A 72,089-nucleotide genomic window follows, 5' to 3' on the forward strand; every position below is an offset into this window, starting at 1 on the left:
TCGGTATTTTGAAGGTTTTTGCCCCACTATCACACCGAAATGGCATTTAGTCATCGTTGGGGGACCAACACTTTCCTTCTGATATTTTTTGGAATAGGTGCACTTCTTCGTATAGCCCCAATAGAACGGCACCTTTCGATTTTCGGTATTTTGAAAGTTGTGTGTTCAATATCGCACCGAAATGGAGGAAATTTGGCATTTAGTCTTCGTTGAGGGTATAGAACTTTCCACCTGAAATTTGTCGATATATGTCCACTCCCCATAGAACGGTATCTCCCCATTTTCGGTATTTTGAATGTTTTAGCCCCATTATCACACCGAAGTGGCTGAAATTTGGCATTTAGTCATCGTTGGAGGTACAACACTTTCCACCTGATATTTATACCCTGCACCACCCTGTGGTAAGGGTATTATGTGTTAGTGCATTTGTATGTAACATTCGCAACGCACAGGTCGCATTTATTGACGCCATGTATGTCTAATTTTGATGAAATTTGGAATGTGTGACGGTGTTTGGTCTAGAAATATATGTGCCAAATTATATAGTAATCTGTTCACATTTGAATTTAGCTCCCATATATATTTTACCTATTCACATTGGTGTAGGGTATCATATAGTCGGCCCCGCCCGACTTTGATCCTTTCCTTACTGGTTTTGGTATAGGTCCACTTCTTCATATAGCTCCCATAGAACGGTACCTCCCGATCTCCTGTATTTTGAAGGGTTTAGCCTCATTGAGACACCGCAATAGTTCAAATTTGTCATTAAGTCTATGTTAGGGATGCAAAACTTTCGAGCTGAAATTTCTCAGTATAAGTCCACGTTTTCATATACCCCTCATTGAAATGTACCTCCCGATTTTCGGTATTTTGAAGATTGGTCTTTAGTCTTCGTTGGGGGTATAAAACATTTCACCTGAAATTAGTCGTCTTCCTTGAAAGTTTTTGCCACATTATTCAACCGAAATAACTGAGAGTTTGTATTTGGTAAAAACCAAAAATGTTTTACAATAGATGAATCCGAGTTTCACCCATTCAGATTCGTGAACTGTTAATGAAGTAATTTAGGAGGGATACCATAATGTCGACCATTAAAATTAATTTACGTGGAAGCTGTTTTGGAATCAATGTAGAAAAATGGGTATTAATGGATTGAAGCCAACGAGTTTTTTTATGTTCCTATCCGATTTCTGGCTTAACCTTACATTTTATAGGCCTGTGCCTAAAAAAGTAATCACAGAATACTCCATGGGCAATATGATATTAGTGTATGATTTTTCGATATATCCACTGCATCCACCTAAAATTGATGCTGATATTTTAAAGCCGGAATTTCGGGTTTTTTTTTAAATAATCCAGAAGGGCAACACGATTTCAGGCATTTTAAAGTTTTTATCTAAATTTTCGGCCTATATTGACTATAATTTTGCTCTCAGTGGTCAAAAAATGTATTTACTAAAAAGTTAAAAATAAAATATAATTTAAAACAAGTAAAAGGTCGTTAAGTTCGGCCGGGCCGAACTTTTTATACCCTCCACCATAAAAAAGTCTTAATTAAAATGGAATTATTAGGGTCCTTTTACAATTTAAGGTGTAACAACTTTTCAACAATGGTGAGTATACTAAAAACCCCGAAGGACAGATGCGCCGTGAGTCGAACTTCCGCGTTATGGCGTGATGAAGTTTTTTCAAGAGACCCTGTAAGCCATCATTAATTAGCATTATATCTTTGTTTGTTGTTTTTGTAAAGCACTTAAGCAACAGTGAACAAAGATATAACGCTAATTCCTGATGGCCCACAGGGTCTCTAACAAAAATTTCGTCACGCCATAACGCGGAAGTTCGACTCACGGTGGATCTGTCCTTCGGGGTTCATAATATACTCACCAAGGCCTTTCTTCCACAAGAGGAATTTTCCGTGGCCCAGACTTTCACCTCCATTTTGTTGCACAGTGTTATCTAATCTAATTTAAAAATGTGTTCAGCTAGGTGAAAGGGGCTAGGTGAAAGGGGCTACGGGGCTAAATCAAAGAGTCAACCTATCTTTAAATTTTTTGGCGCAAAAGTTTTATAGCTGCAGGGAACTTCAAGAGTCAAATTGAGGGTAGTTTCATCAAAACAATATAGACCCTCAAAAATGTGCCCATGTTGACGAACTTTAGTGAAGAAATTTCGTGACCACTGAAAATTCCCGAATTCGGGAGGTAAAGTTATATGGGGGGATATACCAAAACATGGGCCTATATTGACGATTATTTTTTTTTAAATAGACAAAATTTTAGCTAAATTTCTCAAAATACCGATCATTACAGCTAGTTCGGTTAAAAATTGCAGCTAAAATTCTCAAAATACCGATAATCGGGAGATACCGTTATATGGGGGCTATATCAAAACATGGACCAATGTTGACAATGTTTCGTTGGAGATGTTTTATGACCACTGAGAACTTCAAATGTCAAATTACAGCTATTTCGGTTAAAAACTGTAGCTAAAATTCTCAAAATACCAAAAATCGGGAGGTACCGTTATATGGGGGCTATACCAAAACATGGACCTATGTTGACGATGTTTCGTTGGAGATGTTTTATGACCACTGAGGACCTTAAATGTCAAATTACGGCTAGTTCGGTTAAAAATTATAACTAAAATGCTCAAAATACCGAAAATCGGGAGGGGCCATACCAAAACATGGACCTATGTTGACGATGTGTGGTGGAGATGTTTCATGACCACTGAGAACCTCAAATGTCAAATTGCAGATAGTTCGGTTACAAATTGTGGCTAAAATTCTCAAAATACCGAAAATCGGGAGGTACCGTTATATGGGGCCTATACCAAAACATGGACCTATGTTGACGATGTTTGGTGGAGATATTTCATGACCACTGAGAACCCTAAATGGCAAATTACAGCTAGTTCGGTTAAAAATTGTAGCTAAAATTCTCAAAATACCGAAAATCGGGAGGTACCGATATTTGGGGGCTGTACCAAAACATGGACCTATGTTGAAGATGTTTAGTGGAGATGTTTCATGACCACTGAGAACCTCAAATGTCACGTTGCAGGTAGTTCGGTTAAAAATTGTGGCTAAAATTCATAAAACACCGAAAATCGAGAGGTACCGTTATATGCGGACTATACCAAAACATGGACCTATTCCCATATCGTTTGGGATATAAGTTTGTTGATCAGTAGGAACCCTAAGTGCCAAATTATAGCTAATTCGGTCTGCAAATGTGGCGAAGAACGTCAAAATACCTCAAATCCGGAGGTACCGTTATATGGGGGCTATACCAAAGTGTGGACCGATATAGCCCATCTTCGAACTTGACCTGCCTATGGAAAAAAGACCCTCGGGTGCAAAATTTCAGCACTCTATCTCAATTATTGCGGACGCTAGAGTGATTACAACAGACGGACAGACGGACGGACAGACGGACATGGCTAGATCGTCTTAGAATTTTATCCTGATCAAGAATATATATACTTTATAGGGTCGCAAATGATTAGTTCGATGTGTTACAAACAGAATGACAAACTTAATATACCCTCCATACTATAGCCTCAATAAATGTATTCTTTTTCATGATGGAAACTCTCAAATAAAACGCTTGCCGTTTAATTTTGCCACCATTTATAATTTAAATGCAAGCGTTTTATTTGAGAGATTCCATCATGAGAAAGAATACATTTATTGAGGCTAAGTGACAAATTATTTCCTAGTTTTAAGGGCATTTCTAAATAAAACACTGAAACTAATTTTTGTTTAATTATATTTTATTTTTAACTTTTTAGTAAATACATTTTTTTGACCACTGAGAACAAAATTTAAGTCAATATATGCCGAAAATTTAGATAAAAACTTTAAAATGCCTGAAATCGTGTTGTACCGTTATATAAAGGCTATACCAAAACCTGGACTTATGATTGGACTTTGGTGGGGAAGTTTCTGTACCATTGGGGACTCCAAATGCCAAGTAACATCCAATTCGGCCTCAAAATGAAGATAAAATCCTTAAAACACTTGAAATCGGGTGTTACCACTATATGGGGGCTATATCAAAACCTGGACCTATGACAACAGTTTTTGTGGAGAAGTTTCTGTACCATTGGGGACTCCAAATGCCAAGTAACATCCAATTCGGCCTCAAAATGAAGATAAAATCCTCATAATACTTGAAATCTGGTGGTACCGCTGTCAGGGGGCTATACCGAAACCTGGACCTATGTTCAGAATTTTTGGTGGGGAAATGTCTGTATCATTGGAAATGACAGCTAATTCGGGCAAAAATTAAGATAAAATCGTCAAAATACCTGAAACCGGGTGGTACCGCTATATGGGGGCTGTAGCAAAAATTGGGCCCATATTCATGTATTGTCATCCAAATCTGAAAAGTGTGTAAAGTTTCAGTTCGATTGGTAAACTGCAACTGTGTGGAAAATGAGTTACCAGAGTTGAAATGCAAGTGAAATAAAACACCGTTAAAACACTGTAAAATGGACCAATCTTTGTTTTAATTTCATATTCATGTATTGTCATCCAAATCTGAAAAATGTGCAAAGTTTTAGTCCGATTGGTCAACTGCAACTGTGTCAAAATTGAGTTACCAGATTTGAAATGCATGCATTTAAATAAAACACCGTAAAAACACTGTAAAAATGGACCAATATTGATTTTGATTTCATATTAATTTATTGTCCTCCAAATCTAAAAAGTGTGCAAAGTTTCAACAGCAACTGTGTTAAAAATGAGTTACCAGATTTGAATTAAACGGACCAAAGCAAGTTAAATAAAACACTGTAAAAACATGTCTTGCAAAAAATCAGACAGTATAGGTCCACGTGTATAGCCCCATATAAACATAGCCACCATTTAAAAGTTCGGCCCTGTGGTCGAAATCACTGATCTAGCGGCGCGAAATTAATAACTTGGAAACGAATGGAGATATCTTTCTGAAATTTTGCACAAACTCAGTCTGTGTCCGTGGGTAATAATGGGCTAAATATGAACCAAATCGGCTAATATTTTGGTATACCCCCCATATAACGGTACCTCCTGATATTTGGTATTTTGAGGATTTAAGCCATCTTTTTCTTCCAAATTAGTTGTAATTTGGTACTTGGGGCTTTCTAGTGATCACTAAACCTTTCCACCAAAAATTGTGGACATAGGTGCACGTTTGGGTATAGGCCCCTTTTAAGGTACCTCCCGATTGTCAGTATTTTGGGGGTTTAAAGCTACATTTCCCGGCCAAATTAGGTGAAATTTGGTATTTGGGGTTCCGAGTGGACACAAACATCCTCCACTGAAAATTGTGGACAAAGGTCTACATTTTAATATTGTCTCCATATAACTGTACCTCCCAATATTCGGTATTGTTAGGATTTTGTCTACATTTTCAGACCAAATAAGCTGAATTTTGGCATAGGAGGTTCTCGTTGGATATACATCTTCTCCACCAAAAAATGTAAACATAGGTCTACATTTCTATGTAGCCCCCATATAACTGTACCGACAGATTTTGGGTATTTTGAGGATTTAAGCTATTTTTCAAGACCATTTATCAGCAAGATTTGCAGCTACTTGTAGCTAAATTGTGGTTATTCGAAATCTAGTTAGTCCAATTTAATTAGTAAAAAAAATTGGATTGAACCTCAGTGGACCTTGGTAGTTACGCTCCATTCAACAAAAGTATATATAATTATAATTGTTCCACAAACATCTCATAAGGGACAAGGGAGAGTTCTCTCATTTCAATGAGTGCACCCCGATTCATTTTAGCTCAATGATATGGGACCTACAGTTTATTGCCGAGTCCGAACGGCGTGTCTAAGACACCACTTTTGTAGAGAAGTTTTACATGGCTGAAATACTCAGAAAATGTCGCCAACATTACTGAGGGGTATTTTGCAACCGTTGAAAAGTGTTTTGATGTTGCCTGGCCGGGGAATCGAACCCACGACCTTATGTGTGCAAGGCGGGTGTGCATACCATTGCACCACGGTGGCACCCAAACAACAAAAGTATATTTCACTAAAAACATAAAAAAACAAGTAAGAAAAGTCTATAGTCGGACGGAGCCGACCTATACCACTATCTCTGGACAATCGCTCTCCACGCAACTTCTTTTCAATGATTGTGAAAATTGAATTATCAAATATCAGAGATGTAATGTATAATACTTATGATTAAAACCAAAAAGTTATCTAGCATGACAACGACATTTTTGTAGCAGGAAAGGAAAATTTAGGTCACACAAACTAAAACATAATGAAACCCACTAATGTAGAACTACTACTTCTGTTGTTTAACCGCTACGTTATTGAAATGTTTACCAATTTCATACGTTTCAGTCCATTTAACCCGCTAAGTATTATCTGATCACGATCTGATTCATGTTGGTTTGTACGCTTCTTCTTAATCATAAACTCAAACTTTGTTTAAAATTTTGCGGGTTATTATTTGGACCTACAGAGCCGCGTGGATCGGACTATTATTGAGACCTACAGAGCCGCTAGAAAATTGGGTAAATATTATGTTTTTGGTCCATTTCACCAGCTTAATATTTCACGATCATCACCAATAAGAATAGGGATCTATTCTGATCTGAACCCGACCTCCATACAAAATTTCGTGACGATCGGTCCATAATTGCGGCCTGGAGCGTGTTTACAATTTATAATGGACAGACGGACGGACAAACACACATCTCAAAATCCCTTTATCTCGTCGAGATATGAAGATTGGTATACCACATTGGGGGTCTCCGACAAATATTTCGCGGTGTTACATGAATTTTTACCAAAACAAACTTATAATACCCTTTTCCACATTGTGGTATAGTGTATAATAATAATTTTTGAAAATTTATTGCTACATAACTAAGTAAATTCAGGCCCCAAACATTTTTTTTAAATTCAACTTGCAGCCTCCGCTATCAATAACAAATAAACTTTGTTTAGTTTCATTACGAATTTGTTAAACAATTAAACAAATATGAAATCAGGTTTTTAACAAAAATTTTGTTAAAATCTGATGCATCAAAATTTCTTGCACTTGACAGTTAATAACTGAGTGAATATTTACAACAACAAAAAATTGAAAACAAAATTGTAGTCAGCAGAGTGTCAGTAATCGATACAATGGAAAACATTTCGCAATTTTATACTTTGATTTTTTGAATTTCGCGCCGCTAGATCAATGGTTTCGACCAGTGTGCGCTGCTCTGCTGCTCAACCTCACAACATAAAATCTTTAAATGTGGTGAACGCAATATTTGAACAGATTTTTCCTTAATCCTAAATTTATTTAAAAAAATACATTTCAAAATATGTATATCTTCAAGATTATAAGTTAACTAAGCACGTACAACACAAACTCCCGGTTTATAAATGCAGAAATTCAAGTGCAATGAAATTTATTCATTCTTCGTATTTTTTATAATTTTTGCACTTACAGCAAAAAATCCAACACTAACTATTAGTGACAGAATGGTGAAAGTAAAGAGTGGCAACGGAAAATATGGCAAAAGTGCATTGACTGGCTGCTAGTAAGTCTTGTTATTGTATTTGCTAGGAATGAGTAGTCATTGTACTCCCTGGTTGACAATTTTACAGCAACAATCATTGACTCGGGGTAAATTGTTCTTTTTGGTGCAATCACCGTTGGTTGGTGTTTTTTATGTCGTCTTTGGTTAACTTGGCTGCCCATACCGATAGAGGTGCACTGGTACTTTTAGTGTTCAGCGTAACGCCTTGTCAAGTGTTGAACAAATTTGTTATTGTTGCTGGATTTGTTGTTGTTATTGGTTTTAACATTACTTAAACAAACACTTGTACCGAGGTTACCACATTTCCTTTAGGTAATCCGGGGGTTTATATTAAATGATGTTAAAAGATTTCAATGTCTAGGTATTGAATCTTTGGTCGAGATGTAGAAGATCTAAATTTGCAATTATAGAAGAACAGAGTCAGCTAAAAGTTTGAAAATATTTAGCACACCTTGAAGCTGAGGTTCGCCATTTAATAAGTCGGGAACTGTTAATATATTTTACATAATATGAATATAACTCAGTTAAATGAAGTGTTTTCGCCAAGATCTCATAAAATGAACCATAAAATGTAATGAGTAAATATGTTGAAGCCCACAAGGGTTTTGTCTTCGTTCTTGATTGCTGGTCAAGCTAAACAACGTTCAGGCTTGTGCTCGATGAAAGAATACACCTCGGGCAACACGGTTATAATGTAAGACTTTCTACATATTTGAAGACTGAATTTCGCTTTTATTTATTTGCTCTTAAATTGGGAGGACGCAAACAGATAATTCACTCTCCACCCATGATCAAGATTATGTGCGTTAAAGATGAGCACCATGGATCATCTGAATCACCAAACATCGAGTACTTCTTTATGCAGGATTTGATGAGCAGTTATGCTCAATTCAAAGCAGTTTTGGTAAGAATAAATCCCACGACGCACAGTGGATGCGCCCAACGACAAAAATCAAAAAATTCATGACATCGTTTTAAAAATTTTAAAATGCAAATCGCTTCAAAACATTCCAAATATTTCGAAACTCAACTTATTTTTTTCCATTTTTCGCGGTTCTTAAGTAGACTAATTTTGAAAAAAATAAATTGTATTTAAAAATAAGAACAATGGTTTTATTCTAAGCGAGTTTATGAGACAAAGGACTACTATTAATGCCTTAACTTAACTTAAATCATTTAGTAAATTGCCTTAGCTTCATTTTTCTAGTTATGAAAATTTCTCTAAATTGCAAGGGTTGCCATATATTTTGTTTATAATATCGGTCAAAATGAAAATATTTTATATAGATGTATGGATTTTCTTAAAGTTTAAGTTATTTTCAAAAAAAATTCGCAAGAATTGTCACTACTACCAAATTGAAGCCTAGCACCTGCAGATTTCGAAATTGCGGAAATGTTCGGTTTTACTCCCTTTTTTAGTTGCTGAATTTATATTTTTTGGAATATTTATAAGTAATTTTATTATCCTTTCTTACATTTAGTTTCAATATAATGTTTTTTGTCCTACTAGCGATTTCTATGGTCATGGTAAATTAGAGGTGCAATGTAAATTCGCACAAGAATCAAGATTTGGGGGTATTCACTTTAACAAATAACTTATTATATTTTTGGAACATCCTAATGTTGGACCATGCTAAAAAGTGGAGATTTTCCCCGCACTGTCAACCAAAAATGCATTAATGCAAGTAATTCTGCAGACAAATGTGGTTAAATCTTATAAAGTACCAAGAAAAGGACGGTAACCCTATATGAAGGCTGTGGTCAAAAGTGGACCGATATGACATTTTTTATAAGATGGTGTTCTGAATTCTGGGTTCATTATAAGAACATATTAGCTTAGAATATTTGGTTGACATCTGCCTAAATAAATCGATATAAAAATCATATAGGGAGTATACCAAATAATGGACCAATACTGCCAATTTTTCGCAGGGACGTTTACTGTGCATTAATAACTCTTGGTAACGGATTGCAGCAAATTCGGTTGAAGAAATGAGTTGGTAGCAATAAAATACTTCAATTCAGAATGATTCATTATATGGCAACCACGAGAAATTTTGGACCCAGGACCCCAATATTTTACTTAGAGTGTTTTTAGGCCACTATGACCTATTGATAACAATTTCAGTTCGATATATTATTTAGAAGTATTTTTGTCACACCACTGTGCGGCGGCCGGTTCTATGCAGGGGATTGACTAAGATAAATCTTCGACGAGGAACCGTCATCTCAACAATATGTGTTTGTGTTCATGTATTTTTCACAATGGGAACTGAAATTTATTCCCGACTGCCTGCTCCGAGCTCTTTTGGTCCATGCAGGGACATAGATTAACCTTGGTCCATGAATCTGTTCCGTTTGCCAGATCCGCATTCACCACATGTCAATCTCTGTGAGATGTAATGGATGTAGGGAATGGGTCCTCTTCCGAGGCAGTCCTAGCCGATAGGAATTATGTTGCTGCTTGCTGCCCAAGAACATCTCTCAGCGTTTCTCTAAGTTCGTCGTCCGATTTTTCATCATCGTCTGAATACCAAAGACTTCCGCAGTCTCCTCAAAAACAACAGACGCAGCATCTTACACCACTAGTTGTTGTTCAGCGCCCCGAAAACGCATCGTTCAATTGCAACGATTTCCGCAACAAGGTCAGCGAAACTGTGGATTTTATAAGTCTAAAAACATCATGGTAACCAGGAAACAACGCTAATCGTCACTTGTAGCTTGCAAAATTGCGATGGCCCTACATGATTTTTTTCTTTTTCTCATTATTTAAGTTGTTTATTATAATATCCAAAACCTAAACCGTCGTTTGGTTTTAAATTATTTTTTGTTATTGTAATGAACGGTATGTGAAACAAATTTAAAATGATCAGTGTCGCCAATGAAGCTAAGTAAGTTCTTTAATAATTGATGTCTTGTTGATTTTTTCAAGGTTATTTTCACAATAAAAGAAGAAATAAGTTCTGAGTAAGATCGAGTTGGGCTGTGTACCTTATTATTTCATAAAAAGGAAGAGTTTTTTACCAATATCCATTGAAACATCCTGCACATAATTGCACTTTTCGTCTTTATGTGATATTTTGTTTTGCAGATATGTACAGATTTTCTTTTATTCGGAATGTGATAATATAGTATAGGGCCACTTTCTGGCGTGTGGGTATAATTTAAGGTTTTGATGTATTCTAGGATCTATACTAAAATTTTCTGGCGAACAAATTTCTAGAATATTTTGGTATGATACGATCTCATTTTATAGGAGATTTAAAAGATTTGTGGAAAAAGGGACCAAAAAGACCCACGAGGGTAATTTAAACAATATTAATCACATTCTTAGCAGTAAAGTTGCCAAAGACGCCACTTACCGAAAGTGCAAGGATTCCAAGTAATCTTAACTCAAATATTTTCAAAACTGCAGAAATGGTAGAAGCTTGCACCCCGATTTTGCTTTCCTGTTTTTTTTTTTTTTTTTTTTTTTTGGCAAAATTGATACCGATATTTCCTTGGTATGTAATACGAATAGAGATTTCATTTCTTTGGCGACTTATAGTGAAATTTAACGGAAAACATTTTTGTCTTTGACGCCATTCTTCTAAAATTATGTTTTGTATGACAATTTTGGCAAAATTCACATGAAGTACCTAACCCTAAAATGTGTTTTTAATTTTACAAATTTTTGGACCTAAAGTAAAATTTATGACGAACAAACTTGTAGAATATTTTGAACTGATACGATCACAATTTATAGTAGAAAATACCCCTTTTGTGACCGTTTAAGGGTTAAAAAATATAAAAAATGAAACCATCGACCAGAAAAACATAAGAATCCAAGGTAAGGTCTAAATCCATTTACTTTTAAAGTTTTGGCCAAGTTTTTGTTGTACACTGTGTACACTGTGCATTTGAATATGTGTGATTTGTTTTGTTTGAGAAAATAAAATGTGTCAGTATTTTGAATTATTTTATTTAATTGATTACTTCGAAATTATGAATGAAACCGCCTTTGAAACGTGTCAGTAAAATTTTTATTTTGTTTCAAGATTGTGTTGCAAAAATTTGATTTAAGATTTTCGGTGTTATTCGCGAGTTTACGTTCTACTCGACAGCTACAAACCAAGTGAGTGATTTTGACACTCTCTTTCGAAATACATAAACCCAAATTTGTTTGCATGGAAAAGTGTACGTTTACGTTTTATTTCGTATGGCTTGTCGGTCGCATAGATTTTCGTTTAGAAGGTGTTTACATGAACAGAAAATTATTTTTTCCGTTTCGGAAGCGCAAGAAACCGTTCGGTCGAAATACATAAACAGGCAGTTACTTTTTTAGTCAACAGGAAACATAAGCAGAAAAAGTGGTTAGTCTACCTGAAGCAATGAAACATCGGTAAGGGTTCAGTACACGCCGATATCCATCCTATCACCAGTACCAAATATTCTAGAGACACTTATCCTCCCCACGATGAGAAGCTGTTTTCCAGTCGCCCAACATCAATACGTATTGCGTAAAATGCATAGTACTACAACAGCATTACATGATATATCCTTAAATATCTGTAGAGGACATAGGCCCGAACAGTCATGGTGACTACTGATCTATTGAAGGTATTCGATATCGTCAAAAATACCAAGCTGTCAGAGGATATAGAAAAGACTACCCTCCAGCCGTCTTTGAAACGTTGGATAATCAACTATATGTGTGGACGCCAATCGGTTAGGGAATTCAGAATAGGCCGTGCGGCCGAAAAGTCATGATAACTATTGATCTATTGAAGGCCTTCGATACCGTCAAACCAAGCTATTCGAGGATATAGAGAAGACTTCCCACCAGCTGTTTTTGGAACGTTGGATAATCAACAATAGGCCGTGCGGCTGAAAAGTCATTTGGCTCAGGCTTCCAAACCGTCAACTATGCCAAGTTGGTCGAGGATATAATTGTCTTCCGGTTGTGGAATTCAGAAAGAAGAAGTCGAAGAACCGTAGAGTGAAGCAGGGAGTTCCCAAAGGTGGAGTGATGTCACCGGAACTGTTCAACCTCTATCTCAATGTGGATGATTATACGATCTTGCCGTTGGGTCCTGTCATCGAAGACATACAGTCTGTCGCAAAAGTTAGTATACACCGTTGAAACCAAAATGTATTAGGGATAACAAGTAAAAAAGCATTAAGTTCGGCCGGGCCGAACTTTTCATACCCTCCACCATAAAATATTCATTCCTGTCCCAACTTTAAGTGAGTACGTTAAAATGTCAGATAATGTACATAAAATGCTTCATTCGGGAGGCCCTTTTTTATGGTGCCTATATCTAACTGTTGACAATTTTTGGTGGGCTAGAAATTGGGAGGTACTGTTATATAGGGGTTATATGTTGACAGTTTTTGATGGGAGCCTTTAATGTCAAATAACTCCTAATTCGGTTAAAAAATTTAGCTAGAATCCTCAAAATATCGAAAATTGGTACATAACGTGGGAACTTCAAATGTCATTAACAGCTAGTTCGGAGGTATCTGGGCTATACGAAAATATGAACTTAAATGAACAATTTTTGTTGCAGAATTTTTGTTGACTTTTAAATTTCAAATTACAGAAAGTTCGTCCAAAAAATAAAGCTTAGGTACGGAAAATCGGGAGGTTTGTTTTGGGGCTATACAAAAACATGGACCTACGTTCGGTTAAACATTTTAAGTAAAATTCTCAAAGTACCGAAAATAGGGAAGTATCGTTATATTGGGGCTATGTTGAAAATTGTTGATGCAGATGTGTGGTGACCACTACAACCTTCAAATGTCAAATTACAGTTAGTTCTGTTAAAAATTGTAGCTAAAATTGCCAAATTACTGAAAATTGGGAGGTACCGTTACATGGGAGCTATATCCGAACATGGACCTATGTTGCCAATTTTTGATGGAGAGGTGTTGTGACCACTAAGAACTTCAAATGTCAAATTACTGCTTGTTCGGTTTAATATTGTAGCTAAAATCATCAAATTACTGAAAATCGGGAGGTACCGTTATATAGGGGCTTTCTTGACAATTTTTGGTGGAGAGGTGTGGTGACCACTAAGAATTTCAAATGTCAAATGTTAAAATTACAGATAATTCGTTAAAACTTGTTGGTAAAATTCTCAAAATACCTGAAATCGGGCGGTAACGTTATATGGGGGCTATTCCAAAACATGGACCTATGTCCACTAGTTATATAAGTTTATTGACATTTAAGAACCCTAAATGTCAAATTATAGCTACATCGGTCTGATAATGTAGCTAAAAACGTCAAAATACCGTATATCGGGGGGTACCGTTATATGGGGGCTATACCAAAACGTGGACCTATGTCCACAACTTTTGTTATATAAGTTTATTGACATTTAAGAACTTCAAATGTCAAATTATAGCTAAATCGGTCTAAAAATGTAGCTAAAAACGTCAAAATACCGCAAATCGGGGGGTACCGTTATATGGGGGCTATACCAAAACGTGGACCTATGTCCACAAGTTTTGTTATATATGTTTGTTGACACTTAAGAACCCTAAATGTCAAATTATAGCCAAATCGGTCCGAAAATGTAGCTAAAAACGTCAAAATACCGTAAATCGGGGGGTACCGTTATATGGGGGCTATACCAAAACGTGGACCGATATAGCCCATCATCGAACTTGACCTGCCTGCAAACAAAAGACGCATTTTTCCAAAATTTCAGCGTCCTATCTCTATTTTTGTGGATGCTAGAGTGATTACCACAGACGGACGGACGGACGGACGGACGGACGGACGGACGTGCTCAGATCGACTTAGAATTTTACCCTGATCAAGAATATATATACTTTATAGGGTCGCAAATGAGTATTTCAATGCGTTACAAACGGAAAAACAAACTTAATATACCCTCCATACTATGGTGGAGGGTATAAAAAGCACAATAACTTATTGAAAACAACAAACAATTGTTTTATTTGAAAGATACGAAGGTCGTCTTCGGTAATAACAATTAAAAGTGCACAATATTTGCATACATTAGCAAATGTACGGTTCGAATCCAAAAAAGACCATAATGTATGTCGCAAAAGTTAGTATACAACGGAGAATCCTCGTGGAACTGTGTAAAAAATTCTTGATATTTTTGAACAAAATGAAACTAAATCTGTACCTAAGATCATAAAGAGTATATTAATTGGTTTTAATGGCAGTTATAGTACTTATAGTGACAAGTCCAACGTACACTGGATCATAAAATCCACAAAAATTGGACATCTACAAATACAACAACTGTAGCGACAAAATTCCGAGTGTTATGTCCTGTTTATGAATTCTAAAGCCATGAGATGGTCAGAAAAGCTCTAAAGTTTCAATATGGGGTGATCTTGATCGAGTTTCGACTTGTCCTTTTTGAAGAAACGGGAATTTCTTGAAGGACACCCATACTTTTGGGGCCGTTGTCCTTTTGAAACATGTAATAATCCTTAATCCTTACACATAAGGACTTTCCTTTTCAGTTAATTTTCTTACAAATTATGTCCTTTTCACATTCCTACCAAAAATAAATAGTAGGAGAACCTCAAGTTCTGGTGTAAGCTCTAAATACTGCAACGTGTTGCCTCCCCATGGTACCACTGGACCATCTTTATGAGGAGACAAAGGTTTTATTGGTAAGTCAGCACAACAGATGTTGTCAGTATAGTAACTGCTTGGGTGTTATCGCAGTGAGCATCCCTTTCACGATTTAGGGGACAGGCATCCCCATAGGCACTCTTCATGATCTAGAGAGAGAGAGAGGTCCAAAGGTACAAACGAGAACCTCTACACCAAACGGCCTATCAGTCAGGCTTGGGTAGCATTCACACGGATGCGGTCGTGCAGGCCGCATGGAGATACAATGTGGGTGCAGTACATAAAGACCACCCCCCACTCCATCGCAGCAGAAGAACGTCAGCATAGCCTCGTCCGTCTGTCCGTATGTTGTAATTGAGCTTGAACCCAAGCGTATTTTTCCATAGAGAGATCAAGTTCGAAGATAGGCAATATCGGCCGTCGTTCTGGTACATCCCGATTTTCGGTATTTTAAGGATTTTAGCTAATTTTTGCCATAAGTTGAATATACGGACTGGATTCGGAATGAGTTGTAATTTTGCATTTGAGGTTTAGGGTTTAGGTTTAGTCACACAACTTTTTTTTATCAAAAATTGTCAACATAGGTCCATGTTTTGGTACAGCTCATATGTAATGGTACTCCCGATTTCCGGTATTTTGAAGAATTTAAGGCACTTTTTTTGACCGAACTCACTGTAATTTGAAATGCCCTGCGGTCACAAAAGCCCTGCATCAGAAATTGCCAACATAGGTCCATCTTTTGGTATAGACCCCATATTTCAGCTATATTTTTTACCTCTCTCTGCCTTATTAGTAACACATCGAAATATTCATCGGAGACCGTATAAAGTATATATGTATATTCTTGATCAGGGTAAAATTCTAAGTCGATATAACCATGTCCGTCTGTCCGTCCGTCTGTCGAAATCAAGATACAGCTCGCAATTTTTAAGATAGAGCTTTGTAATTTGTTATGTATAGAAGTTTCTATTACTCCTAGGATGTTTGGTATTGCAAATGGGCTATATCCCTCCACGTTTTGATATAGCCTCCATATAACTGCACCACCCAATTTTCGGTATTTTTAGTGTTTTAGTTTCATTATCACACCGAAATTAGGTACTTAGTCTTCGCTGGGGGTATAAAACTTTCTCCCAGAAGTTTGTAGGTATAGGACCAAGTCTTCATATTGTCCCCATAGAGCGGTACCTCCCGATTTTCGGTATTTTTAAGGTTGTGGCCACATTAATCCACTGAAATGGCCGAAATTTGGTATTTAGTCTTCGTTGGGGGTATACAAGGTCGCCCAGAAACTTGCCGGTACAGATCCACGCCTTAGTATAACCACCATAGAACGGTACCTCCCTATTTGAGGTATTTTGAAGGTTGTGTCCTCAATATTCCACCGAAATGGCTGCAATTTGGAATTTGGTCTTAATTTGAGGTACTAAATGTTCCATATAAAATTTGTCGGTATAAGTCCACGCCTTAGTATAGCCCCCGTAGAACGGTACCTCCATATTTCTGGTATTTTGAAGGTCGTTGCCTCAATATTCCACTGAAATGGCTGAAATTTGGTATTTGGTCCTCGTTTGGGTTAATTAACGTTCCATATGAAATTTGTCGGTATAGGTCCACGCCTTCATATAGCCCCCGTAGAACGGTACCACCCGATTTTCGGTATGTTGAAGGTGGTAACCATAATAATCCACTGAAATTCGGTACTTAGTCGTCGTTGCGGGTATAAAACTTTCTCCCAGAAATTTGTGGGCATAGATCCGCGTCTTCATATACCCCCCATAGAACGGTACCTCCCTATTTTCGGTATTTTGGAGGATCAACCCACCGAAATGACAGAAATTTGGTATTTAGTCTTTGTTGGAGGTAAAAGCCTTTCTGACTGAAATTCGTTGGTATAGGTCCACGTTTCGATATAGCTTCCATAGAACGGTCCTCCCGATTTTCGTAACTCTGAAGGTTGTAGACTTAATATCCCGCCGAAAGACTGAAAGTTGTTATTTAGTCATCCATGGTTATAAAATATTCCAGTAATATCGGAAATTTGGTCTTTAGTCTTCTTTGAGTCTAAAAACTTTCCTCCAGAAATTTGTAGGTATATATCGACGATTTGATATATCCCCCATGGAACGGTACCTCCCGAATTTCGGTATTGTTTTACCGAACTTGCTGAAATTTGGTATTTAGCCTTCTTCGTAAACGAAAGGAAACTATTTTTTTTCATTTTACCTCAATACAACTCGTGGTGGAGAGTATAACAAGTTAGGCCTGGGCAATGTTAACGCCGTTCCTACTTGTTACTTCTCGAATAGATCTTTCGCCCAACACACTGGTAAGGTGTCTTCCATCTATCCCAAGATAAGAGATTTAATTTCATTTGAGTTTATCGTTTGAATACCGTTTCTCTATGGAAAAACTAAAATAATTGGAATGTTTCTGGCTTGCTCATTCTTGTCTTCGGTTGAGTGATTAAGTGCAAATAAGACTGGTGAGGTGAATCTGAAGACGAAATGTTTTGGCACCGGTATACTACAAAGCGTTGTCTCATAGCACCCGGGCATTTACGCTCCCCCACACAGCTACCCAAGATATCTATTAGGGTTTCCAATATCCGCAAAGTGAATCACTCGGTTTGTTAAGCCGGTTTTTAATGGTAATCCATATTGGTGAACCTTAAGTCCTCAACAAAAATAATCTGGCAACTTCAGTTAATACCATGTCCAATAAATTTATGGTGTTTGCGTTGTTCCAGGGGTACATGGGTTCATCTAGATGTGGGAACGGATGTCGTGGTTCACGGTTTTCTTGTTTGTTTGTTGTTGTTTTTATTTTTCCTTTGTTCGTGCAGCTTCTGGCGTTGGTGCTGTCAGCTAACTCTTTGATATTTATGCATGTAGTAGTTGTTTCTTGTAATATTATTGTTGTTGTTGCTGCTACTGTTAACAATATCGTCAGCATAAAGTCTTGATGTATCCAGCCTCAAAGTCCTTGTAGATTTTTTTTGGTTTGTTAATATTATTGTTGTCGATGGATGGTAACAAAACAAGCGAGAACGGCACCGGCATAAGAATGCATAAAAACAACAACAACTGTGGAAAAATAAAATTCCATGCACTTAATGGCGTGAAGTCAACGGCGTGTAAAGCAAACAAAAAAAAAAAACAACAACTGAAAGAAAAACGTCATGAAGGATCTTAATAAATTGCTTCGGGACTTTGTGTATAAACCAAACGGGAATGTTGGTTTTGCTTTTATTTTTTCGTGAAGTTTTCATAAATTTACGATTCATACAATGAACAACAACATAACAGACATGCAATGTCTGAAAAATTTACGATGACATTTGTGTGGATATTTCTTGAAAAGAATTTAAACGAGAGATAGATGATGGTCTCAATTAAAAACGTCTAATAATCTTGTAAATATTGTACACATTTTTTTGTTAATTTCAATATACCAAACTGGTAGTGATATATATTCATGGCCAAGATTAACATTTTTCTTAGTGAGGGTATTGCATTATGGGAATTTTTCCCGTTCCCCATCAAATTGCCTTAAGCTATTAGCAGTAATTATTTTACTTAACAAAACTTAATTACATTGCCTTGTTGCTGTTCGTTTTCCGTTTTCCGTTTTGTGTTTTTCTTTTTTTGGTTATTTTTTGGCTAACCTTCACTGACATCTTCTACAGCACCGAACTGAATTCCATTTCATGCTAGTAGAATCCAGTTTATTTAATTATTATGAATTACCCCAAAGCTATTGAAAATATTACTATTAATAGGAATAACATTTTATGAAGTTGAGAAGAGCCAATGCCACTGGTTGGTTGGCCACTTACTGAGGGCAAGACAGTTTATAAATAGAGCTCCATCTAAGAAATATAAAAAAATAACTTACTTCAATGTTTAAAAAATGTGGTATTCGTACCTGAAAATAAAGAAGCAAATATTTCACTAGTACATACTCCTATTATCATGTACAATAGATGTATAGATTTATCCAAATTAAAATCATTGAATAATTTGCGATTTTATAAAACGCTTTGGTGGAACATCAAATATTAATTGAAATTTAAATTCTGTTTCAATAGTTGAAAGGCTTTTAGCCATAACTACTATCTCACAAAATGTTGATGGAGTAGTGATTGGTGGCGTCTTCAACGCCAAGAATTCTTTTTGGGGTGATAACTTCCTCAACTCGAATGGAATCGCTATTAACAGTTGGTTAATTCGTAACTCGCTGTGCATCACAAGAATTGGTGATACAAAACCAATTTATCCGAATGGCTATTCATATTTAGACCCTTTCTTGGTAAGTTTTGACTAAACGTTTCAAATTCATATAATGGGACTAAAGATATCGATGAATACATTCATTCTTGTTCATCCATACTGATTGCCGAAAGACATTCGGTAACGATGACCGTAAAGGCAAAGAAATTTTTTCCTTCGTTAAACATACGAATGTTGCTCCTGATTAAGTGTGATATGCAAAAAATTAAAAGACATTTACCATAGTACCTTAAATAGGAGACATCACGAGAATGTTTCAATTTCAAAGCCAATCCAACAACTGGGAATAATTATTAGAGAACAAATAAGCTTGAGTGCCTCCGTGGTGCAATGGTATGCACACCCGCCTTGCACACATAAGGTCGTGGGTTCCATTCCCCGGCCAGGCAACATCAAAACACTTTTCAACGGTGGCAAAATACCCCTCAGTAATGTTGGCGTCATTTCCTGAGTATTTCAGCCATGTAAAACTTATCTACAAAGTGGGGTCTTGTTACCATATTTCATGGTGAAGGGTATAAAAAGGTTGGCCCGGCCGAACTTAACAACGTATTTTGGGGGTTTCTTTGTTTTTTTATGTAGGAATGTTTTATAGCCTCTAAGAACTCTGAATGTAAAGAAATGTTACCATTCGCAAAGGTTGGACCAATGGCAATCACTCATCTCTATAGCAGAGATGGCCTGCAACAAAAAATTTTCTATGCCCGCGGACATAGGAAAAACGATCGTACTCACACGTATAGAGTAAACATCTTCGTGTGGCTTCGTTAGGTTGGCGTGTTGTTTACATTTTGCAAATCAGTCGATGAGAAAAACGTTGGTTTGTTAGTGTAATACAAGTGTTGGTCGTTCGGATTTTTTATACTCACACAAGCGTAATGTATAATCGCAAATGTGTGTTTTTGGCCATCAATGCTCTATAGTTATCGTGCCCATCAGCACTATAGTTGCTCACTAGGCCGGGGTGTGGAAGGAAAAAAACCTTAATGGACCATTCGCGTTTCTGATTCCTGGGATTGAACTGAGCAGAAAAGTCGACTGGACCATATGTCTACAATGAAAATCGAGCCTTCCGATTTTGACTTGAAGTTTTTAATTGACGTTTTTGGATATTTTTCTGGTCAACTTTTGTACCACATTGTCATTTATCGATATTTTCCGAAAAATGTGCACTTATTCAAGGCCAAAACTGCCTGAAGGAGCATTCCAATGCTTTTGCGATATACTAGAGACTTCTTAATTATTGTGTTGGCTACAATTTTGATCTGTGTGTTGGATGGCAAATCTCAATGGTTTGGCTGTTATATGCCAAAATATCCAAAAAACGTCAATATAAAACTTCAAGTCAAAATCGGAAGGCTCGATTTTCATCGTAGACATATGGTCCAGTGTACTCTTTTGCTCAGTTCAATCCCAGGAATCAGAAACGAGAAGGGCCCATTAACGTTTTCAAATTGCCCCGGCCTATGTCTGGAAGCATGGACTTGTTATTTACAGCCTTTGGGTCAGTCATTATCTCAAAATAACGATTTTCGGTATTTTTAATATTTTAGCCGTATTATCACATCGAATCGGCTTAATTTTGTATTTGGTCTTCGTTAGAAGCATTAACCTTTCCCCCAGAAATTTGATGCTATAGGTACTCGTTTTAATATAGACCCCATAGAAGAAATTGTACCTTTCAAAGTTTTAGCCTAATTATTACCCGAAATCGCTTAATTTTCGTATTTAGTCTTCATTGGAGCACAATGTTTTTATACCCTCCACCATAGGATGGGGGTATATTAAGTTTGTCACTACGTTTGTAACTCCTCGAAATAATCATTGTAGACCCCACAAAGTATATATATTCTTGATCAGCGTGCAATTCTACATCGATATAGCCATGTCCGTCCGTCTGTCCGTCTGTCCGTCTGTGGAATCACTCTAGCGTCCGAACGGATTGACGTAGGTTGATGAAATTTTGGGAAAATGTGTTATATTTACGTAGGACTTTTGGTATTGAAAGCGGGCTACGTAGGTCCACGCTTTCGTATAGCCCCCATACAAAATGACGCGTGATGCGTCGTCGTTTTAAGGAATTTTTAAGATATTTGGCCCATTTTACCACCGAATTGGTTGTAATTTGGTACTTTGTGTCTCCAGAGGCCAAAAAATATTCCTACCAAAGTTGGGTTATATAGGTCCACGTTTTGGTAGAGCCCCCATATAAGGCCCCATATAAAGTAAGCGTCATTTTAATATATTTTGAATGTATTAGACCCATTTGACCACAGAATTGGTTGTAATTTGGTATTTTGTGTCTCCAGAGGCCAAAAAATATTCCTACCAAAGTTGGGTTATATAGGTCCACGTTTTGGTATAGCCCCCATATAAGGCCCCATATAAAGTACGCGTCATTTTAATATATTTTGAATGTATTAGACCCATTTGACCAAAGAATCTATTGTAACTTTGAATTTTGTGTTTCCAGAGGCTAAGAAACATTTCTACCATAAAATGTTTATATAGGTCCACGTGTTGATATAGCCCCCATAATACAATATCTCCCGATTTTCGATATTTTGAACGTTTTAGCCTCATTCTCACACCGAGATGGCTGAAATTTGGTATTTAGTCTTCTTTAGGCGTATAAAACTTTCCCCCAAAAATTTGTAGGTATAGGTCCACGCCATCATATAGCCCCCGTAGAACGGTACCTTCCGAATTTTGATATTTTGAAGGTTGTGGCCACATTAATCCACCGAAATGGCTGAAATTTGTGGTGGAGGGTATAAAAAGTTCGGCCCGACCGAACTTAACGCTTTTCTTACTTGTTTATACTGCCTTTGGATAAAAATCAAGGACACATTACCGCTGAGAGATTTGACTTGTTTGCATATACACTCCGTTTCATGTCAATAACACATTTCAAATTGCTTTTTGTTACTTCAGTTTAGTCAATATCCGTGGAATAATCTTGGGAAAGTTTGTATATCTTGGTTTGTAATTTTATGAAGTATCTTTCAACAATAAGTTTGGTTTCGATAACGTACCGTTATATTTTTTTTTTAATTTTCTTTCAAAATCCCCATAATTTGTACGATTTAAAATGTTTCATCGGAATAGCACATTCTTTAATAACTTGAGTAAAAATGCAAATTTTGAATGCTAGTGTTACGATTCTTTAAAATTGGAATAAATAAAAGCTATTTCAAGCTTAAAACGCTAAAATTGGTCGAACTATGACTTTAATACCGGGGAAATAAGACCTTATGAAAGCTGTGGACTTTAATTGCCTATTATACTTTAAAAATTTTGCATAAATTGACAGTTTTATAAAAAACTAAAGAAAAACGAAGAAATGAAGAGAGATGGTGCAAAATAAACTTGAAATTCTACTGAAAATTGGGTATTTTTGATCGAGAAACTTCAAATTCCTACGACTCCTATTCCATAATACGGGTCAATGACGGCATTAAGATAAGTTAATCATTAAAATATCAGGTGACTGTTATTGCTCTGTGTCTGAGCCAACATATTATAAAGAAACAAGTAAAAAAGCGTTAAGTTCGGCCGGGCCGAACTTTTCATACCCTCCACCATAAAATATTCTTAACTAAAATGGAATAATTAGTTTTTGTCCTGTCCCCAACTTTAAGTGGGTACCTTAAAATCTCAGATAATGTACATAAAATGCTTCATTCGGGAGGCCTTTTTTATGGTGCCTATATCTAACTATGTATGTTGACAGTTCTTGGTGGGCGAGAAATTGGGAGGTACCGTTTTATAGGGGTTATAATAAAACATGGACCTATGTTGACAGTTTTTGATGGGAGCATTTAATGTCAAATAACTCCTAATTCGGTTAAAAATTGTAGCTATAATCCTCAAAATACCGAAAATCGGTACATAACGTGGGAACTTCAAATGTCATTAACAGCTAGTTCGGAGGTATGTGGGCTATACGAAAATATGAACTTAAATGAACAATTTTTGTTGCAGAATTTTTGTTGGCTTTTAAATTTCAAATTACAGAAACTTCGTTCAAAAAATAAAGCAAAGGTACGGAAATTCGGGAGGTTTGTTTTGGGGCTATACCAAAACATGGACCTACGTGGTTAAACATTTTAAGTAAAACCCTCAAAGTACCGAAAATCGGGAAGTATCGTTATATTAGGGCTATGTTGAAAATTGTTGATGCAGATGTGTAGTGACCACTACAACCTTCAAATGTCAAATTACAGTTAGTTTGGTTAAAAATTTTAGCAAAAATTGCCAATTACTGACAATTGGGAGGTACCGTTATATGGGAGCTATATCCGAACATGGACCTATGTTGACAATTTTTTATGGAGAGGTGTTGTGACCACTAAGGACTTCAAATGTCAAATTACTGCTAGTTCGGTTTAATATTGTAGCTAAAATCATCAAATTACTTAAAATCGGGAGGTACTTTTATATGGGAGCTTTATCAATACATCAACCTTTCATGACAATTTTGTTCAAATTACAATGTCAAATGTTCAAATTACAGATAATTCGGTTATATCTTGTAGGTAAAATTCCGAAATCCGTTATACCGAGGTACCGTTATATGGGGCTATACCAAAACGTGGACCGATATAGCCCATCATCGAACCTGACCTGCCTGCAAACAAAAGACGCATTTTCCCAAAATTTCAGACAATTTTGGTGGAGAGGTGTGGTGACCTCTAAGAACTTCAAATGTCAAATGTTCAAATTACAGCTAATTCTGTTAAAACTTGTAGGTAAAAATCTCAAAATGCCGAAAATCAGGAGGTACCGTTATATGGGGCTATACCAAAACATGTACCTATGTTCATAATTTGTTCAAATATAAGTTTTCTGGTCACTAAGAACCCTAAATATCAAATTATAGCTATATCGGTCTAGAAATGCGACTTAAATCGTCAAAATACCTGAAATCGGGCGGTAACGTTATATGGGGGCTATTCCAAAACATTGATCTACGTCCACTAGTTTTGTTATATAAGTTTATTGACACTTAAGAACCCTAAATGTCAATTTACAGCTAAATCGGTCTGAAAATGTAGCTAAAAACGTGAAAATACCATAAATCTAGGGGAACCGTTATATGGGGGCCATACCAAAACGTGGACCTTTATCCACAAGTTTTGTTATCTAAGTTTAGTGACGCTTAAGAGCCCTAAATGTCAAATTATAGCTAAGTCGGTCTGAAAATGTAGCTAAAAACGTCAAAATACCGTAAATCGGGGGTACCGTTATATGGGGGCTATACCAAAACGTGGACCTATGTCCACAACTTTTGTTATATAAGTTTATTGACACTTAAGAACCCTAAATGTCAAATTATAGCTACATCGGTCTGAAAATGTAGCTAAAAACGCCAAAATACCGTAAATCGGGGGGTACCGTTATATGGGGGCTATACCAAAACGTGGACCTATGTCCACAACTTTTGTTATATAAGTTTATTGACACTTAAGAACCCTATATGTCAAATTATAGCTAAATCGGTCTGAAAATGTAGCTAAAACGGCAAAATACCGTAAATCGGGGGGTACCGCTATATGGGGGCTATACCAAAACGTGGACCGATATTGCCCATCATCGAACTTGACCTGCCTGCAAACAAAAGACGCATTTTCCCAAAATTTCAGCGTTTTATCTCCATTTTTGTGGATGCTAGAGTGATTACCACAGACGGACGGACGGACGTGCTCAGATCGACTCAGAATTTTACCCTGATCAAGAATATATATACTTTATAGGGTCGCAAATGAGTATTTCAATGCGTTACAAACGGAAAAACAAACTTAATATACCCTCCATACTATGGTGGAGGGTATAAAAACGAGATCCTTCCCATACACATTAGTGGATGTCTTAGATGCGAATTGCTTTAAAGTATTTATCACAGCGTTTTCCTTAAAATGTTCATTCAAACCTAAACTACTTTTTTAAGAAACTCTCTTTGATGTATTTATTTATAGAATATGTTCCAAATGTATTTAAAATTATACTCGTTGTGGCGTAATTGATCAATTATATTTTTAAAAACTCATGTTACTGATGATTTTTTTTTCCATATGTGAATAAACGCCACAAATAAGTAACTTCGAAAATTCCGGGACCGGAACTAAATTAATCCCGGGTTTCCGGATTTTAGGGATTCGGGATTTTGGGATCGCCATCCCTATTTCCTACCTTGCCCCTTGGCGAAGAATGCTAAGTTTTCTCCACTAATAAATTAGAAGTTTAAATAAATATATTAAAACAACAACAATGTCAGAACTACATTATTTTTAATTTTATTTAAATCTATGTACACATAAATAAAAGCAATACCTTATTTAGAATGAAATGTAATCAAATGTTGTGCATTTTCACACTCCATTTTATTTGGTGAAATAAAAAAAGAAACGTACACACACGCAACTTTCAGTATTCTTTTAACGTAATGTTGTTACTTTCAGTATCGTTCGTTGGCTTTTCCTTTGTTTCTCAATAGAGCAAAAACACACATAAAAAGAACAGTAGGAGTATCTTTACTACACTGTTCATATAAAAGACTTTACTAGTTAAGGAACAAATAAAGCTGTGAATTATTTTTCTTTCACAACCACACGCACATTGAGAGTACACCTACATCCATAAACATATATACACCAATACTACATATGATTACTGGAAGAATAAATGCATCACCAGTGATGGCCTTTATAGCTATTTTTATATAGAATTGTAAAAAAACGTGAGTATGACGCAAATACCAAAGGCATGCATTCTCATAGTACACCCTACACCACACTGTGGTAATGGGTGTTATATGTTTTTGGATTTGTTTTAAAATGCAAAAGGAAACGATATGGATATATAGTTCCTTCTGATGGTTAAAAACTTAAATGTCCAATTATAGCTACATCAGTCAAAATACCTGAAATCGACACCGTTATTTGGCCTGCAAACAAAAGACGCGTATGTACAAAATGTTAGCGTCCTATATCAGTGATTACCACTAACAGAGAGACGGAGGGATGGACGGACATGCATATATAGACTCAGAATTGTTATCCTTATCTAGCAATGCAATGTATTGCGAACGGAAAACAAACTTAATATACTCCCCGTACTATGGTGGGGGTATAAAAAAGATCGATTACCGGATTAACTAAAGAATGTTGAACTTTGGTGAGGAAAATACCCTAAGGAGTGGACCAATGTCTCCCATTTTCGAACTTAAACTAAGTTTCGACAAAATATTACTAGATTTAAAGTGTGGACCAAATTCGTTACTCACTTCGAGAGCTATGGTGTGCACCATTTTTGCGAAAAACCTTGAATTTTGTGGGGGAAAAGTTTCGCTCTCTAAGAAAAATCTTAGAAATTTATCTAAGATTCACAGAAATATTACGATATATAAAGTTTTGACCAAAGCAGTATCCGGTTCGAAAGTTGTCATGCGCTGCTGCCAATTTTTAGAAATGTCCGTGATTTCTGACTTTTTTAGAGCTTTCCGACCTTTTTCTCAGGATATATTGAATGCCCCCTAAAGAGGCCCCGAGGACAACAATAAACGGCACTTTTCCAAAATTGTACGTGGGAGAGAGTTATAGTGCGCACAATTCTTGCGAAAAATTTTGTACTTTTGTTGGAGAGATACCCGATAGAATAGACCGAACTTTATATAAGTTTAGACAAAATATTACGAGTACTAAATTCGAGTACTAAATCGTGGGCCCCAGCGAACTCCAAATTGTCTGAAAAAAGTTCCTTAGGCTAACGAAGGTGAGGTTTCCTTAACATTTTTTTTTCTGTTTCGGACTTATAAACCTATAAAATCAGACTTATTTGTACTTCTGTTGTAGTCTTGAAAATATTGAACCCAATTCAGTATACAATTTTGACTTTGTAAATTGTTTCCGTCGATTGCTACATAATAATCCTTTTGAGAACATAAAAAAATGTTTGCCCAATATTTGTTGGCAACGGACACTCACGGTCTTTATTTGTAATTATAAGTAGTTTTTTGTAAAAGTTTTAAACAGATGACAAAGGATTTGTGCAAATTCTTATGATGGTTCTATCCTGATGAACCATTAAAACATGCCAATATTTTGAAATTTTTTCATAAACCGAGTAAAAAGTACCATTATAACGCATATGTGTAACAGGTTAGTTATTGAAAATATCGGCTACTATATACTCCATATGTCCACAAAAATATAATTTTCAATTCCTATCCTATCGTTAGATATAACGGTATTTGTAGGCAAAATTGTTTGGTTCTATTCAGATGAACCGGAGTGTATGTTTGTAGAAAACCCGATTCTTAAGTATGTCTGTCTGTCTGACTGGCTGGTGCTCACTAGAGTTTGTCCAAATTTAGATCAAGTTGGAAGATGAGTAATATTTGTCAAGTCTCCCGGGTATCTCCCCCCACAAAAATTAAAAATCACTCTCGAACAGAGTAAACGATTTGGCTTTCTAAGAGACATACTATGTCAGGTTCGGATATGACAAATTGTCATTTCTTTTTCGAAAATACAGTTTAGTACAGTTCCCGGTATGCCTTTGCGGTGCAGTGGTAAGCACTTCGGTCTGCGGTACAGTTCCCGACCAGAACATCACAATTTTCGGCGGTAACAAATCCCCCCTGTATAATGTTGGCTTATATTTCTTGAGTATTTCAGACATGAAAAACTTCTCTACAAGTGGTGTCGTAAGATAATCTGTTCGGACTCGGCGATAAAAATGAGGTCCGATATCATTTAACAAATATGAATCGACGTGCACTCATTGACTGAGAAAAGTCTCCGTTTTCCTTTTGGGGACGTTGTGGGAACATATCGCTCATTTACTTAAAGTGTGGCATAATTCAAAAATAAGTTTCTAAGTTAAAAATTTCCTTTTATTTGGATTTGATTTTAAAAAATTTAAGTTTAAAAACATATGATTTTTTGTTTTTATTTGTTATTTTATTGATCCAATATTTCGATCATAAATAAGGTCAACTATATAACGTTAATAATTTTTTCTACAACTTCTACTTTATCAAATTTTCATGTTGATATCTGTAAAACGCAATGAGTTACAGCTTATTTTCTAGGATTTTGGCCATGGTAGAACAATATAAGGTAACAGCAATACCCAGCTGACTCAACTGGACTGTAATGTTAGTGTCAAATTCCATTCGATATTTTATATATTTATTTCTATGTTCGATGTATATTAGGGATATAAATTTTTCGAGGAAAAAATATATCATTCAGAAAAACACTATTACCGTTAAAGACTTCTTCATATCAATGTCCGAAAGATGTGCCGCACACTAAAACACATCTTATAGAGGCGGTACAACATTTATTAATATGTACGTTATTTTGTTAAATTTGAAAAAAGCTACAGCCCTAATAAACATGTGGAGGGTATAATTAAATTTGTCATTCCGTTTGTAACACAACTAAATATTCATCAGAGACCCTATAAAGTATATATATTCTAGATCAAGGTAAAATTTTAAGTCGATATAACCATGTCCGTCTGTCCGTCCGTCTGTTTAAATCAAGATACAGCTCGTAATTTTTAAGATAGAGCTTTGTAATTTGTTATAGAAGTTTCTATTATTCATAGGATGTTTGGTATTGGAAATATGCTATATGGTCCACGTTTTGATATAGCCAGGCTATAATAGCCTCCATAGAACGGTACGACCCGATTATCGGTATTTTGAATATTTTATCCTCCTTATCACACCGAAATGGCTGCAGTTTGGTACTTAGTCTGTCGGTGTAGGTTCACGCCTTCATATAGCCCCCATAGAGCGTACCTCCCGATTTTCGGTGTTTTGAAGGTTGTGGCTTCAATATTCCTCAGAAGTGGCTGAAATTTGGTATTTAGTCTTCGTTTGAGTATGAATCTTTCCCCCAGAAATTTGTCGGTACAGGTACAAGCCTTATAGCCCCCATATAACGGTACCTCGCTATTTCCGATATTTTGAAGGTTGTGGCCTCAATATTCCTCCGAAATGGCTGTAATTTGTTATTTGGTCTTAATTTGGGTTATTAAACTTTCCATATGAAATTTGTCGGTATAGGTCTATGCCTTAGTATATCCCCATAGACAGGTACCTCCTTATTTCCGGTATTTTGAAGGTTGTGGCCTCAATATTCCACCGAAGCGGTTGAAAATTGGTATTTGGTCTTCATTTGGGGAACTTAACGTTCCATATAAAATGTTCGGTACAGGTCCACGCCTTCATGTAGCCCCCATGGAACGGTACCACCCGATTTTTGGTATTTTGAAGGCTTTAGCCTCTTTATCACACCGAAATGGCTGAAATTTGGTACTTATTCTCCGTTGGGGGTATACAACTTTTCCCAGAAATTTGTCGGTATAGGTCCACGGCTTCATATAACCCCCATAGAACGGTACCTACCACAGCAACCTACGGAAATGGAAAGTTAGTATTTAGTCTTTGTTGGAGATAAAAGACCATAGAACGGTACCTCCCGTTTTAGTAGACCCCCGTTGTAAAGCTCAATAAAAGCCATTTTTAATGATTTTTTTCTAGAAGACTACGTAACTTTTTGGCAGATTTTTTTTCTTCATCTGCATGAAGAAAAATATTACGAAGTTTTGAGGCCGTCTACGAAACCCTGTTTTTATTAAAGCATTTTGCGGAAAACTAATAAACCAATTGTCATATATTTTTGTGGTCGATTTCCAGAAACACACAGTTTATATACTGCATACAAAATAAAATAAATTGTTCCCCTCCAACGCTCATTCTGAGGCTTTATTGTTCCGATTGACTTAAAAAGTTGACCACATATTCTATGCTATTTATACTTTCTACTTTTTTCTGAAATTTATAAATAGGGAACACCCCTTACACTAAAATTCAGCGCTCACATTTGGAACTTTGATGTGGAGTGGATAATTTTATTGAAATATTTGAGATATATTGTGTACATCACTCAGCACGTAGGTAGATGGATGTTTTTTGGAACTGAAAAATTAGCAAACGATGAGATTTCGTGCATGAAAATATTCTACAAAAATTTTGCTAGACAAATTTTATGTAGGACAAGAAATCGACATTGTCATGTTTTCATTGCCCTTTATCACTTTTACCCGATCCTTTCTCATGAAAACTCTATGGTTGTGTATTTCATTGAATTTCGTATATGCAATTGATTGTGTAGAAAACTCGGATACACATGAACTATATCTGTTCCTGGCGGACAGATCCGATTATTTGAATGCCTACATCTAAAGCCCTCATTGAGTATATAATGAATCCTAGAAGAAATATTCGCCGTTTGTCAGACTTCAGAATTATGGAGGGATGAATATGTCGTTGACCAACAACGATGCCTAACTATCCGAATTTGATATATAGTTAATAGATTATGAGAAATTTACCGAAATACATAAACATATGGTTTTTTGAGAAAGTAACGGGTAAAACTAATAAAGGACAATGAAAACGTGACAATATCGATTTCTTGGAAATGGGAAACCTACATAAAATTTTCGGTGGAACATTTTTGATATAAAGCTAGTTTCTCAATCAAAAAAATCATTATGTCATGACTTAGAAATTTCAGCTATGGGATCCTTTGGGGTTCTCAATTGGGGCTTTCATTCCCAAAAGGAATTGTCCTCCCCCAGACCTTAACTTCCATTTCGTGTCACAGGGTATTCAGTAAGATTTCCCATAGAGACCACAATGTCTCTAATAGAAAGGAAACTAATTATTCCAGTTTACTTCAATACCACTCGTGGTGGAGGGTATAACAAGTTCGGTCTGGCCGAACTAAGGCCGTTCTTACTTGTTTTTTGTGTGGTAATCGTTTTAAGTTGAGAAGTCCAATTTCAATCGGCAACATGTAAGGTCGTCGTTTTGAAATGTTGACAGCAGGTATGTAGTCCTCACGACCTCTATTACGACGGTATATTTTTTTTATTATAAAGCTTAAAAAACTACTGATAGCAACTAATATGGCTAGTGGACAATAAAACTCTCAAATTTGGGCTAAACTTGGCACATCGTTACAGTTATTCCACTTCAATTGAACTAAACGGTTCGTTGAGTACCTTGACTTGCCTTATGACAGTGAGAATCTGGAATATAATTAGCCAAAGGTTTGTTATCTGATCATATATATGAATCCAATATTTCTGTAATATTTCAGGCATTTGAGTCAGCAATGGTCCTTTTGATCTGCTAAATATTATCCGACCAAAAATGTAAATAGAGTACATCGTAGTTTCCATCTTTCCATCTATGTGCATGATAAAATAAAATTGTGCCATGTGTTTAATAAACATATATATATATATACGTACGTGTATGAAGAAAATGACATACCCTTCATAAAAATATAAACACTTCAATTCTAGTAGCAACAGTGTACATTTTCTACAAATACGTTTGAAGAAATTTTAGACATTCACAAATACACATACGCATGTAGTAGAATGCGTCTGTATTCTGGACAGAATGTGTTATGTATGAAGTTAACTGATTTTGACACATGTCTATTCCAACAGACGTCTACAATGTTTCAAAACGATGTGATGGATACAAAATAATACAACTACTTATTTGCTCCTACCTACATGCGTATACCATCCTACAGTAAATATAAAGAAGAATACCTAGAATTAAGCTAATTTATTACGATCTCATTTAAGTGTAGGAAAATATACCAATTAGGAAATTTTGGAATTGTTAACTTAATAGTTTTATCTTAAAAATATTAATTTGCTTCATATTAAAGGTTATGTAAGTATTTTAAATTTTTATTGAAGGGTTTTTACCTCTTAAATAAAATGTTTGAAAAAGTTCCACAAAATATTCCAAGATATGAACAAGACTTCCAAGACTTATTTTAAAACGATTTTCAAGATGGCTTTTCCACGCATTGATATCCTAAAGTACAAAAGTAGAGTAAATTTCGTAAACGTAAGTACATAGTTGTATTGAAAAATAGTATATATTGAAATCCCACCCATCGGGATCATATGCTATGTTAGACAAAGATCGATTTCAGATTCTTATTGATGTAAAAATGTAGCAACGCTTACCAAATAATTGCCAAAATGGTATACAGTGTTGGACCTATATATGTCATTGAACCACAAATACATATCAAAGCGGAGGGTAGACCATTACATAGGGGTATCACCAAGGTGGAACCATCCATAACTTTTATGAGGATCTAGTGCGAATGTTGGGATCACATTTTACTCCAAAGGCAAATATTGTAATGGAAAGGCACGGATTCTTCACATGTAAGCAGCAAGATAGTCAAACTATTCGGAAAAACTTGAGTTTGAACTGCGAATTTGGAAATGTGAAGAATGCGTTGGTTCGCGTCATCTTTATATGTGGATTATCACGTAAGTACTATAATATCAAAGAACGGCATCTGACAATGTACAAAATTAGTCTAGACAAATCGATTGAAATAGCCAACAATATGGTGTTGGCCAATCCAAATGTGACGACACTGCAAGAAGATGGATTTATTGAAGGTGCTGTTAATGTTATGAAAAAAAAAACACAAATTCAGGAAGAATTTACAACTACAAACCGAACAATGTCAAAAGTGAAAATGGTAATTGTCAAAAATGCAGCCAGAATCACAAATACAAGTGCCCAGCCGAAGGGGCAAAAAAATGTCACAAATGTAACAAATTGAATCATTTCGCTCGAATGATGACGGAGAAGCGGATGAAGGTGAAGATAATCAACAAGATTTTGATTTATTTGTTGGGGTTTCAACCCCATCGGCTGAATTGAACGTTGAGGTAATGGTGAACAATAAAAATATACAGTGTCAGATAAATACAGGTGCACAGGAGAATATAATGTCGGCAGACAAGGCTGGATTGCAGGAAATCAAAGATAACCTGAAGAAAAGAACTACGAGAATCTTTACGTTTAGTGGAGAAAAAAACACCAATTCTTGGAATAGTTGATGTTAAGTTTTATTATAAAGAACAGGTATTTTATTCTAAATTTTATGCAGTAAATATATTCTGCAAGTGTGTTATTGGATTAGAGACCGCTAAAGATATGGACTTGATTAGACAGTTCAATAATATTTCTACCAAAAAAAAAATTAGTTGAAAAATATTCAGATGTTTTTCAAGGCCTTGAGGTCTGGATACATAAGCAGCCTCGCCTGCATGCGTTGCTTGCTTCTTATAAAAGATTAAAAAAGAAAAGGGCAACCTAGTTCGAAATTGGCTCGGCCTTCTTTATTCTTTTATTTTTGTTAAGTCAGAAAATAAACAGGCAAGCAGGTGAGACAGAATTCCATTTAAAATTTATATAAGTTTAAAAGAAGAATTAGATCGTATGGTTAAAATGGGGGTAATAGCCCCGGTGAGTGAGCCAACGGAATGGGTGAGTTCAATAGTTCTTGTAAGCAAACCAAATGACATTATAAGATTTTGTTTGGACCCAAGACATTTAAATAAAGCAATAATGAGACCACAGCATCCATTTCCCAATATAGAGAGCAAAACTCAGAAGAGCAAAAATTTTTACTGCACTAGATGCCAAAAGTGGTTTCTGGATGGTGTAATTAGATGACAAGTTCTCCAAGCTTTGTGCATTTAATACACCTTTTGGACGTTATCGTTTCCTAAGATTGTCTTTCGGCATTAATGCGGCCCCCGCAATATTTCATGCTGAAATGGTAAGACTTTTTGGTGACATTCACGGGTTGGTAATATATATTGACGATTTTTTAATTTATTCATCAAATGTAGAAGATCATTTAAGAACTTTAGAGATGGTGTTAGAAAGAGCTAGGAAAGTGGGACTTAGATTTAATGAATCAAAATGCAAATTTTTACAACATAAAATAAAGTTTTTTTTTTTTATTTGAAAATTTTGCCTTTTGAGTCGAAGATCATGTTTTTGATAATTCAGGTGTCCGAGACGATGGCGAAAAGATTAGAGCAATAGTTAGCATGGGAAAGGCCAGACAATTTTACTGCAGAGATTTTTTGGGTATGCTTAATTACTTATGTTCCTTCATAGAAAATCTTTCGTTGAAGAACAGCCTCTTAGGGAGCTTTAACGAAATGACGTCTTAGGACATTTGTCAGCTCATCATGAAAAAGAGTTTAACGATTTAAAAAAACGACATTACGAAAGCGCCAGTCCTTACTTATTTTATTTCCTGTTATCGGTGGATGCTTCGAAATCTGCATTAGGTGCTACAATTTTGCAGGAAAGAAGACCGATTGCATATACATCAGCATCTTTAACTGAGTGTAAACAAAATTAAGCACAAATTGTTCGCTATTTTATTTGGTTTTACAAAGTTTCATTAGTACATATATGGGAATAAGGTAATAGTTGAAACAGATCATAAGCCCTTAGTGACATTATTTGATAAACCACTATTTAAAATTCCGCCAGGACTTCAACGTTTTATTCTGCGTTTACAGATTATAGCACTCGTAGCTAGATATAAACCAGAAAGGGAATTTAAAGTAGCGGATACACTATCAAGAGCTCCCCTAAGAGATGTGGCAATGGCAGAACTTGATGAGGAATTATCACTTCACTGCAATTTTATATATTCTTCTCTAGGGAGTTCATTCGCAGCCATGGAGTTAGTGAAGAAAGTAAAAAGGACGAAACATTTTTAAAATTATTTAAATATGTTAAAGAAGGATGGCCTAATAGTAGAACAAATTTGGACCAAGATGTTATGCCTTACTTTAAGATAAGGGATGAACTAGAAATTCCGAACGACATTTTATTAAAAAACAATCAGGTTGTGCTGCCAAAGAATATGCGAAGAAAAGTATTGCAGGGGATTCATGAACGACATATGGGGTTTCAAAATCTAGCGCGTCAAGCTGTATAGTGGCCAAATATGAAAAGTGAAATTGAAAATCTTGTATCAAATTGTGAGGTGTGTTTGAAATACAAAAATTCTAATACTATACCAGAGATTCTGCCACACGAAATTGTAGATATCCCATGGTATAAAGTGGTATGTGATCTTTTTGAATACAATATCTTGTTGTCGATTATTATTCAAAGTATATAGAATTCGAATATCTTAATAATGGCTGTAATAGTAAGAACGTGATTACTAAGTTAAAATCCATATTTGCACGACATGGAATACCTAATATCTTTATGTCTGACAATGGCCCGCCTTATAGTTCAAAGCAATTTAAAATTTTTGTCGCGACTGGGAAATTGAACATATTACATCAAGTCCATTTTTACCAAGGTCAAACAGCTTAGCAGAACGGTCTGTGCAGACAGTTAAGAAAATTTTATTGAAATCCTTCGAGAGTAATTCTGATCCCTATGTAGCTTTAATGCACTACAGAACAACACAAAAGGTAATATGCCTTGTCCTTCTGAACTGCTTATGTCTAGGTCCTTACGCACTAAAATTCCAGCAATGTTAATCCATCACGACCAAAAGAAGTTGACAAAAAATGAGTATAGGACAAAGTTAGAGACGAACTTAAAGAAAACTTAAGAATACCGTAATAAAAAGTCAAAGGTTTTGAAGCCAGTTGGTGAAGGCGATAAGGTCATGTTTAAGAAAAAGAGGTAGAGAGGTTAAGAAGCCAAAAAGGTTTAATGAGGAATACTAACTTGTATCATTAACATTTAATATAATATAATATGTTATATAATACTTATTTGTGTGTAAAAGGTAGATGTTGATGTATATGTTAATATTATATAAATTACAACTTTAGTCTTAAACATTTAATGTAATTTTATAATCAAAGTTATCTTTGCCATTTTGTATTTTTTTTATTTACTTATGTCTATAGATACAAGATCCTTACAGACTATGTTAATTATATAAATATTTACAAATATAAGGAGTGCCAAGGGATTATATTCATTGTGATCCATTTAAGTATAATATTATTTTTCTCTTCAATACATCACGGTGTTCAGACAGATCAATCAGATGGTATAGTTTGTTGAATTCAATTAGTAGTCAGCGTAGTGGATTGTTATTGGCATAGTTTCTATTGAAGTACTCAATGTGAAGTAGCTGATAATTGCGCGTTAATCTAACCGGAACATTTATACAAATTCGTTCTAATACAAAATCAGATACAATTTTTCCTTGTATGATATTTAAGAGAAAGGTCACATTAAGCATAGATCGTCTGCTTTTTAGGGTAGGCAGTTTAATTAAACCTAATCTGGACTCATAAGACGGCAGTGACTGTAAACTCCAGCCTCTATGTCGGAGACAGAACAATAAAAATTGTATTTGTACCGATTCTATTGAGTTAGAGTGGATGTTATACGCTGGATTCCAAATAATTGAACCATATTCTAAAATGCAACGCACAAATGATATGTATAGTTGTTTAGTTATAAGTGGATCAGAAAATTCTTTACTCCATCTATATATATAAAATAGAAAAATGTTTGTATGTTTGTTTGTTTGTTTGAAATTTATAGACTCAAAAGCCGCTGAACCGATCTTGCTGAAATTCAGGGTATATTACTACATCGCCTGAAAGTAACATAGGCTATAAAAAGTTTCGAAATTCCGCTCTGATCCGGAGATATAGCATCAGAATCGGAGGTACCTCCAAAAAAATTAAACTTTGTATGCAAATATCTATAGAACGGTTACAGATACAGACTCCAAATTTGAAATGTGTGATGGATTTTAGCCTAAACATAAATGTGCCAAAATATATCGAAATCGGTCCAGATTTGGATATAGCTCCCATATATATTTTCATCCGATTTCAAGTATTTGATGTACCAAACACGCTATATATGTCCGATTTCCATGAAATTTGGAATGTGTGACTAAATTTGTTGCAGAAATGAGTATGCCGAATTATATTGAAATCTGTTCAGATTTGGATATAGCTCCTATATATATTTCGGCCGATTTCATTTATTTGATGTACCCAACCCACTATGTATGTCCAATTTCAATGAAATTTGGAATGTGTGGCTAAATTTTTTGCAGAAATGAGCATGCCAAAATATATCGAAATCGGTCCAGATTTGGATATAGCTCCCATATATATTTTCGGCCGATTTCATGTATATGATGCACCCAACCCACTATGTATGTCCAATTTCAATGAAATTTGGAATGTGTGACTAAATTTGTTGTAGAACTGAGTATGCCGAATTATACTGAAATCGGTTCAGATTTGGATATAGCTCCTTTATATATATTTTCGGCCGATTTCATGTATTTGATGCACCCAACCCACTATGTATGTACAATTTCAATGAAATTTGGAATGTGTGGCTAATTTTTTTGCAGAAATGAGCATGCCAAATTATGTTGAAATCTGTTCAGATTTGTATGTAGCTCCTATATATATTTTCGACCGATTTCATGTATTTGATGCACCCAACCCACTATGTATGTCCAATTTCAATGAAATTTGGAATGTGTGACTAAATTTGTTGTAGAAATGAGTATGCCGAATTATATTGAAATCGGTTCAGATTTGGATATAGCTCCTTATATATTTTCAGCCGATTTCATGTATTTGATGCACCCAACACACTATGTATGTCCAATTTCAATGAAATTTGAAATGTGTAACTAAATTTGTTTTAGAAATGAGTATGCAAAATTATATTGAAATCGGTTCAGATTTGGCTATAGCTCCTATATATATTTTCGGCCGATTTCATGTATTTGTAACTAAATTTCGAGTAGAAATAAGTATTGAAATCGGTGTTGATTTGGCTATAGCTCCCATATTTAATTCAATGAAATTTGTGCGGTATCTGCGAGTATATCTATAACGGAGGAAAATGTTTGTACGTTTGTTTGTTTGAAGTTTATGGACTCAAAAACAGCTGAACCGATCTTCCTGAAACTTTCAGAATATATTACCACATGGCCTGAAAGTGTCACAGGCTATATAAATCTTAAAAATTCCGCCCCGATCTGGAGATATAGCCTCAGGATCGGAAGTACCTCCAGAAACTGTAGACTTTGTATGCTGATATCTAACGAACGATTATCGATACAGTCTTCAAATTTGGTACGTATGACGGAATTTGGTCTAAAAATAAATTTGCGAAAGTAATTTGAAATCGGCTCAGATTTGGATATATATTTTCGGCCGATTGAATACATTTGATGCATAAAACATGTTTTGTATGCCCAATGACGGAATTTATTGCAGAAATAAATTGATCCTAGAAATGTGTTTGCCACATTTTATTTTTAAATCGGATCAGATTTGGATATACCTCCAATATATATTTTTGGCCGATTTTATGTATTTTATGCAATAAACACCTTATGTTTGTCCAATTTCAATGAAATTTGAAATATGTGGCGGAAATTGATCTACAAAAAAATTTGTCAAATTATATTGAAATCGGTTCAGATTTACATATAGCTCCCACATATATTTTTGACCGATTTGATGCACCAAACACGCTATATAAGCCCAATTTCAATGAAATTTGAAATATGTGGCGGGAATTGGTCTACAAAACAAATTGGTAAATTATATTGAAAGAATTTCAGTCAATAGAATTTCAGGAAATGCACGAACGTACAAATCCATTGATACTGTGGCAACTGAAGACGACGCGGTTAACTATCCAGTTGAATTCCTAAGTTCGTTGGATCTTCAGGCTTTCCACCACATAATTTAGTGGTAAAAGTTGGTGTTCCTATTATTTTATTAAGAAACATAGACCAACCTCGCCTTTGCAATGGTCCAAGGTTAACAGTAAAAAAACTACATAACTATTTAATTGAGGCAACGATGTTTACTGGGAAGTATGGTAACATGGGGCGCCTTCGCCACTGGGGCGGGTACGCCATCGCCGATTTTCTCGCAAAATACAAGTGCTAGAAAAAATCCGTTAAACGCAAAATTGTGAGTTTAATAAAGATCTGTCATCTCCCAAAAGTTGGCAGTTGTGTCATAAGTATGATAGCGGAAGCACGCGGTTTTGTGTTTTGAGGGTATTGGAAAAAATAATTATGGTAGATGTTCTTTGTGATATCTTCTTTACCTTTTGTGATATCAAAAACATATTTTATACCGTTAGAAGACAACTACTGGAGAATAGAAATCCCAATAATTTGCATGAAAAAAACAATAACAAATGTCAATATATTCATATTATGAGATATGTTGGGGGTGGGGCGCCTACGCCATGATAGGGATGTGGTGGGTTAATGTCAGAATTTTGTCATGTTTAACTTCAATTCTTTATTCCATAGATATACCACACTATAATGTGAAGTTAAAATCAAATAGTATCATAAACGTATCTTGTTTTGGTTATATTATGATTTTTGTACCTAAATTCAAGGAACCTATTTCAATTAACCGCTAGAATCGGTTACTATTTGTGAATTTTAGAATAATTTTAGATTATTCAATAGAAAACATGTTCCTTTTTCGCATAATATTGATATTTTAGGAAAAAGTATGGTGAAGCAGATCAACTTTTATTATTAGAATTTATCTTATGTACATATTTTATTTTACTACTTTACGTATACGTTTTCACTAATTCAATGAATATTACGAAACATATGCTTAAATATTTGAATTTAACAGCTAAAAATGCAACCATGTACATATTTTGTAAATAGTACAATTAATTACATCTTTGATATTAATACCATTTTGTACAACTAATACTATTCGCGTCTCATCCTAAGTACTTAAGTAAATCAAAATTGCAATAAAATCGCTCTCATTCTTTAGCTAGAGTTGAATGCTTAACATCAATACCACGCTTGCCCAAGTTGATGGACTCAGATGTTTTGCTGGAAATAAAAGCTAAATGGAGAGTCAAGTACCATTTTAAATTAATTTCGTTGTTTTGTTCTTTTTATTGACGCCCAACTCGTGGCCATGTAACACGACCACTCTATCGTAAACAGCCGAGGACAACAACAACATTGAATGCGAAGCGTACGTATCTGGTGAAGATCAGTTGGCACAGTTTACAAAACTTATCTAGACAAGCGTTATGATGGTAATCCCATGCGTTTTGTACTAGGCGATCCCAGAAACATAGAGATGTGTCTGTTGTGTATCAGTTTTGAACAACATCCATCGACAATCATCCGGATTACGCAAGCAAATTTGTGGATTGGCGTAAACAAGAACGTCAACTCCTTCGATCAAGCAAAGGCATTGATCAAAACACACATTTACGTACAAGTATGAATGCAAGCAGCCAAGACGACACAGGCACATTCATCTGTATGAAAATGTGGGTTGAAAAACAACATTGTGATGATGTACTACAACAACCACACACAAAACATCAAGAAGAAAACGCACAATGGTGAACCGACGCACATCAAGCAAGAACAACAACGTCCGCACACATCAGCTCAAAATGTGCGTAACGTTCAGCCGAGTAAATCAACGCTTGCTGTGTTTGTCGTGCATATTGTGTTTACAAGCAGAACATCAATAACGCGAATATTAGAATCCCAGCAGAAAGATGTTTATCCAGGCAATTTGTGACAATTGTAACTGTGTACTTACTGTTGAAGAGATTATCGCTGTATTTGGACAACCTTAGCAGCCAGAAGATTCGCAGTTGTTATTCAAGATTCTGTTGACTGCCAACCGATGACCTTAACATATCATAGCTTTTTCCGACGAGTTTTACCAGGTTGTTTGGAGAACCAACAATTCGTGGAGCAAAATTACTCTAGAAGGAGATTATGAGGAGTTTTACCAGCTTGTTTGGAGAACCAACAAGACTTGCGCAGCTTTACTCCAGGGGGAGATTTCGATGACAGCCCGTTACATAGTTTGGAAATGCAACAACGACTTCCTCTACACACCATTATTGCAGTGCTATTGAGGACATACCCGATTCAACAACCCATAAAAATCATGCAGTTTACCGCAGCAGATTCAACAACTCATTGTTTCTGATGCTTAATCGGGACGATTGGAGCATCAGAAGGGGGAGACTGAAGCAGATCAACTTTTATTATTAGAATTTATCTTATGTACATATTTTATTTTACTACTTTACGTATACGTTTTCACTAATTCAATGAATATTACGAAACATATGCTTAAATATTTGAATTTAACAGCTAAAAATGCAACCATGTACATATTTTGTAAATAGTACAATTAATTACATCTTTGATATTAATACCATTTTGTACAACTAATACTATTCGCGTCTCATCCTAAGTACTTAAGTAAATCAAAATTGCAATAAAATCGCTCTCATTCTTTAGCTAGAGTTGAAGGCTTAACATCAATACCACGCTTGCCCAAGTTGATGGACCTAGATGTTTTTGCTGGAAATAATAGCTAAATGGAGAGTCAAGTAACATCTTAAATTAATTTCGTTGTTTTGTTCTTCTTTAATGGTAAATTACAGTTTTAGAGTCCGTTGGAAAATGTTTAATTTCGATGGCGAAGCTGCCCCATGGGTGGGGAGGCTTCGCCACTTTTTAGACATTTTGTAAATTCACAAAAATAAAATTTAAAAAAAAAAATTATAACCACTTATATATCAAAACTTATAGTCAAGATACGCTAATATTTGTACCAAAAATAATATTTGAAAAAACTTTAACGGTGTCGGTATGAGAACATTTTGAACAAAAACGTGGCGAAGGCGCCCCATGTTACCATATATATGTATGTTTAGATGTACTTCTACCTCGAATCCCTCTAATAGCAACAGAAACGCCCTTCGATTTTAAAAGATTGCAGTTTCCTGTACGTTTGGCATTTGCAATGACTATAAATAAATCCCAAGGACAGACTCTTCGTGTATGCGGCCTAAATTTAAAATGTTCTTGCTTTTCTAATGGTCAGCTCTACGTTGCATGTTCACGTGTTGGTAGACCGGCCGATTGGTTTGTTTACGCTCCTGAAGGAAAAACAAAAAACTTTGTATATCCTAAAACATTACAATAAATACTTTATTTTAAATTTTTGAATTTGATTTTTTTCTGATTTCAAAAAATCCGTAAAATTTCAAATGCATATCAATCTAAAGGGGTAGCGAAGCGCACCGGGTTCAGCTAGTCTCTTTATAAAACCCAAACTTTTATATGCTTTGTTAGTAGTAAATGAAATGTGATCTATAAAGTATAGCCTGTGATCTAAAAGGATTCCTAGGTCATTAATGGAATTTACAGATTCAACTGGTCGTTCATTAAGGCAGTAGTTTGTGTCGATCTTCTGTAATCTAAAAAATGACATGTGTTTACATTTTAAGATATTTAGCTCCAACAAGTTAACTTTACACCATTGATAAAAAATTTATAGGTCTGATTGCAATTTGAGTTGATCTATTGGATTGCGCAATGAGTAAAATATCTTCACGTCATCTCCATACATTAAAACTTTAGAATAACATATCACGTTCGGTAAATCATTAATGAATAAGGTAAATAGCACTGGGCCTAGATGGCTTTCCTGAGGAACACCAGGAGGTATGGAGATTTTATTGGAAATAGCTGATTCAAACTTGACCCTTTGTAATCTGCCCGTTAAATATGATGTTAGTCAAAGCAGCAATGATTGACTAAATCCAATTTTATTCAGTTTTTCTAACAGTAATTTTATATTAACTTTATCGAAAGCTTTGCTGAAATCGGTATAGATACAATCAAATTGATAGTTATTTCGAAAACCATCATTAACTAAAGTTGTTAGTTCCAAAAGATTTGTTACAGTGGAATGCCGAAATGATACCTGAAATGACACCAAGTCAGTGTTTATTTTTTCAAACAATTTTGGGATACTATTTAGGTTAGCAATACCTCTGTAATTACAGACATCGTTTCTATTTCCCGTATTAAAAAGAGGGATATTATACGATTCTTTCCATTTTTCGGGAAAATAGCCCAAGGTAAGCGATTTGTTAAACATTATAGATAATGGAAGAGCTAGGTTCTCTGCGCAGTGCTTTAAAATACAGGCAGGGACTCCATCTGGACCAGGCGTAGTTACACTTTTCAGGCTTTTAAGGCCGGTTAGCACAGAATAAGTATCAATATTATGTACATGTATAGATGTGTACTCTGAAATATTGTAGGGATATTGGGATGTGTCATCATATGAGTTATTGGAATATGTTGTTTTGAAGAAGCAAGCAAAAATGTTTGCGATGCCCACATCGTCGTTCCATACTTTAGAATTTTTGGATAAGTTTTTGTTCGGCGCTTTGTATTAATAAAGCGATAAAAATTTTTAGGATTGCTTCTTACTTCTTTCTTTGCATTACAGATGTAGTTCTGGTAGAGTCGTTTGATTAAGATAGTATATTCTGATCTAGCAATAGCATTAGCAGCATAGTTAGTTGTTGTGCTATTTTTTTTAAATTTTTTATATAGTTTGTTTTTGCGATTCTTTAACCTCGACAAAGCAGAATTATTCCATGGAGGACCAGTGTTATTGAAGAGAACTGCTTTTGGAACTGCTTGTGATATAAAATTATCTAAAGTATGATAAAAATGTCTAACATTTCATCCAGGGTTTTTAATGAATAGAGCTTATTTCAGTCAAAGGAGCTTAAATGTGAGTACAATTGAACATAATTTGTTTTCGAAAAACTGTATTTACAAATATTATTCTTATTTCGATTTATATTAGTGCTGTGTATTAGAATTTGGATGTTTATAGTGGGATGGTATTTGTCTTCAGGGCGAACAATTGGCTCGCACTGAGAGATTACAATATCATTAGGATGGTTTACAAAAATCAAATCAAGTAGTCTGTCTAAGGAATTTAAGATTTTATTTATTTGGGACAGGCAAACACTTATTGAAGGGGTTACGCATTTACTACTTACTTCACATGTTGTTGTGGGTAAGAGGTCATTTTCAGAATTTTCAGTCCATTTTAAATTAGGTAGATTAAAATCTCCTGGAGCGACTAAGATATCATTGGATTTTGCAGTTTGAAAGGCATAAAGAATTAATTCTACATGTTTAATATATAAGTCTATATCCGAGCAAGGAGGAATGTATGAGCATGTAATAAATATTGACAGCTGGGACAGACGAATTCTAACAGCGACTATTTCAATGTCAACCGGTGATTGAAAAGAAATTTCATCGCAAGGAAATGTTGACGATACAGCTATCAAAACTCCACCGCCTCTACTTTTCACTTTACTATCGCGATCATGTCTGAAAACTTGATAATTTTGACAAAAAACTTCATTATCATAGATGTTGCTGTTTAGCCATGTTTCAGTAAAAGCAATAATATCATAATCTAAATCGAAACTATCATTGAATAATGTGGATAACTTTGAATTCAAACCTCTGACATTTTGGTATGTTAAAGACAATTAGTTAATAGAAGGTAAGACAGGAGCTTCTCTGTAAATATATTCGTGTATGATTGCTTTTTCGGGCCAGAATGATGGGCTAACAATTGTTTGACGTCAATTAATATGGAAAATGTATTCATTTTGTTGTACACACTTATTGGAAATAGATGTTCTTATTTAACAAAACCTATAAACATATCACTAGACATCGGATTTTAGCATGTTTTTTATTTCTTATCCGATTGGACTCAAATTTTGGATCTAGGCGTTTTGAGGGTCAATTTTTCGATATTTGGGGTCATATCAAAAATATGCAAAATATATGCAAAATATATGCAAAAAATATGCAAAATATATGCAAAAAATATGCAAAATATGCAAAAAATATGCTAAATATGCAAGTGTTTTTTTGACAAAAATCGTCAATTAAATTTGGAAATTCATCAAAAAAGCATTCTAAATTAAGTTTTTTCACGTTTAACATAGTTTTTTTTGCAGATTATTATGTTATTGAGACTCTCCAGATATTCCGCCACAGCAATAAGTCTAGACTAACAAGACTTAAATCAGTTTTCACAAGGTGAGAAAATGTCAAATAACCCAGCATTCCTATTACAACATAATTTGCTTCCTATACAAATGTTGATAGGTAATGGAAAAATTTCAAAAACTCCATCAGAAATGTCAAAATCAACATATCCAAATATGATGAGAGTTTCTAATCGGCCAAAATTGTCTAGCAGAAAAACAAAGGAGCTAGAGTTAGTCACCGCTATTTTTGTTTAATAAAAGCGCAATTTTTTCTAGTTTTTGGAAAAAGGGTTAGTTTTTTAGCGGGAAAAAGTACTAAAGTACCATTTACGATTCCAGGTTCTGGAATATATCTATAATTAGAAATATACGTTTTGAATATCCACATATTATATTTGAATATATTTTACAGTGTTTAGGCCTATATTTGTGGTCAAAAAGCTTCTTTGGAAAAATGCTCCTACTGCCGCTTTAATGTTGATGACATTGTTTTAGTTTAATGCACTAAAAATACATAATTTTATAATATAGATCTGTACGCATACAACCGCTTAATGCAGAATTGGGAAATGTTCACTCCTCGGCGAAAAGTAATGCATTATTTTTAGATTCACTTTTGGCAGTTTTGTTGAGATGTGTATTATTTTATTTAAAGTGGGATGTAGTTAAAATTGATGTGAAGAACTCCAAATGATTAGTGCAAAATGACATCACTCAGAAAAACCACACAATAGCGTGGTAGTGGTAAAATAAGTCAAACCCTTGGAATTATCTTTAACATGGCAAAACCACTCACATATTTCTGCTAGAAAAGCATTTGGAATGCTAAAAAAATAAATTTCTTTCATTCCTGCTACAGGAAAACAATTTTGATAACACAGTCGAAAAGAAATTATACAATTAATTAACTTATACCTGACCGTGTACTCGATAATTTGAACTAATTATTACAAATGTTTCGAATTTGGACAGTTGTTTAATGGAGGAGTTGCTGTAAAAAAAATTGTCGAGTACAAGGATATAACACCTTTTATAACACATTAGTCCTGTTGTCTATGATATAAATAAATATATTAAGAAAAATATTCGCCGCAATATTGTCATTAAATTTGCCAAAGGCACTATACACCTAAAAGGCAAAGATTTCAAGGAATCTTAATTTTCAAAAAAATGAAATTTCACACCTTTCCCGTGTTTTGCTTACATCCCGATGTATACTTTAAAAACGTCATATTTCTAGCTCTACTTTCACAATCTGATTGGCGTTTTCTGTAATTTGGGAAAATTGAGTCTTGTTGCATGCTAATTTGGTAAAAAGTAAGGAAAGGAACAAATACGGGCAAAGCCAATAAAAATGTCCGGATTGTCGTATGGAAAAATCTCATTATTTTTAACACTTAGAGCACGAAGAGTATTATATAACTACCACGAGTTATTTAATCATAGAAAATAATTTATTTTCTTTACTATTCGTTAATCCGGAAAATTTGATAATACGGACACGGAATCCCTGTGGTGTAGGGATTATCGAGATTATACTGTATATATGGGTGCAATATCCAAATCTGAATCGATTCTTACCAAAATAAACTGGGATCGCCCTACTGCCAAAAAATCTTCAATTTTTATGCCAATTGGTCTATAAATGTGACCTGTACTTTGTTTTCAAAAAGACCTGGCCAGATGGATTAGTGCGAATCTATGCAGATAATCAAAAGGAACTGTGGGTCTATTTTGTTTCCTTTTGCATGTTGCAAACTCATTCACTAAGACATAATACCCTTAGGGTATTAAAATATAGTTATCAGTGCAATCATGAATAAAAATTCCGTGCATAATTTGTTTCCTTTCCCAAATTTCACAATTTTTTTTCCATATTTATGCCCAAAAAGGGAATATTTTTGTCGATTCGACTAGAATATGCCATCATGAAGCGAATCTAGTAGCTTTCAACATTTAACAAATATTGATTTTAAAAGAGTTTCACTTTCTAAAATTATTTTCCGTGCGGAAAATTCGGAGGGAAATATTCATGATTGCCCTGTATATGTTTTTATATGTTATATGTTTTTATACCCTATACCACAATGTGGAAAAGGGTATAATAAGTTTGTTTTCCCAAAAATTCATGTAACGCCGCGAAATATTCGTCGTAGACCCCTCATGTGGTATACCAAACTTCATATCTCGACGAGATAAAGCGATTTAGCGATGTGTGTCCGTCCGTCCGTCCGTCCGTCTGTCCGTCCATTAAAAATTGTAATCAAGCTAGAGGCCGCAATTATGGACCGATTGTCACGAAATTTAGTATGGAGGTCGGGTTTGGACCAGAATAGAACTGATTAGTTTTTGGCGATGATCGTGAAATGTTAAAGGGATGAAATGGACCAAAAACAAAATTTTTGCTCGATTTTGTAGCCGCTCTGTAGGTCGCAATAATAGTCCGATCGGCGCGAAATTTTAAACGTAGTTTTGGTTTGAGATGAAGAAGTAGCGTGCAAGTCAACGGTATGATCGGATAATATTTAGCGGGTTAAATTGATCAAAACTTTTGTGTGAAAATTGGTAAAATTTCTAATGCACATCTTATAACAGCTAGCCCGGAAAGCTAGTGCACAGGGATAGTGGTATAGGGTATCACATGGTCGGCCCCGTCCGACTATAGTCTGTTCTTACTTGTTAGTAAAATATGAAAGATTTTATGTAATATTCAATATAGTCTTAGTCTTAATTTCTAGCTCATTTGTTATTCTGTCAGACAATTTGGCCGAGCAGAAACTATCAACATATTTGGATACGTTCATTTTGACATTTCTGATTGAGTTTTTGAACAAATTTGTATTAGAAAGCAACTTATGTTGTAATAAGTAGGCTGGGTTATAGGAAATTTTCTAAGTCTTTTAGTCCAGATTTATTGCTGTGGCGGAATAATAATTAATAACATTATAATCTGTTGCATATTTTGCATATTTGCATATTTTGCATATTTTTTGCATATTTTGCATATTTTTTGCATATTTTGTGCATATGCAAAATATGCAAATATGCAAAAAAATAAAAAAAAATATGAGCCTGTCATTGCATTCAGTTTTCTTCAAAACGAATTTTGGTCCAATCAGAATTTTCGTATCTTTATTAATAAAAAATATGCAAATATGCAAAATCCGATGTCTACATATCACAAATAGGGCCGTTAGGTGGTGAGGTTTTCTGGTCCCTAAGCTAAAGAAGAAGTGGGTAAGAAATATGATTTGGACATTGTTTTTGGTGATTTTAATGTGATATTTGGAAAAAGGAATTACTTTGGCTAAATCTAGCGACAGAATAAATCCCACCCAACTGTTGAAATTTAAAGTTTGCATTAAATGAATATCCCCCAGTATGTCGTCTACAGAAGCTATTGATTTTACATTGGAACTGTATATAAGCAGACAAATTGATTCATCAAAGAATCAATTTAACAATATTTGAATGGTAGAATATGTATTGTAAATACATGGTCCGATTTGGCATGCACCATTGTTCATACAACAATAATATTACTTACTTAGTTGGCCGTCTAAAGAACAATTGTCCTATAATCCGAACTACGAAAAGATTTCCGTTCCGGATCCATACATTTTTACCGATAGTATCAGTGTTTTGTAAATTGTGACGAGATTTGGTTTTGTTTCGTAAACTGCTTACTTAAGCCAAAATAGCCATTACAATTCTTCTTATTTCACAACATATGTTGTTGGTAGTGTTTATGGCGAGGCAGACGAAGTCTTTAACTAGCTTTAAACTTTAGGTACAAACTTCTGCAATTGGTCAACTTGGTCTTATTGGCCACTTTAGAAGATTCTCTTTCAACTTTAGTCAATGGTGGATTTGGCAGGTTTAAAGCCGCATTGGTATGTCCCAAGTATATCCCTGACCATAAGCATTATTCGTTCACACAATATCCCTGACACTTTATACCCTCCACCATGAACTGTTTTGAAGTAAATAGGGACAATAGTTTCCCTTCATCTATGAAAGTACTAAGCTCTTCATCTAAGTTAATACTTACTCCAAGTAGCAGCAGGATAATAATTTTCAAGCAGAAAATTTTTTCTACTCATTGAGATTACTTCATTCTGTATTTTTTAACAACATAACTCGTTGCTTATTTTTCAAAAATTTCATTTGTTTTATTGTTGCTACAAAAACAAAAGACATCGACAGTCGTTAAAAGTTACAGAACAGACCTACAGAAGAAAAATATAGATATATAAGGATAATAACAAAGCCATTTTGGTTGGATAATGACACTGAAACCCTCAAATACAGAAAATCGGGAGGGACCGTTCTATAGGGGCTATATGAGGACGTGGACCTATACCCACAAATTTCTGGTGCAGAGTTGTATACCCCCACGAACACTAAATACAAAATTTCAGCCATTTTGGTGGTATATATATAACCGTCAAAATACCGAAAATCGTGAGGTACCGTTCTATGGTGGCTATATCAAAACGGGGACAGGTAAAGCCCATTTTCAATGCCAAACATCATAGTATTAATAGAAACCAAATACCAACTTATAAAGCTTCTATTTATGCTGATCAATAATATACACTCCCGCTCATCTGAATAGGTTTGAATTTTTTTATATGCTAAGAGTCCTATACTATGCAACATTTACAAGAAAAATCACAACCCCTACTAGGGTTTTTGTAGTCTCAATATGTACTTTCAAAAAATGCATATTAGAAGTTGTTTGCATTTTCAGTGTCGCGACGTTTGTCGGTAACTCAAAAAATGAGTTAGAGATCGCACTACAGATGAGCCAAAAAATTTAGCACTTTATTATAACAGGGGTATTTTCCAAAAATATGGCAACATCGTTATCATTTTTCTTGCGAATGTTGGCATGGTATAGGACTCTGAAAAACAATATAGTATGTACCTGTAATCCAAACACAGCTGAAGAGACCTTAACATATAAAAAGGAAAAAAAATCTAACCTATTCAGATGAGGTGGAGTGTATATAACTTATAGGTTTTCGTGAATATTTCAATATGTTACAAACGAAATTACATATTCAATTATACCCTCCATATTATGTTGGAGGCATTTGCATTTCTTGAGTCTTTTCGGGATTTGCCGCTAGGTCAATGTTGAATTTGCCAGATCTAAAGCAGCATTGGTATGGTCCAATTATTTCGTTGACCATAGGCTTTAGTCTTGCACACAATATCCTTGACACTACCTAATAAGCAATATGAACAGACCTATGGCCCTGTAGTCGTTCACAAAACCCCCTAGACACTATCTTATAAGCAATATGGAGCAGACGTGTGCCACTGTAGAAAGAGCATACAGTCTTACTTTTCAGCGTGTCGACTTCGGTTGTAAACTGCTCGGGTGGTAAACTGCTTGTATATAAAAATTGTTGAGGCACCCCCGCCTAAAAAATCCGACATCGATTATTTCCCTTTGAGTTGTGGCGTAGCTCACATGGATAACAAATAACGGTACCTCCCAATTTCAGGCACTTTCAATTTTTTTAGCGACCGCATTAGCTAACATTAAGTATTTTGGGTTCGCAGTGGTAAAAAATGTCTCTATCTAAAATTTTGGGCATTTGAACTTTCGTTACAGAAAGAAAACTCGTTATTCCATATTTGTTCAGAATATTTCATGGTGGAGGGTATAAGAAGTTCAACCCGTACGAACTTAGCGCTTTTTATATGCTCCAGCATAATATGTAGGGTATAATTAAATTTGTCATTCCGTTTGTGACACATTGAAATATTCATCGGAGACCCTATAAAGTATGTATATTCTTGATCAGGGTAAAATTCTAAGTCGATATAACCATGTCCTTCTGCCCTTCCGTCCGTCTGTTGAAATCAAGATGCACCTCGCAATTTTTAAGGCAGAGGTTTGTAATTTGGTATAGAAGTTTCTATTACTCCTAGGATGTTTGGTATTGCAAATGGGCTATAGAACGGTACCACCCGATTTTCGGTATTTTGAAGGTTTTAGCTTCATTATCACACCGAAATGGCTAAAATTTGGTACTAAGTCTTCATTGTGGGTATAAAACTTTCCCCCAGAATTTTGTCGGTAAAGGTCCACGCCTTCATATAGCCCCCATAGGACGGTACCTCCCGATTTTCGGTATTTTGAAGGTTGTGGTGACAGTGATACACATAAATGGCTGAAATTTGGTATTTAGTTTTCATTTGGGGTATAAAACTTTCCATATGAAATTTGTCGGTATATGTCTACGCCTTCATATATCCCCCATAGGACGATACATCCGGATTTCCGGTATTTTGAAGTTTGTGGCATCAATATTCCTTTGAAATTGTTGAAATGTGGTATTAAGTCTTAATTTGGGGTATAAAACTTTCCACTTTTCATATAGCCCCCTAAAACAATACGTCCATATTTTCCGTATTTTGAAGGTTGTGTCCTAAATATTCCTCCAAAATGGCTGAAATTTGATACTTGATCTTTCATTAGGGGTATAAAACTTTCCCCCAGAATTTTGTCGGTATAGGCCCACGCCTTCATGTAGTCCCCATTGAATGGTACCTCCCGATTTTCCGTATTTTGAAGGTTGTGGCCACAATTAACCACCGAAATGGCTAAAAATTGTTATTTAATCTTGGCTGGGCGTATACAAATTCCCATATGAAAATGTTCATATAAGCCCCTTAGAACGGTACCTTCGGATTTCCGGTATTTTGCAGTTTGTGGCATCAATATTGCACCGAAAATGTTGGATTTTGTATTTAGTCTTCATTATGGTACAAAACTTTCCATATGAAATTTGTCGGTATAGGTCCACGCCTTCATATAGCCCCCCTAAAACAATACGTCCAAATTTTCGGTATTTTGCAGGTTGTGTCCTCAATATTCCTCCAAAATGGCTGAAATTTGGTATTTAGTCTTCGTTGGGGGTATAAAACTTTCCCTCAGAAAATTGTCGGTACTTAATATAGCCCCCATAGAACGGTACCTCCCGATTTTCGGTATTCAATAGGTTGTGACCACAATAGTCCATCGAAATGGCTGAAATTTGGTATTTAGTCTTCTTTGGAGGTATTTAGCTTTCCCCCCTAAATTTGTCTATATAGGTCCACACCTTAATAGATCCAAATAGAACGGTACATCCCGATTTTAGTTATTTTGAAGGTTGTGGCCTCAATATTCACCTGAAATGACCAACGGAGACGAAAATGGAGAATTTACATTCATAAGCCCAATTGGGACTTCCGTAAATGATGTGTGTGCAGTATCTCAAAATCTGTTACAGTACATTGATGAATTCAAAATCGAAAATAAAATTTGGTCAGACCATATGCCGATATCACTATCTTTAGCATTCAGATTGAATGAAGAAATGGAAAATGTAAACTGTTTGCTCCCAAAACTGGCATGGAATATACGGAAAAAAGAGGAATACCAAACGAAACTGGTGGCATTAATAAATACAAACGGAGAACAGGATGTTTTGAGTTTTCCAGAAATAACAAGGATGGTAAAAGAAGCTGCACAAAATTGCTCAAATAATTTAAATAAGTTTAAGAAAAAGGAAAAATGGTTTACTTTAAAATGCTATAAGGCAAGGAAAAAAACTTTCAAGTGGCTTAAGAAATTTAGAAAATTCAGCACAAATGAGAATAAGGATGGATACATCAATAGTAATCGTCAGTACAAAAATATCTGCCTAACTGCAAAACAACAATATTACTCTAAGATGGAAAGAAGGCTAGAAGAAGTTAGAGACAGTAAGGATTGGTGGAGGATAGCGAAAGAAATTGGAACCGATAAAGATGAAACAAAAATATGTGTTCCAACAAATGAGTTAATGATATATTTTGAAAATTTACTCAACCCCCCTAAAAAATCATCCGATATACAATATGCTCCCAATTATTTGGTAGACGATGACTTGGATAAGCCAATTACATTAGGAGAATTAAAAAGGATACTACAAAAAGTGAAAATAAATAAGGCCCCCGGTGAAGATCGAGTTTCTTATGAATTCTATAAGAATGCTCCTGACCAATTCCTTTTGGAAATAGTTAAAGCATGTAACAGTCTCTTCAACAAAGGAGAAGTGGATGATACATTCATTACTAGTATAATATACCCCATACATAAAAAAGGCGATGTCACACAGGCTCAGAATTACCGGGGTATATCATTCATGAATTGTCTGCCGAAGATTATGATGGGATTGATAAATGACAGATTAACTACCTGGACTGAAAAACACAAAAAGATGAGCGAGTATCAATCAGGTTTCAGAAGAAACTATTCAACCTGTGACAATCTTTTCAACCTTACTTCGATTGTGCACTTCAACTGGAATAATAATAAGAAAACGTACGCATTTTTTGTGGACTTCAAAGCAGCTTTTGACAACGTGTCCAGATGGTCTATGATGTATAAATTAAATTGTATTGGGGTGTCATCGAAAATTACACAATTTATCGAGAGCGTGTATAGAAACACTAAGTTTCGTGTATGGACAGGTAAAGAGCTCTCCGAAAACTTCTCCACGTCGACAGGTGTTAAACAAGGCTGTTTGTTGTCACCCTTACTGTTTGCATACTATTTAGATGACCTCCATGATTTCATTGGCGGCGGTGTAATGGTCGATGATCTCAATATCAGAATATTACTATACGCCGACGATATAGTAATATTAGCAAATGATGTCAAAATCTTACAGAGGATGATAGATAAATTGGAGGAGTATTGCGATATTTGGAATGTATCTGTTAACCTCGAAAAATCAAAGATAATGGTTTTCAGAAAAGGCGGTAAACTAGCACAGAATGAAAAATGGTATTACAAACAGGAGCTGATTACCATTACATCAGAATTTACATATCTTGGCATGCTTTTATCACCACAATTGTCATTTAGAAAACATATCCAAGCTAGAAATAATACTTCAAAAACTAGTATAAATTTTACATGGAAACGTTTCCTAAGTAAACCAAACATATCTATCACAGCAAAATGGAAACTATTTAATGCGGTATGCAGATCCATACAGCAATATGGAGCCCAAATATGGGGATTTTCTAACTTCGAGGAAACTGACAAGCTAGAGGTTTATTTTTGGAAAAAGATCTTATTACTGCCAAATTTTACACCAACTTATATAATAAGACTTGAAACCGGGGTAGAAAATTGTCATTTGTTTGCTTTGAAAACGCATCTGAATTATATAATTCGTGTCCTTTATGATTACGACTCCAGCCGTTTACCAAACAAACTCGCAAAGAAAATCATGCAAAAGCAAATCTATTGGGCAAATGATGTAAAAACACTTTTCCTACAAAATTCTATTGAGCCACTGGACCCACGCCACACTAAGGCCGTATCGATGGTAAAAATTGATCAGCTTTTCCACTCACTAATATCAAAACATCAAATTACTGTTACAAATAAAGCTAACGCGACAAGACGTATATACGCAAAATTGGATCCATCTGTAGGTCGAACATATATTTCATCAAGTTTAACGGCGCAAGAAAAAATGTGGATTTTTAAAGCAAGAAGCGATACGCTTAGGCTCAACTGTAATCCTTATGAACCTAATAGAAACCCCATATGCTCGCTATGCAATATGATGGAAGCTGAAAACCTACAGCATTTCCTATGTCGTTGTCCATCGTTAAAAGAATTTAGATTCATGATCTTCCAAAAGGTTTTGCTTTCCGAAGAAGAACTAATACACATCCTAAATGGATATATTGTGAACTGGAGCCAGTTGGCAAATTTTATAATGATATGCATACAGTATAGGAATCAGTTATTAGCTGAGTTTAATTTATAACTTTCAACAATGTCTTCAAAAACACTTATATGAATTTCTAGAATCAGGCGGACGGCCATCAGCCAGCGCCTTAATAAATATTATATAATATCTTATTTTTATTTAATTCTTACATATATTGTTTAAACAAAATAATTGTAAAACTGTTTTGAATACATAAATAAAAATATAATACTACTACTACTACTATTCACCTGAAATTTTTAGATATAGGTTCACTCCTTCATATTGCCCTTATGGAACGGTACATGCCGATTTTCTGTATTTTGAAATTTGTGGCCACATTATTTTGCAGAAATATCGGAAGGTTAATATTAAGTCTTCTTTGAGTCTAACAATTTTCCGCCAGAAATTTGTCGGTATAGATCGAAGTTTTGATGTAGCCCCCATAGAATGGTACCTCCCGAATTTTGGTATTTTGAATTTGCTGAAATTTGGTATTTAGTCTTCTTTATAAACAAAGGAAACTAATTGTTCCATTTTACTTTAATACAACTCGTGGTGGAGGATATAACAAGTTCGGACCGGCCCGGAACTTAACGCGGTTCTGACTTCTTGATTTTTCGTTTATATAAACCTGTCTGGGTTAATCTCATGATGTATGAGTGTGGTTTCCTCGGGGTGGTCGTATGGGAATTCTTGCCCCCAAACCCTAACTATTTTTGGACAAAGGAAATATAAAACCCAGCGTGGTATAACAATATTTGAATCTTTAAGCTGGTAATTCCATTTGTCTGGTATCAACTAGAAGGGTAGGACAATGTATAAGCAAATACATTATTGTCATCAATACATAATATCGACGCCTCCAAACAATAGTATGGTAAGTCGACTTAGCATGTTTTCAAGTTCTTTACATTTTTATATTTAACGTCCTTTAACTTAAATTCTGTCAAATTTTGGTAATGATCGGACAATCCGAACAGAAGTTATAAACAAATATTTACTTAGCATAGTACTGAAGGTCAAAGAAATTTCCAAACTTTTAGAGCTTGTCCTGCAAAACTCGCTTTTCAGAATTAGCAAACTATTATTTGGAGTTGTCGAACGTCCTTTAACTTCAATTCTGTCCAATTTTGGTAATGATCGGACAATCCGAACAGAAGTTATAAACAAATATTGACTTAGCATAGTACTGAAGTTCAAAAAAATTTCCAAACTTTGAGAGCTTCTCCTGCAAAACTCACTTTTTAGACTTAGCATACTATTATTTGGAGGTGTCGATATATGTATGCACATTCATATGCGTATGTAACGCCGTCTATTTTTTGTATGAATAACAAATAACGTTTTAATTATCTTGGCTGACCAGTAGAAAAACACCCCATAGATGAAAATCTTGTTGCCAGCTGTTACATAGTTTTATTATTTATTTCCTTTTTTTCTTTGTAAAGAAATTATTTTCATAAATAAACACTCATTCATCATTCAAATGTCTAAGAAGTCTTGTCTCAATGAATAGACAAACAAAAAATAAAGAAAACCAAGTTCATCTACTGGTAACGAAGGAGTGCAGCAGAAGAAATCTTGCTACACCAAAGTCAAAAGAAATTTAATATACAGAGTATATTAAAGGAGTATTGACTGAAAGGAGCAGTGAATAAAACTCCAATTGTTGAGAAAAGATTGATATTCATTTAATGATTTCAATGGTAGTTCGTTTATATAAATAATTTTGAACAGATACGTTTAGTTTGAAAATCAAACCTTGTATTGTTCAACTAACCATCAATATGAATTTTTGAAAATAAAACTAATTGGCAATATTATAATAAACCCATCAAATAAGCTTTAACATTATTTTAAAAGAAAGATAAAACTCATTGTTTGGTTGGTGTGTCAAGATAATTTTGTTAAATAATTCATTATTGAATACCTCCACATGAAGATTTCCATTCATCGCTCGTGTTGGATGTACGACCGTTCCGAGTGGCAAAGATACTTACCCGATTAAACGTAACAAATAAAGTTCGAAGAGACACAACACGGAAGTTGGATATAGTAAGCTTCAATCACAACAGTGGCTATCTGTGTGCCTGAACTAACTGTTTGGCCTTGTTGTAGCTTAATTTGAGATGACATGTCTTCAGTCAAATCTATTGGCGAATCTTCTTGTAAAACATTTCATTATTTTAACTCAATGCTTTTCATGTCCTTTTCGCCCTTTATTTCTTGAAACGTATTGAAAGTAATACAAGATGAGATTTTTCAACATCCAAATGTTCTACAAAAATGTTGCTCAGAAGATTTTAGGTACGTTTTTCATTGACATCTAATCGATTTTGTTCCGTTTCCATTGTCACTTTTGACACTTAGTCGGACTTGGTTCAGAATTAAAGTCCCAATTTACATTAGGCGAGTTTACTTGCGGCAATTGTCAGTTTGTCGGTGAGAGAGGGTGTTGAGAGGCAAAGGGTTACCATATTCCTCACCCCTCTCTTCATCAAACTGACAATTGCCGCAAGTAAACTCGCCTAATTTAAATTGGGACAAACTACACGCAGAGAAAAAAATATGATTGATCCAACAATATTCGAAGAGCAAAATATGTATTGTAAAGATATTGTTAAATTCCAAATGTAGTATTGTGATTCCAACAATTGGGTTTTGTTAAATCCAAAAATAGTTTTTGTCAACTGGACAATAGTTCTCTCTTTTCTTCGACAATTTTTTCTCTTCTCTCGCTATTCGATGCCATGTTGAAAAAACAATTATGGTGAGTTTTGTTTGTATGACATGATGCCTTTATCTTTGTTTTTGTGTGTATGTTTACCAACAATGAGACTCTTGTTTTTATTTGTTTCTGTTTTGTTTCATTCTTCTATCTTCATTGTGCTTTGAGGTTTGGTGTTATACCGGAGTTTGTTATGGTGCTTAATTATTCCTTATGTTGTGGTGGGTGCTTGTGGCTTTTTGTTTGCCTTTGTTGTCAGCCAATGCAGCAAACCATGTATTGTTTTCATCAATGATTGCAATATTATACGCGACATTTATATCCAAGTTATGTGAAAAGTGTGTATGAGAAGTATATACACTCAAATCAAAAATTTCTTGGCTGGTGTTCTGGGTTGACAATACTTTTTGTAAACAAAATTAGATTATCATAGTTCCTACAATCGGTATTGTTAAAGATTTTTACAATATTGCGGAAATTCGAAAGTTGTTTTTGTTTTCTATGTTTAGAACAAAAGATGGTATTTTTGGATTTGGATTACCATGTTTGAACAAAACAAATACATTTTTGGAACCAAAACAGATATTTTTGTTCCAACAAAAGCGAAAAATATTTTTTCTCTGCGTGTATGCTTTGTTTTTCTGTATATATGTTATTGGTTACATATTGGTATGTATATACAGTGGTGGCCAATACATTTGCAACAAAATTGAACGTTTTAGAAAATTTTCTGTAAAAAATTTTTTTGAAAGACAATTTAAGTATTCTTTGCAATTATTTATAGTTCAATGCTTCAAGTATAAGGAAATAAAAAGTTTTGACACGATATCCAACAAGAATTATGAAAAAATTTGAAAAAACCATTTAATTAAAACGACTTAACATTTGATGGTCAAAACATATGCAACTGGGCCAAGTCACATGCAAAAATTCTCAATATTTTGTAAAATATAATTTTTAATATTATTCAAATTATTTGTTTTTGTTGTTTTGGGAAGTTTAAAAGTGATAAAATTTTAAAACTGATATCAGTCATACGTACTTCATATAGGCAGTTGTGGGTCAAGGGGAGGGGCATGAGCATGGGTGCCAGAATCAGAAACTTGGGAAATAATGTAAATTTCTTGACATTTCGTCGGTGTCATGCTTAAGTGTTCCATACGCCATTTGCCTGATTCGAGAAAAACTCAAGTTAATGTTTAAGGTCATACAGGATAAAAATGGTGCAATAATCCAATACTTTAAGAGCCCAGTTCCACTTAAGTAAACTCAGTAGTTTATTTTAGTCAGATATCTGTGATAGTCTAGAAGTTATGGCCAATTTTTATAATTGCAAAAAGTTGCTGAATTGTTCCATGGAATTTTTTCCATGTTTTTGGCAGTTTGTGTCACATGGAACACGTTTTGTCACATTTCAACCAAAACAATTTTTATTAATCGTGTTCCACCTCCCTTATATGAAGTGCTACTGTGGAGTTTAAAAATTAGGACTTTAAATGAAACATTTATTTTTCTCATAGAAATACAATAAGGATCATAATTTTAGGTTTCCTTAACACTTATTTAAGGGATTGCCTCCACTTATCACTACTTTTTTGTGGTAAAAATTTCGATCGGACAAAACCGATTAATATTTTGCATTTCTAAGGTAACTTAAAACATTTTGTCTTTAAACTAGGGATTTTTTGTTTAAACGATTGATAAATTTTCGTTTCCATATAAAAATACAATATTCAAAAATATTTGGATTTAGAAACTACTATTCTTCAGTTTTTAAACCAAGTCCTTTAAAACAATTTGTTCCATACGCCACATTATTCGTAACTTGGCAAAAATGGGAAATTTTTCGTTCCAAACCTGCGGAACAATTGTTTGTTTTTGTCCCTTTTTGTTCCATACGCCAAACGACATGGATATGGGACTAAAAAGTTCAAAGTTGTTTTGTTCCATACGCCAGGCTTTATGGATATGGAACAAAACGACAAGATTTTTTGGGTCACAAAGCGGATATGGAACATAATGGCATCTGAATATCTCAGAAACTATAAGAGATAAGAGAGAGATAAGAGATTGTTTAATTCAGAATTTTTATTAGTTTAATTTACCTTTGTAGCTTTCCACATTCATTGTGTTCGGAAAAGCGTATTTAGTTCTATCCTCGTTACAATCTGCATACTCCGTTTTTATTACAACTGAACTGTCAAAATGCAGATTCTAACGAGTATCGAATTACCGCCAACGTCACTTTTCAATGTTATTATTCTCACTCATCTCTCGCCTACCAACCAAACCAGGTAATCTGTCTACCCTCTCTCTATATTTATTTGTACTTATTTCCCCCAATAAAGCAACTGCTTTTTATTTTGAATTAATATCTAAAACGTTCGTGTTTTATTTATTTATTTTCACGCAATTTCGGCGTAAACAAGCATGGTTCAAAACCTTTTACGGTACCTTTATCTCAAAATGTCAAAAATGGCGTATGGAACACTTAAGCATGACACCGACGATTTAAGTTTTGGATTTAATAAAATTCAGAGTCGGGATCGGACCCGTATCAGAGTGAGTACTACTGATCTATTGACGTTATAGCGGGCGATATCATTGGAAATTTGGGATTCTTTAAAGGCAAAAAGTTTTAGAAAGCCCTTCAGCACACATTTTGTATATAGACATTTCCGGGAAGAGCACAGGCTTCCCAAAAAAGGAAATGGTTTCAACACATTTACATAAAGCATATCCCATAAATTTATGGAAAAATGCTTTTATTATGGAATTGTATGTCAAAAAATACTATTTATTCTTCAAAAACAGGAATACTATCCAAAATTCACTTTGAAGACTATAAAACACGGTATTTATAATATAATGTTAATGGGCTTTAGCTAGTACTAAATGTGTTGCAAACCTCTTCTTTTCTTGGGAAGCGTGTACTCTTCCCGGGCACGACTTCCTCTGGGCGCTATTTTTCCATGAAATTTATTTTATAGTCCAGTACAAATAGACATGCGTATAAGGGGAAAATAGCAAAAATTCACACAAAGCTGAATTTTGGTGGAAAGCTAGGGTTTGCCATTATAAGCAACGTCTTAAAAGTCCCCATCGATCCCATGTGTGCAAACGAAGTTATACAAGGTCAAATGTAATTTTTTGGTGGCCTTTTTCAGTTTTTTCCTCCAAAACGGTAAGACCTATCAGAAATTATATACAAGAATGATCTTTATGACTTTCCAGTAGGAGTCACCATCGTTGCAGTAGAACCGGGTCTAGCGCGGTTTAAAATCTGGGTCAAATAACCGGCAAACCGGATCCACCGGATCTAGAAAAAAATTATAAAAACCAAACTTGCAGAAAAATTTTTTGTCCACAATATTTGCTTTAGTCACACCGATTCAAGAAAAAATGCGAAAACTTAAAAAATCCATAAATGTTGACTTTTAACTGCTTTTGCACACATGGGATTGATGGGGACTTTTAGGACATAGCTTCTAATGACAAACCCTAGCTCTACACCAAAATGCAATGTCTATTCCGAATGGACTATTATGTGATTGTGATAATTTTTCGGAATACGCCCAACAAAATTTACAATAGGCACCAAAAATTATATTTATAAATTTTTCGTTTTTCAAAATAGTCAGGCTTAATCCCATAGTCGTTGTTTTAATATTTTATTAAAACAACTTTAATTTATTAGTGGGAAAAAAATGCCGATGTGTACCAAGGGGTAAGGCAGGGAAGACTATAGTTTCAGATCTCGCCACAGATCTTCATCAGTTCCCTGTTTCTTGTTTTTCAACAAAAAACTTTTTATATCCAAGTGTCAATTGCCCGCTCAAATAGATACGTGTGCTGAGAATTAACGAACGCATAGCAGTGAGAAAGATTTGCTTTTGTTTGCAAGTGAAGTTGCTCGAGTAGAAATTCTCGATCAGAGTGTTTATTTGCACACGTACCTATTTGAGCGGGCAATTGACACTTGGGTATAAAAAGTTTCTTGTTGAAAAACAAGAAACAAGGGAACATAAGTGGCTTGAATGGAAAGGTTTCTCTTCTTATACGAATATTTTGCGGTGTTACACGAATTTTTCGAAATAACAAATTTATAATGCCCTTTCCACATTGTTGTGTAGGGTATTTATTTTATTTATTTGTTTTTTTTTTTACACAAGACAAAATCTTGTAACTACAGTATATATTTATAAATATACATCAAATATCCATGTTAAACTTACCAAGTTGATACTTAATATCACAAAAAAAAAAAAAGAAAAATCAAATTAAGAAATAAAATTATCTTTTGTAAATTGGTTCATCAATGATTTGAGTAAAATGGTTTATTCGTATTTTAAAAGTGTTCCAAAGGTATATAGTGCTGATATAAAATTGTCATTCAGATACAAGGCTTTTGTCTTCGGAAAGGTATTAACTTTCTTCCTCGGTGTGAACGCATACAAATTAGTTTTTCATATAAATGTTTAGGTTTTTGGCTTACAATGGTTCTGTCTATTAAAAGTAAGGTCCTAGTATTAGGCAGGGTTTTATAACTGAATCCATAGAGAGAAAGTGCAGGTTGAGTGACATGTTGCCTTCTATTAAGACCATACATATAACTTATTATGCTGTTAAAAACAACATTAAGTTTAGGAAGGCTTATAGAGTCGAAGCGTGCAAACAACTGACATCCATATATCAATCCTGGTACGATAAAAGTGTTGCCTATGAGGATGCGGATGTTTATCAGTGTATACGAATGTACAGTCCATAGCGCTCGTAGCTTAGCATATGTTTGACCAGTAACAGAATTTATGTGATTTGACCAACTTAATGCACTATTAAATACTACTCCGATATTCTTTCTTTCTTCTTTGCCTTAGAAACTATATCAATTTTCTGGACGTTTAAACATAGAAAGACCCAGGGGGTATAAAAATTAAATTTGTGTATAGATGCACTAAAAACTAGAAAATATTTATTCTCGTAGCCTCAATAAGTATATTCTCCTTTATGATGTGATCTCTTGCCGGCTTTAACATGGCAAAGTCCAGTATTTATCTTGATACCTCTCTCATCTCAAGAGGACACTGACCTCCCCGTGGTGTTACCTGGGGTAGCTGCCTTTAACACACGTTAAAGGTAGTGAGCTAAAATGTGCCGCGCGTTCACCCATAAGAACGTTAAAAACTTGGGTTTGGGCGCCGGGTTAGTAACCCTCCTCTAGAAAAAACCAGCCTACTATGAAAAAACGAAAGAAAAGATAAACAAATCCCTCTACAGTTGACGAACCCCGCAAACGTTTTAAGGTACACCTGGAATGTTCGCACTCTTTATAGAGAAGGTGCAGTTTACGCATCGGCAGATGTACTTGAAAAGTACAAGGCCGACAATACTGCCATACAGGAAATACGATGGATTGGGAAAGGCGTCACAACAACACCTAAAGTTGACGCACTGTTTTATAGCTGCCGCCATGACACAAAGCATGAGTTTGGTGGCGGATTTGTAGTTGGTCGGAGGTTAAAACATAGGGTCTTCAGTTTCACCCCAGTGAATGAAAGACTCGCTGCAATTCAATTAAAAGCAAAATTCTTCAACATCAGCTTTATTTGGATCATGCTCCCACTGAAGACAGGGACAGACATATTTTACGAGCGCTTAGAAGAAACTTATGACCGTTGCCCTGTCCATGACATTAAAATTATATTAGGCGATTTTAATGCCAAAATTGGAAAGGAGAATATCTTTGGCGCAACAGTTGGGAAATTCAGTCTCCACAGCGAAACATCTGACAATGGTATGAGGCTGATAGACTCTGCAGCTGCAAAAAAAAAAATGGTGGTTAGCAGTACCAGATTTAAGCATCTCGATATTCATAAGGGCACCTGGCTGTCGCCAGATCAAAGAACAAGAAACCACCTGACCAAAATTTTGAAAGTTCATGTTAGCGAAAATGTCTTATTTAACAAAGATGTAAACCTTATTTTAGACTTATTCTACTGATAAAATAATTTTCATTACTATTTTTTAATTCAAATAGAACTAATGCAGAGCAATATTTAGTCAATCCATCAAGAAATTCTAGCACCTAATCGCGGTTATGTAAATGACAAATTCTGTCGCCAAATCGTGCATCTGTCAATAGACTAATTTTGGCGTCCAATCGTCGGACTTCTCTTATAGAAATTCTGGATCTTCTCATAAATTTATCAGGAATAAGGCAAACTCTGGAATCCAGTCTTAACTTCTTTTAAAATGAAATTATGTCGCCCAATCCAAGGTCTATACATGTATACATTCTTTTAGCAAAAATCCATAAACACAATTTTTGCCAATCTAAATTTTTTTATACTCTCAGCCTTTAGCCAGAATGTGCCTCATCGCAATAATGACTTTAGGGCGAAAGTATGTTTGGAAGAAATCTGTTTCAGAAAACTTAGAGTCGACCTATCTATGTCCGTTCGTATGTGTAGATGTCCAAAATTTGGCCTTCGTGATATTTTGATCAACTTCGAATATGGGCGATCGATATCCTTTCGGCAAACTTCCGCAGAGTATTTCAAAAATTTTCAGCGAATCTGTGTAAGCTTAAGACCTCAATGGTCATGGCTTTACTTCCTTTACGCTAACAATTTGGTTATAAGTAAAAATATGAAATAAATAAATCAATAAATAAAAAACTCTCTGGAAACGCTTAGCTTTTTCGCAACAAGTGTTCTCGGGGCTCCTATTACTACCGTACAAGTTTTTCAGAGGCAAGTCTATACTTCCAGAGAAAATGGCCCGAAAGCTGTAAAGAAAACCTAAGACAATCATGTGTAGTGGCTAGTGCGCACGACAACTTTCGAACCGTATACTGCGTTGGTCCACACTTTGTTTATCGCAATATTTCAGCGAGCCTTATATATAAAAATTCGAAGATGGTGCTTTTCGGTCTTCTTCTTCTGGTATTTTCCCGCCAAATTTTAAGAATTTTAGCTAAAGTGGTATGCACGAGTTTTCTTGAACGGAGCGACAGATTTGGTACAAACTTTGGGTTTAGTAATATTTTTTTCCAAACTTAGTTTTTGCTCGAAAATGGGCGATACTGGGGTACCTCCCTCACAAACCTTCAAAATAGTTATTTAAGTGCAGTTTAAGGTCTATTTGAGGATCTTTAGAAATTTTTACTGAAGGTATTCCTTGTGTTTAGAGCGGTATTATGATTCTCGTGAGCAAGTCCATATTTCCTGACATAAGAGTCAAAAGGTGAAAATTATACTGTGGCGAACTGAAATGACTGGTGGGCGTGATATCTTTTGAAAGGACTGACTCCCAAAATAATATCTACTCCCAAAATGACCTATGTCGGTGCGGTCCATTTCTCCATACCTCCTACGCAACACTTGTGATCAATGATACAAATCCATATTTTGTTTGCAAGTTCATACGTCCGAAAATGGCTCCAAATTTCTGAAAATCTCCTAATGCGTAGTTTTTGGGTTTAAGGATTTTGGCTGTGAAGCCGCTATTCGATCTGTCTATAGATGAAAGTTTCAACTCACACAGGCTCAGGTATATTAATGTCCTCAAAGTCGATTGGTGCTTGTTGAGATTTTGACGAAAAAGAAAATGTTTCCGATCAGTTTTTCGATTTCGTTTGTCGTCACAAGGTCCTTTAGCGAAGGAGGAAAAATTAACATTTCTAGAAATGCGAATCCATTGAAAGTACTTCCCAAAATGCAATTGCTGTGGGTTTCTATGACGTTTTTTTCTGGTTTTATTCAAAGAGTAATCGACAGAAAAATCTCTGAAGATTAAATTTAATGTAATTTTGAAATATTGGAAATTACTCTTGTGTCAGACTATGAAAATTTTCATGAAAATGCTTTGAGCTTATGGGTAAGAAGGGAGAAAGGGAGCTCCTTCACATCCTCTCTCTCCTAAAAGCTAAAAAATGTTCATGTGTTATTTTCAGTGTCTAGCACAAGAGAAATATGTAATAAATCAATATATATAATGTAGAAAAATGTTTGTACGTTTGTTGGTTTGGGGTATATGGACTAAAAAACCGGTGAACCGATCTTCCTGAAATTTTCAGAGTAAATCACTCCATGGCCTGAATGTAACATAGGCTATAAAAATTTCTGAAATTCCGCGTTGATCCGGAGATATAGCATCAGAATCGGAGGCACCCCCAAAAAAATTAGATTTTTTATGCAAATATCAATAGAATGGTAACAGATAATAGCTCCAAATTTTAGATGTGTGAAGGAATTTGGTCTAGAAATAAATTTGCCAAATGTTATTGAAATCGGTTCATATTTGGATATAGCTCCCATATATATTTTCGTCCGATTTCATGTATTTGATGCACCAAACATGCTTTATATACCCGATTTTAATGAAAGTTGCAATGAGTGACGAAAATAGGCCTACACATAAATTTGTCAAAATATATTTTACCTTATTCGGGGTAGAGAACCGCACCGGGTTCAGCTAGTAAAATATAAACATTGACCTCAAGCTCAATAATCTTGATTTTATTAACATTCGAAATGTCGAACAAAACATAAAAATTCGACAGAAAAATCCTTTTGTCCAATAGACATTTACGACACTGCTGTGGAACAGAAATTATATCATAAAAAAAGTTGATATACATAGTTTTTATTGCAAATTTCAAACATAATAAAGAATTTGTAATTGTTATGAATTTCAAAATAGTTCATTATAAAAACGTGTTAGAGAAAATATACAAACATTTAAAACCACAAAGATTAAGCAACGGTTTTATATTTTATTGTTGAATTGCTCTTACAAAAAATTTCAAAAACAAAATATCCCAAAAATGTTTTTTCTGGATGTTGTTTATAAGCCAAAGTATTGGACCTAATATGTTACAAACGTTCAATAAATACAAATAAACGTATTGTTCTTAACTCAGTAACACTTACAGTCAGCCTAAAATCCCGATTAATCGCCTTAACAACACCTTTAAACTTAACAAGAACTATGCATAAAATTGCTCAAAAAGCCTAACTTTTTAATTATTTTTATATTTTCAAATATGTTGGACAATAAGTATACCAATGTAGTTAAATAATTCTCTGTAATGCTTCCAACTACTTTACTTATTTCTCGAACAATTTAAAACAGATTAAAATTTTACTCAAAAATTAAAAAATGTGTAACATAAGCTAATATCATATGGGAACTAAAATCATTTCGGGGGGGCCCGGGCCCCCCGGGCCCCCACCCCTGAATACGTCGGTGCTTTTGGAGATGAAAGCCCTTGGTGTGTGTATATTAAAAACCCCGAAGGACAGATGCGCCGTGAGTCGAACTTCCGCGTTATGGCGTGAAGAAGTTTTTTCAAGAGACCCTGTAAGCCAACATGAATTAGCATTATATCTTTGTTTGTTGTTTTTGTAGAGCACTTAAGCAACAGTGAACAAAGATATAAAGCTAATTCCTGATGGCCCACAGGGTCTCTAACAAAAATTTCATCACGCCATAACGCGGAAGTTCGACTCACGGCGGATCTGTCCTTCGGGGTACATAATATACTCACCAAGGCCTTTCTTCCCCAAGAGGAATTTTCCGTGCCCCAGACTTTCACCACCATTTTATTGCACAGTGTTATCTAATCTAATCTAAAAAATGTGTACAGCGAGGTGAAAGGTACCACCTATGGGGCTATATCAAAGAGTCAACCTATCTTTAAATTTTTTTTCGGAAAAGTTTTATAGCTGCAGGGAAATTCAAGAGTCAAATTGAGTGTAGTTTCATCAAAACAATGTAGACCATCAAAAATGGACCCATGTTGACGAATTTTAGTGAAGAAATTTCGTGACCAGTTATATGGGGGGATATACCAAAAAATGGACCTATATTGACGATTATTTTTGAATAGACAAAATTGTAGCTAAAATTCTCAAAATACCGATCATTACAGCTAGTTCGGTTAAAAATTGCAGCTAAAATTCTCAAAATACCGAAAATCGGGAGATACCGTTATATGGGGGCTATGCCAAAACATGGACCTATGTTGACGATGTTTCGTTGGAGATGTTTTATGACCACTGAGAACTTCAAATGTCAAATTACAGATATTTCGGTTAAAAACTGTAGCTAAAATTCTCAAAATACCGAAAATTGGGAGGTACCGTTATATGGGGGCTATACCAAAACATGGACCTATGTTGACGATGATTGGTGGAGATGTTTCATGACCACTGAGATCCTTAAATGTCAAATTGCAGATAGTTCGGTTAAAAATTGTGGCTAAAATTCTCAAAATACCGAATATCGGGAGGTACCGTTATATGGGGACTATACCAAAACATGGACCTATGCCCATATCCTTTGGGATATAAGTTTGTTGATCACTAGGAACCCTAAGTGCCAAATTATAGCTAATTCGGTCTGCAAATGTGGCGAAGAACGTCAAAATACCTCAAATCCGGAGGTACCGTTATATGGGGGCTATACCAAAGAGTTGACCGATATAGCCCATCTTCGAACTTGACCTGCCTATGGAAAAAAGACCCTCGCGTGCAAAATTTCAGCACTCTATCTCAATTATTGCGGACGATAGAGAGGTTACAACAGACGGACAGACGGACATGGTTAGATCGTCTTAGAATTTTATCCTGATCAAGAATATATATACTTTATAGGGTCGCAAATGATTAGTTCGATGTGTTACAAACAGAATGACAAACTTAATATACCCTCCACACTATGGTGGAGGGTATAAAAATGCGGCACATAGGGATACTTTACAATCATTAGCAACACGTAGCGCACGAGAGAGGTATCGGGAGAAAAAGAGAGAGGAGAAACGTCTTTTCCGCAGGAAAAAGAGAGAGATATAAAAGCGGGAGTGTGAACAAATAGAGATGAGACAGAATGAAGTCCGAAAATTCTACCAAAGAGTGAAACATCACCAGCAAGGTAATTTAGTAACTGATACAGATAGTGTGCTAATGATATGGAAAGAACATTTGTCCAAACTGTTGGTATCCAATTGTAGCGAAGTCGACGAAGATACCACAGACCCAATCCCAGAAGATGGTACTGAATGTATACCACCCGACCAACGTGAGGTAGAGACAGCAATAAACCGACTGAAGAATTATAAGGCAGCAGGAGCTGATGGCCTACCATCCGAGCTGTTTAAAACAGGAGGCGACACGCTGATACGGTGTATGCATCAGCTGGTTAGCTCCATGTGGCAGGAAGAACGCGTACCCGACGATTGGAACCTGAGCATCCCGTCCATAAGAAAGGTGATAAGACTTTATGCTCCATTTATAGGGTCATTCTCCCTATCGCCTACAAGATAGTGTCAGGGATATTGTGCGAACGACTAAAGCCCATGGCCAATGAAATAATTGGACCTTACCAATGCGGCTTTAGGCCTGGCAAGTCCACCATCGACCAGATATTTACCCTGCAGCAAATCTTGCTATACCTCGGCACCGCCGTAAACACAGCAAACGACATCAGTTGTGAAATAAAAAGAAGAATTGTATTGGCCAATAGATGCTACTTTGGTTTAAGTAAGCAGTTTAAAAACAAAGTCACAACATGTCAAACAAAAATAACGTTTTACAAAACACTGATACTACCCGTGCTGATGTATGGTTCCGAAGTCTGGGTATTTGCGCAAGCAGATAAGGCAGTGCTTGCGTGTTTGAGAGAAAAATTCTTCGAAAGAACTACGGACCAATCTGCGTAAACGGTGAATATCGACGTCGCATGAACCACGAGCTGTATCAGCTATACAAGGACATCAGTATAGATAAACGTATTGAGATGCAGCGATTGCGTTGGCATGGCCATATCATAAGAATGAACGATGATGAACCCGCTAAAAAGCGTATAAATTCGGCCAGAATGGCGGTGCACGCAGAATTGACAGTCAAAAGAATAGATGGAGCAAACAAGTGGATGAAGAGATGATAAGGCGCGGTATTCCAGAAAGCGAAGCACTAAACAGAGAGAATTGGAGATCTTTTCTTAGTTCGGTCTATGGAACAAATGTTCTGTAATTGACCAGCTAAGTAAGTAAGACAAATTTAAAAGACATTACACGACAAACGTTTTATTTGAGAGATCCCATCATTCATCTATAAATAAAATACTCTAACTTGTTCTTTTTTTATTATTTCGTTTTTATACCCTACACCACTATGTGGGGAGGGTATTATTCGTTGGTTTTGGACAAAAAGTTTGTAACGCATCGAAATAATGGTACATATATACCAAAATGAATGTCTCGACGAGCTGAGTCGATCTGGCTATGTGTGTCCGTCCGTCCGTCCGTCCGTCTGTCCATCTAAACCTTGTAATCACGCTACAGGTCGCAATTTTGTTCGGATCGTCACCAAATTTTGGGTGTTGATGAGGGTCCCGGAGGGGAAGAAGCCTATTGATTTTGGTGATGCTCGGATAATATTTAAGGCTCGGAATGGGCAAAAACTTTTTTGGAGAAAATGTCAACGTTTTTTTCCAAAGCGAATATCTGTACATCTACAATGGGTATATCAAAACCTGCTAATGAAAGTAGAAAATATCACCTTTCTAACGATCAAACAAAGAAGATATCACAATAGTCGCAAATACAACCCAACTTTTCAATTTTGCGATTTTAATCATAATGACGAATATCACAGCTTTGGCTGGGGAGCTTTCAAAAGCACAGCCAAACTTTGAAAGTAGAATATCCCAGCTTTACAATGTTGCAAAGTAGGTTGGCGTAGGTGGTCAAATAATGGAGATATAGCAATAGTCGGTAATACATCCCATTTTTCATTTTTTCCCGAAAAAGCTCTACAGGTCGCAGTTTTGATTGGATAGTCACCAAATTTTGGGTGTTGATGAGGATCCCGGAGGGGAAGAACCCTATTGATTTTGGTAATGCTCGGATAATATTTAGGGCTCGGAATGGACAAAAAACTTATTTGGAGAAAAAGTCAATGTCACCTTTCTAACGACGTAAAGTAGGTTGTCGTAGGTGATCAAACAACGAAGATATAACAATAGTCGCAAATACAACCCAGCTTTTCAATTTTGCGATTTTAATCATAATAACGAATATCACAGATTTGGATGGAGACTTTCCAAAAGCAATGCCTGGGTATGAAAGTAGAAAATCCCATCTTTACATTTATACAAAGTAGGTTGGCGTAGGTGGCCAAATAACGGAGGTATAGCAATCGTCGGTAATGCATCCCATTTTCCGATTTTTTGTAATCACGCTACAGGTCGCAATTTTGATCGGATCGTCACGAAATTCTGGGGGTTAATGGGCGACCCACATAGGAAAAAGCCTACTGAGTTTGATGATGGTCGGATAATATTAAGGGTCGGAATGGGCAAAAACCTATTCGGAGAAAAGGTCAACGTTGTATTTCAAAATCAATATCTCTGTTTTTTTAAGAGGTATATCAAAAGCAAAACATGGCACGGAAAGTAGAAAATATCATCTTTACAACGATGTAAAGTAGGTTGTCGTAGGTGGTCAAACAACAGAGATATCGCAATAGTCGGTAATACTTTCCATTTTCCGATTTTTTTGTAATCACGCTACATATCGCAATTTTGATCGGATCGTCACAATTTTTTTTTTTTTTGATGTGGGTCCCACGGACGAAGAAGCTTATTAAGTTTAGTGATGGTCGGATAATATTCAGGAGTCGGAATAAGCAAAAAGCTTATGTGGAGAAAAGTCAACGTTTTTTTCTTATATGAAATTCTCCACTTCCGGTAGGAGTATTCCAATAGGAAAGGCCGTCAATGGAAGAAGAAAAGATCTCCTTTATATTGATGTAAAGTATGTTGGCGTAAGTGGGCAAACAACCGAGATATGGCAGAAGTCAGTAATATATCCAATTTTTCCATTTTTTGTTTTCACGCTACAGGTTGGAATTTTGATCGGATAGTCACGAAATTTTGGGGTTGATGGTGGCCCCATAGAAGAAAACGCCTATTGATTTTGGTGATAGTCGGATAATCAGGCATGTTCTGGCATTCACCTCTGCACCTCACGTGTATCGGACACACCTAAAGCTGTTTTGCAACACACTTTACACCTAGTTGGGGTGTATTCCTCACACTGTAATTTTGATGGCGAGAGCTGTGTGAATCCTTATTTTTTAAATAAACTAATTGAAATTTTCTACAAAAAACTGCATAGGACTGAAACTTAATGTGTTTTCTATTAGTTTTTAAAAAAATATTTAGTTTTCTTAACAAAATATGTTTAAAAAATGTATATTTCTTAAAGTATCAAATTCAACATGTACGCGTTCTTG

Source organism: Musca autumnalis, unplaced genomic scaffold (assembly GCF_047663935.1).
Source record: "Musca autumnalis isolate F117 unplaced genomic scaffold, ASM4766393v1 scaffold_1, whole genome shotgun sequence".
In the NCBI taxonomy this organism is placed as follows: Eukaryota; Metazoa; Arthropoda; class Insecta; order Diptera; family Muscidae; genus Musca; species Musca autumnalis.